Source organism: Lethenteron reissneri, chromosome 70, assembly GCF_015708825.2.
Source record: "Lethenteron reissneri isolate LAM-NWPU_2019-01 chromosome 70, ASM1570882v1, whole genome shotgun sequence".
In the NCBI taxonomy this organism is placed as follows: Eukaryota; Metazoa; Chordata; class Hyperoartia; order Petromyzontiformes; family Petromyzontidae; genus Lethenteron; species Lethenteron reissneri.
The window spans coordinates 1,841,961-1,914,049 of NC_083848.1; the positions used below are offsets into that span (position 1 = coordinate 1,841,961).

The window sequence follows — 72,089 nt, forward strand, 5'->3', positions numbered from 1 at the left end:
AACCCATAGAGTCACACACACTCACATGATCCATAGACTTAGTATAGATATATATATAGACTAATATGCAGACCCACCGAGGCACACACACTCACATGATCCATAGACTTAGTATAGATATACATAGACTCATATAGATACCCATAGAGTCACAAACACTCACATGATCCATAGACTTAGAGATCTATATATAGACTCATATACACACCCATATAGTCACACTCACATGATCCATAGACTTAAATAGAGATACATAGACTCATATACAGACCCATGGAGGCACACACACTCACATGATCCATAGACTTAGAGATACATATACTCATATAGAGACCCATAGAGTCACGTACACTCACATGATCCATAGACTTAGATAGAGATACATAGACTCATATACAAACAGTCGCATGATCCACAGACTACATACAGGCAAGACAAAGGCGAGGCAAAGATCCCCCATATAGCCTTAACAGACTGCTGGGGCAAGTGCTGTTAGCGAGCACCTATGAAGGTCGACACAGCACACGAGGAGGGGGTGGGTAGCCAGCACCACGCCCGACTGCCTTTGTCTCCCCAGTGCCGATGTTTACTACACACCACACTGAGTACTCATTTGAAGCTGAGTTGTCCTAGGGGAGGCCCAGGACCGGTTCAAATAATCGTCGCCCGGTGTTGGCCGCGAGCGGGAATTGATCCCGGGTCGGCGGGTTCGTAGCGCAGCGTAGCGCTTACCGCTGCACCACCGCTCTCCACAGAGTCACACGCGCTCACAAACACAGACCCGGTGTTGTGTGTGAACACCGTGCATCACTGGGGAGGACAAAGGCGGTCGGGCGTGGAGTTAGCCACCCCCTCGCCTGTGCTGTGATGGCATTCATAGGTGCTCGCTAACAGCACTTGCCCCAACAGTCTGTTAAGGCTATATGGGGGCATTTGCCTTTGTACATGACACACACGGTCACTCCATCACAAAGACAAAGATCCTCCGTATAGCCTTAACAGACTGCTGGGACAAGTGCTGGTAGCGAGCACTAGGGCGGGGGTGGGTGGCCAGCACCACAAACGGCCGCCTTTGTCTCCCCGGTGCTGATGTTTACCAGACACCGCACCGGGGAACCCCATATATTTGAGGCTGAGTTGACCTAGGGGGTGTGACCCAGGAACGGGTTCGGATGTTCGTCACCGCTGCACTTCATCGAAGAACCGAGACCCCGTCGCTTAGCCTTCTATACACTACTATACACTACTATACACTACACTATACACTACATTATACACTACTATACACTACACTAGACACTACACTATACACTACACTATTATACACTAAACTACTACAAACCTGTCCACCCCTTATCAGTACCCTAACTTAGTACAGGCCAATTCAGACCTTATTGATCACCCCGTGCCCCTCATGAATGTCAACGTTCATCCTATACACGACACTATACACTACACTATATTCTATTATACACTACACTATACACTACACTATACACTACTATACACTACACGATACACTACACTATACACTACACTATACACTACACTATACACTAATATATATTACACTATACACTACACTATACACTACACTATACACTACACTATACATTACACTATACACTACACTATACACTGCTATACACTACTATACACTACACTATACACTACACTATACACTACTATACACTACACTATAAACTACACTATACACTATACACTACACTATACACTACACTATACACTATTATACATTACACTATACACTACACTATACACTACACTAAAAACTAAACCACTACATACCTGTCAACCCCTCATCAGTGCCCTACCTTACTAAAGACCAATTCAGACCTCACTGGTCACCCCCTGCCCCTCATTAATCTCAACGTTAATTCCACAAAGTCCCATCATCACAAGGGAGAAACACGATCAAATAGAACAAAAAAAATGATTTTTGTTGCAAGTATTGAAACGTCTGCACGCCGCATGGACCTGAAAACTCGATCTCCCTGTACAAGAATACGGGGCGAAACCGCGTGGCTTTACAGGGACGTTAACGCATCCGTGGTTCTTACCACGAGACTTACACCTTGCCGGGAACGAAACTCTCCGATGGCGCACCGCACCGAACACCACACCACGCGGAAGAGGGAAAGAGCCAAATAAATAACAAAAATCATGAACGGCAACGATAAACACACACACACAGACACAGAAGCAGGCTAGCGATATTAACAGGCGTAAGTTTTACATCTCGTTCGCATCTTGCGGAGCGAGAGATTTTTCTTTTTGTATTAAAAATAAACTCGCTCCGCCTTTTATTTGCTCTTCTTTTGTGGGCGTTGTATCGCTCTCTCCCTCCTTCTCTCTCTCTCGCTCGCTCTCTCTCTCTTTGTCTGCCTCCTTGTGGGTCCCACAGAGAGGCACGTGGGGCAAGAGCGAGACAATCTCGACTCGGCAACACGCGATTCCACTGGGACCGCCACCACCGCCGCCAACGTCACGGTGAAAGATCCACCGGCTGGGGGTGCCTCCGCCTCCGCCTCCAAACCCCTTCCCTTTCCCTCTGGTGGCCAAAGCTACGAGGTTTGGACGGAGGGGGCCCTCTTGAGAACCACCACTTTCGAACAAGTGTCAAAAAAATTAACCCGTAAAAACAAAGTTTTTCACTATAAATCCTTTATATGCGTGGCGGCTAGAGTCCTCTCGTCCTCTGGCTTGAGATGGCTGCCACCTATGGGTCAGATGATTGCCTGCCACCATTAAGCAATTGGTAATTAAATATTTTAAAAAAATCCTAAAAGTGTAAAATTTTGGGGAAAAAATTTCACGAAAATAAATTGTCACGCACAACGAGTCTGTGTGCAAAATGTCAGCTCGATTGGATCACGGGAAGTGGGTTAAAAAACGACCGAAAGATTTGCACGGTCGTAAGCGCGCAAGCAAGCAAGTGAACTTAATATAAAGGATTTAAAAAATTAACCCGTAAAAACAAAGTTTTTCACTATAAATCCTTTATATGCGTGGCGGCTAGAGTCCTCTCGTCCTCTGGCTTGAGATGGCTGCCACCTATGGGTCAGATGATTGCCTGCCACCATTAAGCAATTGGTAATTAAATATTTTTAAAAAATCCTAAAAAGTGTAAAATTTTGGGAAAAAATTTCACGAAAATAAATTGTCACGCACATCGAGTCTGTGTGCAAAATGTCAGCTCGATTGGATCACGGGAAGTGGGTTAAAAAACGACCGAAAGATTTGCACAGTCGTAAGCGCGCAAGCAAGCAAGCAAGTGAACTTAATATAAAGGATTTAAAAAATTAACCCGTAAAAACAAAGTTTTTCACTATAAATCCTTTATATGCGTGCGGCTAGAGTCCTCTCGTCCTCTGGCTTGAGATGGCTGCCACCTATGGGTCAGATGATTGCCACCATTAAGCAATTGGTAATTAAATATTTTTAAAAAATTCCCTAAACAGTGTAAAATTTTGGTAATTTTTTTCACGAAAATTAATTGTCACGCACAACGAGTCTGTGTGCAAAATGTCAGCTCGATTGGATCACGGGAAGTGGGTTAAAAAACGACCGAAAGATTTGCACGGTCGTAAGCAAGCAAGCAAGCACGCAAGCAAGCAAGTTAACTTAATATAAAGGATTAAAAAAGAACGGAGGCTGAGCCCTCTTCCCCCCCCCCCCCCCCCCCCTTGCAGCATTAAATGTTCGAGACCGATAAAGCTCACTCCAATATCTATCATCTATTTCTATAAAAGAACATTTTGTGAATATGTTTTCAGTTTCATTTATTTGGTATAGCCCTGTGAGCCATTCGGCTCTTGAATCGGGTGTAACCGCAACAAACAAAAAATAAAAACATGAACAAGAAAACATCTTAAAGTGACTATGCGCAAACAGCAAAAATCCAGAAAAAAAATGCAAAGTTTTCCAGAAAAAGCACCGTACACCAACACTGTGCAAAAATCCCAGTGAGATGCAAGTCAAACATCAACAACAACAACAACCACAAGACAACTTGGATTAAAGCCATCATTCTAACTCCGTACTACAACAAACAAACATGGCCAAACCCAAAAAAACGTTTCGAAATCATCAAAATAATGTGTGTCTGTTCAAAATGTTTAGCATACTTCCCAACATGCAACAAACTTGAAATTCGGCATATGGGTAGCTTCCAGACTGTACACAATGCAAAAAGTAGAAAAATATCTTTTGGAATTGGGGGGGGGGGAGGGCGCAATAATGGATATATTTTGCACGACCAATAAACGTTGATTGATTGAGTCACTGCGCCACTGATAATGTAGTCACTACTCCACTAATAATGTACTTAGTATGCCACTGATAACCTCGCAGTGTTTTTGGTATGTTAGTGAAGTTTTTTCTTTCTTTACTCAGAACGCATTTTGCTATTATTTCTTATGACCGCCAAGCACCTTTTGGTCATTAGATTGTCGGTTTTACCCACCTCAGCTGACCTGGGTCCTTTATTCGGACACGCACCCACCCCCCCTCCGTCCCGAAGCAGCTCCATTTAAGTTACCCGCTGTTCTTCCCAGGAAACATCAGCGCAGACAGAGCCAGAGAGCCTGGTGAGACTGAGAAGACGGGCCAATCCCCCCCCACTTCCCAGTATCTTGCTAGCCAATGTTCAGTCCATCGCGAATAAGCTGGACGAGCTGAGGCTTCGTAGAATCTCCTACCGACGAGATGGCAGAGACCGCGATGTCGTTTGTTTGACTGCAGCACGACTTTCCCCACTGGTGTTGAACCTCCGATTCAGCCCTTTGGATTTCTATGGAACGAGTGGTGGGGGGGGGACAAAGGCGTCGGGTAAGAGCAAAGGGGTTTCAATTTAAAGCTTTCGTGACTGCAGGTATTCATCTTCTTGTTTCTTTCGGTAAAGTCACGTAGAATGGAAATAATAAAATAATTTAAATAAAACATACTAAAATTATTATTGTGATAATTATTTTATGTTTTATTTGTATTATTTATTTGTATTATTTTATTTTTATTATTTATTCTCACAAGAATTATTTTATTATGTTTTATTTTTATTATTTATTATTTTTATTTTTATTATTTATTCTCACAAGAATTATTTTATTATGTTATATTTTTATTATTTTATTATTTCCATTCTACGTGACTTTACCGAAAGAACCAAGAAGAGCAAAGGGGGTTGTCCATAAATGACGTCACGCAATTTTGGACCGATTTTTTACCCCCCCCCCCCCCCATCGTCACACGGCGTGGCAAAAAGTCAGACCCCCCCTCAAATATGACGTCACAAAGCTCTGCCCCCCCCCCCCCAAAATAAAACATGCTTTAAATCGCTTTAAACTATTGTCATTGTAGTGCGTATTTAGTGTGGCGCTGCACTCTGATGTTGTAGGAGAAAAACATTTATTAAAAAGTATATTTAATTAAGTAGAACGTGTTGTTTATATTTATTTATTTAAGTTGCGCATTTCGATGTGACGTCACATTTCTCAAAACCACCCCCCCCCCTCGTCACACATCGTCACACATGTCTAACCCCCCCTCCCTCCTAGGTGCGTGACGTCATTTATGGACGGCCCCAAAAAAGGAGAGGGGGTATGCTTCACGATGAACAACTCTTGGTGTGACCGCAGCAATGTTGGAGAAGCGGTCGTCATTCTGTTGACCAGACCCGGAGTACATGACGATAAAAAACGCCGACCCCCATTATCTCCCGGGGGAAAATGTCCTTCTGTAATCCTCACGGCTGTAGACATAATTGCCCCGCAGGCCGACGCCAAACGGCGCTCTCAAGGCCTTTATACGGGATGTTTCAAATGACTGCAAGCCGCACACACAGAAGCCGCCATTGTGGCTGGGGAATTTTTAACGCAGCGAATTTAAGGAACGTTTCCCTCGAAATTCCACCAGCACATCAAATACCGACCAGTGGCGTAGCTAGGATATTTTGCGCCCGGGGACGAACTATAAAATTGGCGCCCCCCCCCCCCCCCCCCGTTTAATCACATACCAAAATGTAATTACATGACATGTAGGCTGTGTGTGGCGGAATATATCAACTTTTAGGTTGAGCTGTAGATGTGTGCAGTAGTTTCAGGCTGCCGCGCCCGCCGCAATAAGTTATCATGTAACGTCGTAAGCCTCATTTTGGCGCCCCTTTACCTTGGCGCCCGGGGACACATGTACCCCCCTGCCCCCCCCCCCCCCCCCCCCTAGCTACGCCTCTGATGCCGACACACACTTAGACCGGACATTGGACCACTGCTAATCTCCCTTCCGGGATGGATACAAATCCCTCCCTCGCCCAACGTTCAGCAAAATCGGAGCACGCCTCCATCCTGCTCGTCCTACCCATTTATAGGCAGAAGCTGAAACAGGAAGTGCCTGTGACGAGCACTGTTCAACGCTGGCCTAACCAATCGGAAGTTTCAAGTTTCAAGTTTAATTTATTAGGTATAGCCCTGTGAGCCATTCGGCTCTTGAATCGGGTGCAACCGCAACAAACCAAAAAACTAAAACATGAACAAGAAAACATCTTAAAGTGACTATGTGACTATGTTCAAACAGAAAATCCAAGAAAAGACAGCAAAACATTGCAGAAAAAGCACCATACACCAACACTGTGTGCAAAAATCCCAGTGGGATGCAAGTCAAACAACAACAACCACAAGACAACTTAGATTAAGGCCATCATTCTAACTCTGTACTACAACAAACAAACATGGCAAACCAAATCTGTGCTTCAGGACCGTTTTGCTTCCGTGGACTGGGAAATGTTCCGAGTCGCCTCTGAGAATAACATCGACGAGTACACAGACAACAGCCACCGGGTTCATCAAGAAGTGCGTAGACGACGCTGTTCCAACGGTGAAGAACAGGTCTGTCGGAAAGACAGCGTCTGAGGACGGCTGTTTGCGTTGTGGCCGAAACGTCGTGAGAATTGTATATTATTAAGTTTTATTTTTATTACTTTATTATTTCCCTTTTACGTGACTTTACCGAAAGAACCAAGAATATGAATCCCTGAAGTCACGAAAGCTTTAAATCGAAAAAATGTTTTCCTTTTGAAAATATTACTGTGTAGGCGTCACAGTACCCAGTAATCCAGGGGCCTCCACAATCTTAACCCGGCCCTGCCCCCACCCCTCCTTGTCTATTTCTGGCCTCTCTCCCTCGCTCTTTTTCCCCACCGGCGCGCTCCGCTCTGTCGCCTCCGTCTCCCCGAGGGAGCCGAGCGACGGAGACTGAGAGAGAATAGAGAAGAGCTCCCCTCGGTCGTTCGTCGTAGCATCCCTGTGAAACTGAAACGAACTGTGAACTATTGTTTTTGTTGTACCAGGCAAGGCCCTGCTGAGCTGCTATAGAGTAACTCTTCGTCAGAAGCGACCGGGCGCTCACAAATGATAGCGCAACGAAGTGACAAATCATATTTCTAGATGTGAAGCTTTCGTGACTGCAAGGGTCCATACTCTTTGGTTTTTTCGGTAAAGTCACGTAGGTGATAAAAAAAATTAACCCGTAAAAACAAAGTTTTTCACTACAAATCCTTTATATGCGTGGCATCGGTTTTATTTTATTATTCATTTCTGTTTTTCTCGTGTAAGAGTTTCATTTTTATCACATTGGTATTATAAATTAAATATGAAATTTAGTTTTTCCTTAAAAGTGGAAAATTTTTGAAAACATTTTTCACGAAAATAAATTGTCACGCACAATGAGTCTGTGTGCAAAATGTCAGCTCGATTGGATCACGGGAAGTGGGTTAAAAAACGACCGAAAGATTTGCACGGTCGTAAGCGCGCAAGCAAGCAAGTGAACTTAATATAAAGGATTTAAATAAAACAAACCCACTTGATACAGTAATTTTGCTGTGACGGTTCCACCTGAAGATGGAGGCTTGTGTTGCCTCCGAAACGTCGTGATTTGATATATTAGTTTTACTTTTTTAACCTACGTGACTTTACCGAAAAAACCCAAAGAGTATAACTTATCATCGTCATCACGTGGACATTTATAGCAGCCAAATACTCTCCACGTGTGTTTCTGTTTACATATTAGTAAAATGGTCACCCTACATCTGTATAATGTTAATCTAACCTAATTGAAATTGTACGAAGGTCAGTCTAAACGTAAATCTACTCGAGCCGAATAACGCTTCAGGGAATTCATTACTTTAAAACGCATTGAACGTCCGTGTTAATATTTTAGAATTCTCACGCGACGCAGTTTGCTCTTACGCCGATGTTTCCGTTCACTCAATTGACGTGACCTTTCACCTTCACTTTTTGTTACTTTTTTGCCATTCTTTTCTTTTTTTGAGCGACCCAAGGCACTCGAGCAAAAACGAGACATCCCTCCATCCTGGCCTCGTGAGTTTCTCACAAAACGCTTACAAAGACAAAGATCCCCCGTATAGCCTTGAACAAACTGTTGGGGCAAGTACGGTCGGCGAGCACCTATGAAGGCCGCCACGGCTCACGAGGGAGTGGGTGGCCAGCACAACGCCCGGCCGCAAAGATAAAGATCCCCCGTATAGCCTTAACAGTCTGTTGGGGCAAGTGCTGTTAGCGAGCACCAATGAAGGCTGGCACGGCACACGAGGTAGCCAGCACAACTCCCGGCCGCCTTTGTCTCCCCAGTGGCGATGTTAACACACCGCACCAGCTACTCATTTGAGGTTGAATCGACCTAATGGAGGCCCAGGATCGGTTCAGATAATCGTCACCGGTGTTGACCGTGAGCGGGAATCGAACTCGGGTCGCTGGGTTCGTAGTGCAGCGGAACGCTAACCGCTACACTAACCTCATGGTTACACACAAACAACAACAACAACAATTATGTTGCACACTCGAAATGAAGGACGTTGGCAGGTGCTCCAAATCGAGGGCAAACACATTTATTGTGGTTAATCTGTAAAATGCAACAGCACGTGTGACACACACAGCAATTCGCAACCGAGCAGAGGTCGCAAACGGGTTTTGATTCCTTACCCGTACCCGGCCGCACCAGGGTCGCAAATGGGTACCCGTACCCGGCCGTACCCGTACCCGGCCGGGTATCGGGTAGGGTACGGGTATCGGGTACCTGATTGCGACCTCTGGGATGAAGCCATGTTGCAGGCGCGGGTGGGTTGATTCTAGGAACTTGAATTGTGAGAAGAGACAAGAGGTTGGGAAATGAGTGACAAACAGTTACTAACCAGTGACTCACGGCCTACCTGTACCCGTACCCAGCCGCACCAGGGTCTGTCTCCTCGACAGACCTGTTCTCCACCTGAGGACGGCTACTTGCGTTGTGGCCGAAACGTCGTGAGAATTATTTTATTATGTTTTATTTTTATTATTATATTCTTTCCATTCTACGTGACTTTACCGAAAGAACCAAGAAGATAAATCCCTGCAGTCACGAAAGCTTTAAATCGAAATTTAATGTTTAGAATACTTCCCGACATGCAACAAACTGGAGATTTGCCATGTGGGTACTTTCCAGACTGTACACCATGCAAAAATTATAAAAATACACTTTTGTTTTTTTTTGGTGGGGAGGGGGAGCTCAATAATGCATATATTTTTTGCACGGCAAGTAAGCTGTGACGTCAAATCTGTCACGTGACCCGCGCATGTGGAAGCGTAACGCATTGTAGTGTAGCGGTTAGCGCGCTGCGCTACGAACCCGGTGACCCGAGTTCGATTCCCGCTCACGGCCACCACCGGTGACGATTATTTTAACCGCTCCTGGGCCTCCCCTAGGTCGACTCAGCCTCAAACGAGTAAGTGCTGTGTTGTGTGAACATCGCCACTGGGGAGACAAAGGTGAAGCCGGGGTAGTAACGCTAGTTCTGTATAAAGCGTCTTGGACGAGGCACTATCTAAATTATTTTAAGATAAGATGATAAGCCGCTTGCTTGAGCTATCATTTGCGATAGCCAAATCGCTTCTAAAAAGGAGAGCTATAAAGCTGCTTGTTTGGGGACTTTACCTGGGAAAATAAAATACAAACAGTAGTAATGGTAATAGTGTAGAGAAGTTCCGACGGACGTGCTCGGAGACAGAAGTAAGTTAAGGGCTTTCGCCAGGGTTTATTAAAGCTGTTACAATATTACACAGGGTACACAACTGAGTCCGGGTCCCTGCCGGCTAGCTCCGGTCTCTCTCTCTCTCGTGTCGGATCGTGGACTCTGCCGACTCCACCGAGCGGAGAGAGAAGCACCTCTACGGCTACCACCGGCTTCTCCCCAGACTCCCTATTCGATCCCTCTCTCTACCCACTGGTTCCCTCTTCACCCTGCTTACTCTACCCGTTCCCACAGTGACCCCGCTTACGTCACGGGGTATCCCTTAAGTATCCTAGGAGACGTGACGTCATCGCACTGAACGGCACACCTGACGTCACATTCACATTTTACTCCTCTACAATAGTAACAAGTATCTAATTACCGCTGAAACGTTATACTCGAATTGCAAAATGATGTGGGTTTACTCTCCCACATACCGTTCCATATTCTGAATTTGTGACTAATCTACACGTTTTGTTCAAGTGACAAATCTCGCAAATTGGCTGTGTCGGGTGGTGGGGGGTTTAACGACACATTTATATTTACGGGATCCAACCCAAAAAAAAAACTCTATTATGGATTAGCATCAACAATAGAGCACGATTGGAGTATTTGGCTGCTATATATTTCCACGTAATGATGATAAACCACTCGGTCGAGATATCATTTGTGGTGGGCAGGTAGCTTCTGAAAAAATCAACGATCCAGGTAGCAGCTCATTTGGGGCCCTTTACCTGGTTTTAAAAAAAAAAACAAGAAAAATAGTAGTAACGGGACTTCCTTTGCCAGTACCAAAATATACTAATAGGGGTTTTCCCCTTTTTTTCTGGCAACAAAACTGACACCTTTTGCAAGGAATCATGCTTACATTAACCACAATACTTGCAGTCAAATGCAAACAAAAAACAATACTCTGATAATTTATGCATTGTCTTTGAAACTGATTGGTCTCTGGTGTGGACCAATCAGTTTCAAAGACAATGCATATATTATCAGAGTATTGTTTTTTGTTTGCATTTGACTGCAAGTATTGTGGTTAATGTAAGCATGATTCCTTGCAAAAGGTGTCAGTTTTGTTGCCAGAAAAAAGGGGAAACCCTCTATTAGTAAGAAATAATAGTAGTAATGGTATAACAATAGGTTTGACCCTTTATGGACACAATGAAACAGGAGTTGTGTTAAGAAGTTAAAACACCAGACAGAATCATTTTTCAAGGAACCCTGTCTGCATTAACCACACGTGCTGGTGGTAAACATGCAAACAAAAAGCATGCTCTGGTAGGAAATGATGATGATGCATTTTCTTTGAAACTGATTGGTCCACACCAGAGACAGCTTTCTTTTGAGCCTAGTCCCAAACCAATGAGATTCAGAGGCAATGCATCATATATTATAATAGTAAAATTTCAAAATATCACTGTCCTGGTCACATAGGCAAAGTTTGTGGGGATTAATAGCTATTTTCTATACTTTTGAGGCATAATCAATTACGAAATAACCCAGGAACAAAAATTGTGTTACAGAGTGTTATCAGAGAATAGTTGTTTTGTGTTTGCATGTTCAACACAAGTAACGTGTGTGGTTAATGCGGTACATGATTCCTTGAAAACGCATTCTCTTCGGTATGTTAACATCTTAACACATCTGATATTTCATCACGGCCAGAAAAGGTCAACCCTATTGATACTGGCAATAAAGGTCCAACATATAGAGTAGCAATGGTGATAGTAAGAAGCATCTGGACATCTGTGAACAAAGAGCTTGTTAGATCATCGGATTCTCGAACTCTATATGCCTCCGTCGACGCGCCGATGCCGATGGGAAAAGACGCCCCTGAGGCTTCGTCCGATCTCCTTCATGCGCAGTCCGTAGACGATGGGATTGACGGCTGGCGGCACCACGTACTGCAGCGTCTGCAGCGGGTATCGCACCTCGACGGAGAGCCACGAGAAGAGCTTGAGACCGCTGGCGATCGTGAAGAGGATGGAGCCGAAGTAGAGCGCGACGATAGTGAGGTGGGTGACGCTCGTCCGTAGCGCCTTGCCCTGGGAGCCCCTCGACTCTGGCCGCGTGCGCACCTCAGCGCAGGATGAGGCCGTACGTGACCACCACGGCGCACAGGGGCAGCGCGATCGTCACGGACGAGGTGAGCAGCGTGTAGGCGACTACGGCCGAAGCGCCGTCGCCGCCGCACGCAAGGCCGCTCATGACGAGGAAGTCGCAGTTGGGCGAACGGATCACCTTGTCGCGGCACAGGGTGAGTCGAGTCCACCAGGACCACGTTGCCCACGGCCATGAGAGACGAGGCGGCGACGGCGGCCGCTACCTGCCTTCAGCGCGGCGCCGTTTGAAGACGAGCGCGTGGTAACGCAGTGGGCGGCACACAGGCCAGGTAGCGGTCGACGCCCATCGCCACGAGCGTGTAGCCCTGCACGCGGATGGACACGTGGAGGACGCACATCTGCGCGTAGCATTCGCCCACCGACATCACGTTGCCGCGCGCCGACGCGGCGTCGTGCGCGATCCTGGGCAGCGAGTTGGTGGATTCGACGAGGTCGGTGATCGGCGAGCGCGGCTACGAGCACGTACACGGGCTTGTGCAGGCGGCGGTCGCGCGCGATCGCCACGCAGAGGAGGGAGTTGCCCGCGACGGCGACCACGTAGATGACGAGCACTGTGGCGACGGCGGCGTAGGTGACGGCCGGAGGGCTGCGAAAGACGCTCGCCATGAGGATGAGGTCCGATGGGAGCGATTGATTCTGCTCCATTTACGTGGTGGTGGTCGTGGTGGTGGTGCGGAGGGGTGGGGGTTGTTTTGGCTTCTTTCGCTCCTTTTCTTTTCGTCGTGGCTGGACTGCGAGAAGGGCTGCGTGCAGAACGAGAGAGAGTGAGCGAGTGAGCGAGAGAGTGAGCGAGAGGTGGGGGTTTACATAAAGCAAAGTTTAAAAATGTAGAAGAAAAAAATACGAAATGATGAACGAAGCAAAGTGCCGACTACACCGAGCATCTTCTTGTTTCCACTGATCGTAAAAAAAAGGATCGCTGCGGGGGGGGAGTGAAGGAGGGAATGAGGGAATAAGGTAGGGAGGAAGGAGAGGGAAGAGGGAGACAGAAGAGAGAGTGAGCGAGAGAGTGAGCGAGAGATGGGGGTTTACATAAAGCAAAGTTGAAAACAAAAAATTACGAAATGATGAACGAAGCAAAGTGCCGAATATAACCGAGCATCTTCCTGTTTCCACTGATCGTAAAAAAAAGAGAGAGAAGAGAGGGAGAGAGATATCCGGCCAGCGCGAGCGAGTCATGGCAGCCGCATTGGAGGTGGACACGCCATGCGCCTCGACCACCACTGGCGGCGGTGGCAAGAAGCGCTTCGAGGTCAAGAAGTGGAATGCCGTGGCCCTGTGGGCGTGGGATATTGTCGTGGATAACTGTGCCATCTACCGCAACCACATCATGGATCTCTGCATTGAGTGTCAGGCGAACCAAGCATCAGCCACCTCGGTGGAATGTACAGTGGCTTGGGGCGTCTGCAATCATGTTTTTCACTTCCACTGCATCTCACGCTGGCTTAAAACCCGGCAAGTCTGTCCCCTCGATAATCGTGAGTGAGAATTCCAGAATTATGGACATTAAACTTAATTCGCCCAAGGATGCCCTCCCTTCATGAAGCACTGTCCTTCGCCACCCTGCTCTTCAGTTTTTTTTTATTGTTACTTGTTTGAAGTGTGTTTATGCCTGTGTTGCTGTTTGCTGACAGAAGTAGATTGATGTTTGGCATGATTTCAATAAAGTTATGTGGATTCTGCAAAAAAGAGATGTGTTTAAGTAGAGCTCCCTGTGTTATCTCTATAAATCTCACATCCTCACTTTGATTTCATTTATTTTTCGGGATTTTCTTCAGCAAGAGTGCGTATTCAGTCTCGTGCACACACAGGTCGATCTATTTGTGTGTTAAAACCCGGCTTTTGATTAGTTTCCATTGTTTGACAGTTCAGGGTGAGGCATAGGCTTTCGAAACGCAGTGGCGTTTCTTAGGCCCTGTGCACAATCCCACAGTTAATTAAAGCATCGTTTTCATAGTTTGCAGTTTTATTAATTTATTGTTCTCTTATTTTGTTAATAAAAGTTTGAGAATCTCAAACTATTGGAGATTATATCATCATGGGACCTCCTTTGCCAGTACCAAAATATACTAATAGGGTTTTACACCTTTTTTTCTGGCAACAAAACTGACACCTTTTGCAAGGAATCATGCTTACATTAACCACGGAGTATTGTTTTTTGTTTGCACTTGACTGCAAGTATTGTGGTTAATGTAAGCATGATTCCTTGCAAAAGGTGTCAGTTTTGTTGCCAGAAAAAAGGGGGAAAACCCTACTAGTATATTGGAGATTAATTATAACTTGTTTCTTGTGTGCAGTAGATTAAAGACAACAAAACCATAGTAATATTTTTTTACCCTTTCAACTGGTACAAAAACTGACACCTCTTTGCATTTTGACTGCTTGTGTTGTGGTTATTGCAAACATGATGCCTTGTATAAAGGTGTCAGTTTTTGTACCAGTTGAAAGGGTAAAAACCTATTACTATATTTTGCCACTGGTAAAGGAGGTCTCATAGTATAAACCATAAAACCACTTGAAACACAATGATTTACTTTGCTGATAGTGCCACCTGCTATTAAGTTAAAACATTTATTCACACTGTTTTTCTGAGCCCATCCACGTGTGTGCAAGGCCTATCAGTTGCATTTATTTAACGATAGGTGAATGTATTTAATAAACAAATTTGTTTCATAAGTTGATTTGTTTGCTAAATACATTCATTTTATTACAACGTAAATCTATTTAGATATTGAAATTTTTATTTTTACTTATCCATACATATGTAGAGGAGTAAAATGGGGACGTGACGTCAGGTGTGCCATTCAGGGCGATGACGTCACGTCTCCTAGGGTACTTAAGGGATACCCCGTGACGTAAGCGGGGTCACTGGGGGGAACGGGTAGAGTAAGCAGGGTGAAGAGGGAACCAGGGGTAGAGAGAGGGATCGAATAGTGAGTTAGGGGAGAAGCCGGTGGTAGCCGTAGAGGTGCTTCTCTCTCCGCTCGGTGGAGTCGGCAGAGTCCACGATCCGACATGAGAGAGAGAGACCGGAGCTAGCCGGCAGGGACCCGGACTCAGAGTAGGACCCCTAGCCCCTGGGAGTTGTGTACCCTGCTGTGTAGTATTGTAACAGCTTTAATAAACCCTGGCGGAAGCCCTTAACTTACCTCCGTCTCCGAGTGTGTCCGTCGGAACTTCTCTACACATATATAAAATACTTTTTTTGTTTATCAATACATTTATTTATTAAGTACATAATTTATTTTCATTTTTTATTTCTATTATTTCTCGATGGGAGCTCTGCCTCGAAGCGCAACACCACAATCAGGCAGAGTTTGAGGGTAGGAGGAACAAAATGGCCGCCTACGTACAGGCCGCTGCTGCCAATCTTCCTGGAGTCACGAGGCTCCCCACTCGGGCCTCTGCACCAAGCCCGACCCCCCGAAGTGCGCAGCGACCACTTCCACTGCGCCAGAACGGCATCCGCTGCTACGCCTCGAGCTCCGTCACGATCGAGGCAGACATCAAGTCCCTGGCTACCATCATCCCAAACTTAATTTGGAGCTTTCGTAACTGCAGGAATTATTCTTTGGTTCTTTCGGTAAAGTCACGTATAAAGATAAAATAATAAATTAAATACTAGCATACGACGTTTCGATTGCAACACAAGCAATCGTCATCAGGTATAAATTAAATAGAAGCACAAATCTAGTCTACTTAGAAATGTAATGTAATACAACAGAGAGTCGAATGATACGACGATTCGCGAATCGTCGTATCGAACGTGCCGTCCTACATCCCCGAAAAGGCCGTGTTGGAGCACGTGTCCAAGCTGGGCACGGCTGTGTCGCCCGTACGTGCCCTGCCATTTGGGAACAGAAACGCTGCCCTGAAACACATCTTATCTTTCAGGAAACAGGTGCATGTCCTGCTGACTCCCGGACAGCAGGAGGAGGGGTCTTTTGTTGTTGTCCATGAAGGCATTGCCCATAGATTGTTGTATGGCAAGAATTCCATCAAATGCAATCTTTGCAAAGAAGAGGGCCACTTCTGAAGGGATTGCCCCAAACCAATAACAGCAAGGGATGGAGAAAATAGGGGGAGGAGGGAGACAGTAGCGGAGGAGTCAAAGCAGCAAAAGCCTCCATTGTAACAAGGCCCCCAACAGCCTACACTGGGCCCGGCAGGCACGCAACCTCCCACACCTGAGGTCGTGGCCCCAACATCGCTGGCCCGCGCGGCAAATCGCAAGAGAGAAAATACAGACTCCGGGAGGACTACAGAAAGGTGCTGGAGGAAGCCTCTGTGACTGGGATCATGCCTCAGTCTTGGAGGAGGGCGGTGCTCAATCTGCATCCCAAGAACGGAGACCTGAGGCACCTAAAAAACTGGCGTCCGGTGTCCCTCCTGAACACCAACTACAAAATATTGACGAAGGCTCTCTCCCTGCGACTGAAAGGGTTTATTGCACAAGTCGTAAACAGGGACCAGTCCTACACCATCCCCAGACGAACCATCCACGACGGCCATCTTCCTGGTCAGAGACCTAATCGCGGTGTCCCAGAGGTTGGGCATCCCAATCGTGTTTCTGGCCCTTGACCAGGAAAAGGCTTTTGACAAAGTGGACCACAAATGCCTGCTGGGAACCCTCAAGACCTTTGGTTTTGGGGAAGGCTTTGTCCGAATGATCCACCTACTCTACACCAAGGCGGAGCGCGTGATCAAGGTCAACGGAGCCCTCACTGCCCCGGTAAAATTCGAGCGAGGAGTGAGACAGGGATGCCCATTGTCGGGCCAACTTTACTCCCTGGCTTTAGAACCTCTCCTGAGTTTCATCAGGCAGAGACTCAGCGGCCTGGTGCTCAGGGAACCAAGCGTCAAGTTGGTCCTAACGACGTCCTCCTCATCGTGCGCTCCCTGGACGATGTTGCCTTGATGCACGAGTACCAGGAGGTCTTTTCGAAGGCCTCATTAAAAATGAACTGGCAAAAGTTTAGCGGGCTCCTCGTTGGAGCGTGGGACATGACCCAGTGTCCCGAAAAGGCAAAAGCCATCAATTGGAGCACAACATCGCTGCTGAACCACCTGGGGGTGGTTCCTGGGACCAGAGGAGGAACCACCGCAGAGAAACTGGGTCAAGCTGCAGGAGAAGGAGCCGCTGGGCACCTGGAGTCGCCTGTGCAAGTTCCTCACCTTCAGGACAAAGACGTCGGTGGTGAATGGATGGGCCTCAACCGCTCAAACCACCCACACCCACAATACCATTACTCCGGCCGCTCCCCAACTCTCACACCGAGCGAGCGAAGCTCTTTCATTCCACGCAGCCAGCGAGCAAATCCCTGGAGGTCTGCCTTACCGGGGGGGGAGGTGGGGCGAGGTGAGGTGAAGTGGGGATAGCATTGAGACCCACGTCTTCCAATTATACCACTATGTAACACGGTTTTTGTTTCGATTTAAAGCTTTCGTGACTGCAGGGATTCATCTTCTTGGTTCTTTCGGTAAAGTCACGTAGAAGCGTTGTGGCCGAAACGTCGTGAGAATTATTTTATTATGTTTTATTTTTATTATTTTATTACTTCCCTTCTACGTGACTTTACCGAAAGAACCAAGAAGACGGTTTTTGTTCCTGGGAGTAAGTGTTATTTTCTAATTGCTTATGCCTCAAAAGTAAAGAAAATGTCTATTATTTCCCAAGGACTTTGCTTTTGTGACCAGGACTTTACGTAAAGGAAAAACACAAATCCACACCACGTTGTCTCATTGAAAATAGGTACATTTCTAAATTTCACTCTCCTGCTCACAAAGGTTTGTGGGGAGTAATAGCCATTTTTTGTACTTTTGAAGCACAAGCAATTAGAAAATAACACTTACTACCCAGGAACAAAAAAAATATTTGTTATATAGTTATCAATCAGTTCCATGCGGCATGCGCTCACCCGGCAGAAGACCCCCCCCTCTCCCCACTCCGTAGAGGCGCGCGCACAGAGGCACGAGGCCCTCTCCAGAGGACCAGTCGAGTTCGTGGGGTAGCCGCTGGTCACGGCTGCTGTCATTGACACCGCCATCGCTACCACCATCACCACCATCATCACCACCACCATCGCCACCATCATCATCACCGCCACCTCCACCACCATCACCATCACCACCGCCACCATCACCACCACCATCGCCACCACCACCATCACAACCACCACCATCATCACCGCCACCTCCACCATCACCACCGCCACCATCACCACCACCATCGCTACCACCACCACCACCATCGCCACCTCCACCACCATCACCACCGCCACCACCACCATCACAACCACCACCATCATCACCGCCACCTCCACCGCAACCACTACCCACATTCCAGTATACTGGGCGAGGTAGTTATCATCTCATCAGGGTCAGGATTGAACCCACGACCTCCTGTATACCAGGCGAGGTAGTTATCATCTCATCAGGGTCAGGATTGAACCCACGACCTCCTGTATACTAGGCGAGGTAGTTAACATCTCATCAGGGATGGGATTGAACCCACAACCTCATGTATACCAGGCGAGGTAGTTAACATCTCATCAGGGATGGGATTGAACCCACAACCTCATGTATACCAGGCGAGGTAATTAACATCTCATCAGGGTCAGGATTTAACCCACGACCTCCTGCATACCAGGCGAGGTAGTTAACATCTCATCAGGGTCGGGATTGAAGCCACGACCTCCTGTATACCAGGCTAGGTAGTTAACATCTCATCAGGGATGATATTGAACCCACAACCTCCTCTATACCAGGCGAGGTAGTTAACATATCACCAGGGTCAGGATTTAACCCACGACCTCCTGAATACCAGGCGAGGCAGTTAACATCTCATCAGGGTCAGGATTGAATCCACGGCCTCCTGTATACCAGGTGAGGTAGTTAAGATATCCTAACCACCGATGTGCTGTGACCATGTGCATAGCATGTGTACGGATGATGTGGTCCATGGCACGTGTAAATAACACGCGGGTGTAAGGTACATAGCACGGATGGACCCTCTCTCACTCAAAAATAAAGAGAGAGACAAAGGCCCCCCGTATAGCCTTCATGAGACTGTTGGGGCAAGTGCCCACCAAAGACAAAGGCCCCCCGTATAGCCTTTAAGAGACTGCAGGGGAGAGTGCTGCAGGCCGACCACGCACACAAACACAAAGGCCCCCCATATAGCCAAAACTGACTGTTGGGGCAAGTGCTGTTGGCGAGCACTTATGAAGACCGGAATGGCACACGAGGGAGTGGGTGGCCAACACCACGCCCGGCCGCCTTTGTCTCCCCAGCGGCGATGTTTACACACCGCACCAAGTACTCATTTGAGGCTGAGTCGACCTAGGGGAGGCCCACAACCGGTTCAGATAATCGGCTCTGGTGTTGGCCGTGAGCGGGAATCGAACCCAGTTCACCGGGTTCACACACACACACACAGACTAAGATCCCCGGTATAGCCTGAGCAGACTGTTGGGGCAAGTGCTGTTAGCGAGGACCTGGTATTGGCCGTGAGCGGGAACCAAACGCGGGTTGTCAGGTTCGTAGAGCAGCGTAGCACTAACCACTAGACTGCAGCTCCCCATACATACACAGACACACACAGACACACACACAGACACACACATACACAGACAAACACATACAGACACACACAAAGACACACACACAGACAAAGACACACACATAAAGACACACACACAAACCAAGACACACACAAAGACACACACAAAGACACACACACAAAGACACACACACACAGACACACACAGAGACACACAGACACACACACAGACACACACACAGACACACACACAGACAAACACACAGCATCACGCAGACACACACACAGACACACACACAGACACACACACACAGACACACATACAGACACAAACACACACACAGACACACACACACAGACACACCCACAGACACACACATACAGACACACACAGACACGCACAGATACACACACACAGACACACACACAGAGACACACACACAGACACACACACACACAGACAAACACATACAGACACACACAAAGACACACACACAGACAAAGACACACAGACAAAGACACACACACAGACAAAGACACACACACAAAAACACACACACAGACACACACACAGACACACACACACAGACACACACAGACACACACACACAGACACACACACAGACACACACAGACACACACACACAGACACACACAGACACACACACAGACACACACACAGACACACACAAAGACACACACACCCAGACACACACAGACACACACACAAAGACACACACACACAGACACACACAGACACACACAAAGACACAGACACACACACAGACACACACAAAGACACACACAAAGACACACACACCCAGACACACACAGACACACACACAGACACACACACAGACACACATAGACACACACAGAGACACACACACAGACACACACACAGACACATACACACAGACACACACACACAACGACACACACACACAAACACACACACAGACACACACACACAGACACACACACAGACACACACAAAGACACACACAAAGACACACGCAAACACACACACACAGACACACACACAGACACACACATAGACACACACACTCAGACACACACAGACACACACACACAGACACACACACAGACACACACAGGCACACACACAGACACACACACAGACACACACACAGACACACACACACAGACACACACACAGACACACACAACACACACACAGACACACACAGACACACACAGACACACACACAGACACACACACAGACACACAGAGACACACACACAGACACACACACAGACACACACACAACACACACACAGACATACACACACACAACACACACAAAGACACACACACACAGACACACACACAGACACACACACACAGACACACACACACAGACACACAGACACACACACAGACACACACACACACACCCAGACACACACACAGACACACAGACACACACACACACAGACACACACAAAGACACACACACCCAGACACACACACAGACACACAGACACACACACAGACACACACACACACACACCCAGACACACACACAGACACACACACACACAGACACACACACACAGAGACACACACACACACAGACACACACACAGACACACACAGACACACACACAACACACACACAGACACACACACAGACACACACAACACACACAGAGACACACACACACAGAGACACACACACTCACACCCACACACACCCACACACACACCTACACCCACAGACACACACACTCACACCCACACACACCCACACACACACCACACACACACAGACACACACAGAGACACACACACAGACACACACACACAGACACACACACAGACACACACACAGACACACACAGACACACACACAGACACACACACACAGACACACACACAACACACACACACACAGACACACACACAGACAATCTCGTTTTGACGAGCGTCTTACATTCGTGAAAGCTGCGGCTGAACCCCAAACGAAATTGTCTGAGCCTCGGCGTTCTTGGAAAATATAACACAACTATGAAAAGAACAAACCAATATTTATATTTCTTATATTTCACGTATATATATATATAAAATATCTACTTTAAAAAATTATGATATTAAACCAAAAAATATTGTTAAAGACAAAAAATTTAACTCTAGCAAGTTGAAGGCTCTTCCGGGGCGCTGAACTGCAATGCGAATTCTTCACGTGGTGAGAAAATGTCTCCCTTTTATTCCGATGGGTTCCAATGGCTGCGTCCCCCCCCTCCTCCCCTTACTCCCCCCCCCACCCCCCTTACTCCCCCCCCCCCTCTTACCCCCCCCCCCCCTCTTACCCCCCCCCCCTCTTACCCCCCCCCTCCTCTTACCCCCCATTCTTACCCCCCCCCTCCCTCTGACCCCACCAACCCCACTTATTCCCTTCCCTTACTCTCTCCACCTACTACCTCCTCTTACTTTCCCTGCACCCCCCTCCTCTCTCGTCGTACATACACCCACACACACCTACACGCACACACCCACACACACACGCGCACACACCCCCACACACGCACACACCCCCACACAAACCCACACATCCACACACACACACACACACCCACACACAAACCCACACATCCACACACACACACCCACATACCCACACACACACACATCCACACACACACCTATACACACACACACACACCCACACAAACCCACACACACACCCACACACACACATCCACACACACGCACACACACACACACCCACACACACACACCCACATACCCACACACACACACCCACACATACACCCACACACACACACGCACACACCCCCACACAAACCCACACATCCACACACACACACCCACATACCCACACACACACATCCACACACACACACCTACACACACACACACACCTATACACACACACACCCACACACACACACCTATACACACACACACCTATACACACACACACACGCACGTCGTCTTATCTCCCCCAGAGAGAGGGGGGGGGGTATGGCAGGCGGAGCGAAACCCCTTAGGGGTGTGTGTGTGTGGGTGTGTGTATGTATGTGTATGTATGTATGTGGGTGGGTGTGTGTGTGTGGGTGTGTGTGTGTGTGGGGAGATGGGGGTCCCTCTTGAACCATCCTCGGGCGTCATCTTCTGGTGGCAATTAGCGGAGCAATTAGCGACGGAGGAGCTGACCGCGTCTTCGTGAGCCCCTTTGTGTGAGGTTCTGTTATTTTATTTTTTCACATCGTCATCGTCACCATGATGGCGACGCTTCTTGTGATTGTGCGTTATGCACCAATACGTTGCCTTAGGACTGCCCCTTGTTGTTGTTGTTGGCTGAGTATGGTGCGAAAGAAGTTTAACACACACACGCATCACGGTTGGCTACGTACGGTGCGAAAGAAGTCCAACAGGCCCACAGGAAACAAAGAAAAACGATTTCGGGACGGGTTCCATCGCCGGTTCATTCCAACAAAATGAACCCCGAGTCGCCGGACCACGGGGAATGCTGCAGAAAACCTAACAAAAGAACTCAAACTTAACGATAAACTACTTTCTTTTAAATTTCGATTTAAAGCTTTCGTGACTGCAGGGATTCATCTTCTTGGTTCTTTCGGTAAAGTCACGTAGAAGGGAAATAATAAAATAATAAAAATAAAACATAATAAAATAATTCTCGCGACCTTTCGGCCACAACGCAAGCAGCCGTCCTCAGGTGAGACGCTGTCTCCCTGACAGACCTGTTCTTCACCTGAGCACGGCTGCTTGCGTTGTGGCCGAAACGTCGTGAGAATTATTTTATTATGTTTTATTTTTATTATTTTATTATTTCCCTTCTACGTGACTTTACCGAAAGAACCAAGAAGATACTTTCTTTTACCAGTGCAGTGGCACCCGAAATGCTACCTTCAACACAATCGCCTTCATTTCTTCCCGCGCCATCAAATGTCCCCTTCGCTCCAAGCGTACCGGAACTCGCTCGCGTTTTCCCCTCCTATCTACCCCTCAAGTTCCCCCTACAGAGCCAATCGCCTTACCCACTTGCCCTAAGCGCATAGCTGTGAACCCCTAATCGGTGCCCTTACCTTGTTATAGACCCATTCGGACCGTTAGGAGCCGTCCATGAATGACGTCACGCGAACGTCGTCAAACAGCGTCACAAAAAGTCAGACCCCCCTCCTAAAATATGACGTCACAAAGCTCTGTATCCCCCCCCCCCCCCCCCCGCCAAGAAAAACATGCTTCAAATAATCTTCTTGGTTCTTTCGGTAAAGTCACGTAGACTTTACCGAAATAATCAAGAAGATGAATCCCTGCGGTCACGAAAGCTTTAAATCGAAATGCTTCAAATCGCTTTAAACTATTGTCATTGTAGTGCGTATTTCATGTGGCGCTAGACTCTGATGTTGTAGGAGAAAACATTTATTAAAAAGTATATTTAATGAAGTAGAACGTGTTGTCTATATTTATTTAAAGTTGCGCATTTTCATGTGACGTCACATTTTTAACCCCCCCCCCCCTCGTCACACATCGTCACAAATGTCTGACACCCCACCCCCCCTCGGTGCGTGACGTCATTTATGGACGGCCCCTTATTAGTCAACCCGTGCCCCCTTCATACATCTCAACGTTCATCCTCCACAGTCCCATCATAAACCGTGTGGACCTGAAACCTCAATTTCCCTGTGACAAGAAGTACAGGGTAAACCCGTATGGGTGGGTTGACGGGTTTGTAACCAATCCCAACCGAACCTCCCCTACTCTTAGTTCTTTCGGTAAAGTCACGTAGGTAAAAAATGAAATAAAAATTAATAAAAATAAAAATCACGACGTTTCGGAGGCAACACAAGTCTCCGTCATCAGGTGGGATTGTCACAGCCAGATTTGCTGCATCCAGTGATGCATCAAGTGATGCAGCAAATCTGGCTGTGACAGGCCCACCTGATGATGGAGACTTGTGTTGCCTCCGAAACATCGTGATTTTTATTTTATTCTTATTAATTTTTTTTTTCATTTTTTACCTACGTGACTTTACTGAAAGAACTAAGAGTATGTATCCTTGTAAGTCATGAAAGCTTCAAATCTAGAATCGAACCTCCCCTGTCAATCATCCCTCCATTTCCCACCCTTCTATTTTGTATTTCTACCTCCAATGCCCCCCCCCTCTCTTCAATTCCCCCTGCCTCTAACCAATCCCCTTTGAGGCCCAATTAAGTAACCAATCAGAAAAGGGGCCTTTTTTTTACTTCCTGGTTACCCGTGCCATGTGGTGTCCAGCACGTGATGTGAGTACCGTCGCTTGGTGATTTCGAAAGTGTATTGGTTTGGCCATGTTTGTTTGTTGTAGTACAGAGTTAGACTGATGGCCTTAATCTAAGTTGTATTGTGGTTGTTGTTGTTGTTGTTTGACTTGCATCCCACTGGGATTTTTGCACACAGCGTTGGTGTACACGGTGTTTTTTTCTGCAATATGTTGCTGTCTTTTCTTGGATTTTCTGTTTGCACTTAGTCACATATTCACTTTAAGATGTTTTTTGTTCTTGTTTTTTGTTTGTTGCGGTTGCACCCGATTCAAGAGCAAAATGGCTCACAGGGCTACACCTAATACATGAACTTGAACTGTGAAAATCGGCACTGAGACAAAGGCGGCCATGAAAGGGGTACTGGACCGCACCTTCCCAGCACTTGGCCCAGACTGTGTTCAAGGCTACACGGGGGATCTTTGTGCCATGCTAGGTGCACGCATAGATACACAAAAACAAATATCCCCCGTATAGCCTTAACAGACTGTTGGGGCAAGTGCTGTTAGCGAGTAGCACCTACGAAGGCCGGAACGGTACACGAGGGGGTGGGTGGCCAGTACCACGCCCGACCGCCTTTGTCTCCCCAGTGGCGATGTTTACACACCGCACCAGATTTGAGGCTGAGTCGACCTAGGGGAGGCCCAGGACCGGTTCAGATAATCGTCACTGGTGTTGGCCGTGAGCGGGAATCGAACCCGGGTCGCCGAGTTCATAGCGCAGTATAGCGCTAACCACTACACCACCGCTCCTTATATACACACACACACACAGACACACACACTGCTATGCCGTGGCTCTCTTTTGTTCAGAAACCACTCTGGACATCGCGAACGACGGCGCAACGAAGTTGGCGGCTTCAAATCAAATCAAACTCGACTTGCCTGGCACCATTCGAGGCAGCAGTTTCGAAGCCAAAAGCCACCGACCGGACGTGACGTCACAATGCTCCCGCATTGTGACGTCACCGAAAGATAAGATCTCAGTTAACGTGGTGGAGGACGCACGAGTGAGGGGGTGGGGGGCGGGGGGGGGGTGTGGGGTGGCTAGCATCAAGCACAACCCCGCCGCCTGTGTCTCTCCCATAGTCGAGTTTTTATTTGTGTTTGTTGTGGTAACGTTCTGAACCCGTTCCTCCCACCCCCCTCACTAGACATTTATGAAAGAAGAGCTTTATAGCTCATCAGATTGCTATTCCTGCTGCAATCTAACGAAACGATTCTGATGATTCTGATGCTGGAGGCTGAGCCGACCGACTCACCGACTCACACACCAACCCACTCAGTCACGGACTCACCCACCCACCCACTCAGTCACGGACTCACCCACTCACCCACCAACTCGCAGATTCACCCACTCACCCACTAACCCACCCACCGGCTCACCCACTCACCCACCCACCAACTCACAGATTCACCCACTTACCCACCCACCTACTCACCCACCCACTCAGTCACCGTCGCACCCACCCACTTGCCCACCCACCTACTCACCCACCCATTCAGTCACGGACTCACCCACTCACCCACTCAGTCACAGACTCACCCACTCACCCACTAACTCGCAGATTCACCCACTCACCCACTAACCCACCCACCGGCTCACCAACTCACCCACCCACCAACTCACAGATTCACCCACTTACCCACCCACCTACTCACCCACCCACTCAGTCACCGTCGCAACCACCCACTTACCCACCCACCTAATCACCCACCCATTCTGTCACGGACTCACCCACTCACCCACTCTCCCACCCACCCACTCAGTCACGGACTCACCCACTCACGCACCAACTCGCAGATTCACCCACTCACCCACTCACCCACCCACCGGCTCACCCACTCACCCACCCACCAACTCAGATTCACCCACTTACCCGCCCACCTACTCACCTACCCACTCAGTCACCGTCGCACCCACCCACTTACCCACTCACCTACTCACCTACCCATTCAGTCACGGACTCACCCACTCACCCACCCAGCGACTCACCCACCCACCCACTCAGTCACAGACTCACCCACTCACCCACCCACCAATTCACAGATTCACCCACTCACCCACCTACCCACCCACCCACTCGGTCACGAACTCACCCACCCACTCTCCCTCTCGCCCACCAACCCCCTGTTAGTGGCACATTTGTGCCAAAACAGGCGCGATGGAGTCAACATTGGGGAGGACAAAATCTTCCATGGTGTCTGGGGGTCCCAACCCAGAAAAATATTTAAATTTGAAAACTCATATCCTGCCTAAAATATTTAAAAAATTCATTAACACATTTTTACAATAATATTTAATAGTGTATTGTATAACATTGCTCTGTTCTTTCTTTTATACCATTTCTGATTGCATTGTATGTAATGGCAGAGATTAGGGATTGATAAAGTACAACCATAACCACAATCATATAAACATAAATCTATGCATAGCTATTGTGGCCAAGGTTTAGCAAAGTGTTGTTTTTATTTACATAGCATAGCAAACAATTTTTTATAGCAATATATTGGGGGGGGGGACATTTTGAGCATATTTTAATATTGGGGGGGATCTCTTGACTAGACATCCATTCGATTATAATTGACGTGTTTTGTTTAAACATAGCGCCGTTCACGCAATTGCATCCCGGACGACGCTGCTCCCTTACACTGACGATACCCAAAACGCCCACCCCACTTACTTAGCAGATAACAAAAACGGAAAAGATGAATATGTGAATAACGAGAGAGAGAGAAAATTGCACGTAACAAGAACGATCATCACAGATAAAATACATTCAAAAATAGGCCATCAAACAGAGTCCCATAGAATCATCACAGAGCAATAGACTCATCACACAGATACACTTAGTCTCATTGCATAGACTGACCACACAGAGACTCATAGACTCAACAAACAGAGACCCATAGACTAATCACAGAGAAATAGACTCATCACACAGATACACAGAGTACCATCACACAGAGATGCAGACTGACCACAGGGAGACTCATAGACTCAACAAACAGAGACCCATAGACTCATCACAGAGCAATAGACTCATCACACAGAGATGCAGACTGACCATACGGAGACCCATAGGCCATCAAACAGAGTCCCACAGACTCATCACAGAGCAATAAACTCATCACACAGATACACTTAGTCTCATTGCATAGACTGACCACACGGAGACTCATAGACTCAACAAACAGAGACCCATAGACTAATCACAGAGAAATAGACTCATCACACAGATACACAGAGTACCATCACACAGAGATGCAGACTGACCAAACGGAGACCCATAGGCCATCAAACAGACTCCCATAGAATCATCACAGAGCAATATACTCATCACACAGAGATGCAGACTGACCACAAGGAGACTTATAGACTCAACAAACAGAGACCCATAGACTCATTACAGAGCAATAGACTCATCACACAGAGATGCAGACTGACCACAAGGAGACTCATAGACTCAACAAACAGAGACCCATAGACTCATTACAGAGCAATAGACTCATCACACAGATACCCATAGACTCACGACACAAAGACCCATAGACTCACACAATGGGACCACCTCCCCGCCCCCCCCCCCCCCCCCAGTGGCAGCTTTCTCAACGTGGCTCAAGATGTACCCATCATCAGCAGCAGGAAAACAAACAAACAAACAAAAAACGACAACCTCGGAACGTCGATTCACTCCTTGCCCACGACCATCACTCGGTCGACCGGGCGCACCATCTCAACCCTCCGGCGAAAGATCCTTGCCAGGCTCGCCCTGATCTCGGCCGTGCGCAAGCCGTAGATCACCGGGTTGATGGCGGGCGGCACGATCTGGTAGAGCGACAGCAGCGGCGATCGCAGCTCGCGCGGCATCTCGGCGAACAGCCGCAGGCCGCTCGCCAAATTGAAGAGCAGCGACGCGAAGAAGACGACCAGCACGGCGAGGTGGGTGACGCACGTGCGCAGCGCCTTGGCTCGCCCGCCTCGCAGCGCCGGCCTCCGGCACTCGAGCAGGATGAGGACGTAGGCGAGCGCCACGGCGCACAGCGGCGCGAACACGGTGAACACGGCGGTGACGAGGCCGTACAGCGAGTTGGCAGAGGTGTCGCCGTACGACAGGTTGCTCAGCACCAGGAAGTTGCAGCTCGGGTAGAGGAGCACTAGGGGGTCACGGTAGGGCAGCCGCAGGATCAGCGCCAGGTTGCCGGCGACCAGCAGCGCCGACACGGCCGCCAGGGCCGCCGCCACGCCGAGCGCCCGAGCGTTGGTGACGAGGCGGCGGTAGGCGAGAGGCCGGCAGACGGCCAGGCAGCGGTCGATGGCCATTGCGGCGAGCAGGTAGCCCTGGACGCGCAGGGACACGTGGATGAAGCACATCTGGGCGAGGCACTCGCCCATGGCGATGGAGCCGCCCCAGGCGAGGTCGCGCATGATGCGCGGTAGCACGGCGGTGCTCTCGGCGACGTCGGCGACTGCGAGGCAGCCCATGAGGACGTACATGGGCTTGTGGAGGCGGGCGTCGCGGTGGATGGCATAGGCCAGCAGCGGGTTGCCCGTCACCGTCACGGCGTAGATGGCGAGCACGGCGGCGAAGGCGGCGGCGCGGAGGGCCGGCGGCTCGCGGAAGAGCGTCGCGATGAGGATGGCGCCCGGAGGAGCGAGCGACGAGTTTCGGGAGGGATCCATTGCCGGCCGCTTAGTGGGGCCTGGGGTTTGCGAGGAGGTGACGGGAGGGAGGGAGGTCCCTTGGATGAGGGGGGTGTATGGAAAACGAAACATTAATGCGCAGGATAGGTTTCCCGATAGGGGAGCTTTCATGAAGACAGCACGGATGGTGGTCAAGGACCCAACCGGCAGGAGATCTACCGGTTGAAGGCAATAATCACCAGGGTGAAGAAACTACCGCCCCCCCCCCCCACCAGGGGAGAAGGGTGTGGATGAGCAGGGGGGGCCCTGCCAGGCAAAAGGGCGTCAGAGCCCGGACTGACAGAGCGCATCGGACACTGGCTGTGGGGCGGTGGCGATGTTGTGCGGATGGTGTGTGGTGATTGTGGTGCCGACGCTGCCGACGTTGGGCCGGTGTTGTTTTTTTTTTTGCCATAAAGGCTCGTGCATCGGAAAACTCCAGCGCAATTGCCGCTGGTGAATCTATATATATAAAATCGTGCATGTCTGTCTGTCTGTGTATGTGTGTGTGGATTTCGGACCATACGCACTTTCATTGGACGGCGGTTGCCCCTGGCAACAGCTAACGACGCCTTCGCCGCTTTCATTGGACGGCAGTTGCCCCTGGCAACGAGTAGCAACTTTTCTCCGCGGGGTGGACGCCATTTTTAATAGCGCGGGGGGGGGGGGGGGGGGGACCGGCACCCGTACCCAGCCTTCGCCGGGTGGGAAAATCAGGCAAGGCGGGAGGCTCTGCACGGTGCTAGGCCTCGACACCCAACACGCCACTCTGAGGTAAATTCATACAAATTTCACGTCCTCTACAGAGTGGCGAGGGAGGCAGAGTGGCGAGGGAGGGACTCAGCCTCAAAACGAGTAACTGGTGTGGCGTATTAACATCGCCACTGGGGAGACAAAGGCGGCCGGGCGTGGTGGATACAAGTCCCGGGCAAAGCCGGGTCATGACTATGTGTGTATGTGTTTATGTGTATGTCTGTGTGTCTGTATGTATGTGTATATGTATGTTTCTGTATGTTTTGTGTGTATGTATGTGTGTGTATGTACGTGCGTTTTTTTGTATGTGTTTATGTGTATGTCTGCGTGTCTGTATGTATGTGTGTATGCACGTGTGTGGATGTGTTTGTGTGTATGTATGTGTGTGTCTATGTATGTGTGTGTATGTGTTTCTGTGTATGTATGTGTGTGTATGTATGTGTCTTATGTGTCTGTCTGTGTGTATGCATGTATGTGTGTGTATTGTGTATGTGTTTGTGTGTTTGTATGTGTGTGTTTGTGTGTATGTGTATGTCTGTGTGTATGTATGTGTGTATGTGTGTGTATGTGTGTATGTATGTGTGTGTTTGTGTGTTTACGCTCGCATTACACAAATGTGTTGCAGGTCTAAGGCGTTCCTCGCGCAGCATTGCCGCTTTATTTTTTCAGTCGTTTACTGCCCTACGCACCCTGACAGTCGTGTGTGTCTGCAGCAAGCGCGTGTATGTGTACCTATGGATGCGAGCGCGTGTGTTGTGTAGGGGGAACGGTAGTGTAGTGCTTAGCGTGCTGTCTGTGTCTGTGTGTGTGTGTGTCTGTGTGTGTGTGTGTCTGTGTGTGTCTGCGTGTGTCTATGTGTGTGTGTCTGTGCGTGTGTGGTGTGTGAGGAGCGGTGGGTGTAGTGGTTAACGCTACGCTGCGCTACCAACCCGGCGAACCCAGTTCGATTCCCGCTCACGGCCACCACCGCTGACGATTATTTGAACCTCCCCTAGGTCGACTCAGCCTCAAACGAGTAACTGGTGTGGCCTATTAACATCGCCACTGGGGAGACAAAGGCGGCTGGGCGTCAGTGGTGAGGGAGGGAGAGTGGTGAGGGAGGGAGAGTGGTGAGGGAGGGAGAGTGGTGAGGGACGGACTCAGCCTCAAAACGAGTAACTGGTGTGGCGTATTAACATCGCCACTGGGGAGACAAAGGCGGCCGGCCGTGGTGGATACAAGTCCCGGGCGAAGCCGGGTAGTACAGCTAGTAGAATTTATAAAAGTCAACAAAAATAAAGAGAGGGAGGAGAGGGAGGGAATTCTTTCGCACAACGCATATCCAACCGTGCTGTGTGTGTGTGTGTTGAACTTCTCTCGCACCGTACATATCCAACCGTACTATGTGTGTGTGTTGAACTTCTTTCACACCGTACGTAGCCAACCGTGCTGTGTGTGTGTTGAACTTCTTTCACACCTGTACGTATCCAACCGTTCTGGCGAAGGACGCTAGGGCAGCGGCGAGCCATGCGGCTAAAGGCCTTCGACACCCCGGTGAGTCGACAACGCCGGTCGCCGGGATTGGTGGTGCCACGTTGGGGCGTCCTCAACATCGCTCGCACCCTGCATCGCAGTCCTAGTGCCGTCCGCTTTGACTTGGCAAGTGACCTCGTAGACCGCTCGCTGCGTCGAGTGGGCCGCAAAGATCCCTGCTGCTGATCTAGGGGGTATCTCGACGGCAAGCTACTCTGGTGCTTGGTGTCTGTCTGGTGATTTCCTGCTACTGAGGACTCCGAGCTCACTCACGCACTCACCCACTCACTCACCCACTTACCCACTCACCCACTTACCCACTTACGGAACTACCCACCGACTTACCCACGCACTCACTCACCCACCCACTCACCCACTCACTTACCCACCGACTCACCCCTCACTCACTCATTCACTCACTCATTCACGCACTCATTCACGCACTCACGCACTCACTGACCCACTCACTCACCAACTCACCCACTTACCCACTCACTGAACTACCCACCGACTTACCCACGCACTCACCCACTCACTCACCCACCCACTCACTCACGCATTCACCGACCCACTCACTCACGCATTCACCCACCGACTCACTCACACTCACCCACTCACCCACCCACTCACCCCCTCATTCACTCACTTACCCACTCACTTACCCACCGACTGACCCACGCACTCACTCACCAAAGCACCCACTCACCCACCACTCACCCACCAACTCACGCACCCACTCACTCACCCACTCACCCACTCACTGAACTACCCACCGACTTACCAATGCACTCACTCACCCACCCACTCACCAACCCACTCGCCCCCTCACTCACTCACTTACTCACTCACTTACCCACCGACTGACCCACGCACTCACCCACTCACTCACCCACTTACCCACTCACTGAACTACCCACCGACTTACCCACGCACTCACCCACTCGCTCACTCATTCACCCACTCACGCACCCACTCAACCTCTCACTCACCCATCGACTGACCCACGCACTCACTCACTCACCAACTCACCCACTCACCAACCCACTCACCCACCAACTCACCCACCCACTCACCCACCAACTCACCCACCCACTCACCCATCGAAGCACCCACCCACTCACCCACTCACTCATTCACTCACTCAGTCAAGCACTCACTCACCAAATCACCCACACACCAACCCACCCACTCACCCACTCACTCATCCACTCGCTCACTCATTCACCCATTCACCCACTCACGCACCCACTCACTTACTCGCTCACCCGCATACTCGCCCACCCACTCAGCCACCCACTCACTCGCTCACCCACCCACTCATCCACTTATTCACCCACTCACCTACTCGCTCACCCACTCACCCATTCAATCACTCATCCACTCACTCATTCACCCACTCACTCACCCACTCACCTACTCACTCGCCCATCTACCCACTGACCCACCCCCGCACGCACCCACCTACTCACCCACTCACTCACCCACCGAGGTGACTGAGTAGGTGAGCTTCAGAGGGAGTGGGTGAGTGAGTCGGTGATTGGTCCAGTGAGCGGGTGAGCGAGTGGGTGAGTAAGTGAGTGGGTGAGTGAGTGGGTGATTGAGGGAATGAGTGAGTGGGTGAGTGAGTCGGTGAGTGGTCCAGTGAGCGGGTGAGCGAGTGAGAGGGTGAGTGAGTCGGTGTGAGTGAGTGAGTGAGCGGGTGATTGAAGGAGTGAGTGAGAAGGTGAGTGAGTTTCAGAGGAAGTCGGTGAGTAAGTGGGTGATTTTGTCAGTGAGTAGATGAGTGGGCGAGAAAGCTGGTGAGCGAGTGGGTGAGTGAGTGTGTGATTGAGTAAGTGGGTGAGTAAGTGGGTGAGTGAGTGGGTGACTGAGTGGGTGATTGAGTGAGTGGGTGAGTGAGTGGGTGAGTTGGTGCGTTGTTCCATTCACTCACCCACCCACTCACAAATTCACCCACCCACTCACACACTTATTCTCTTAAACACCCGATCACCCTGGTGAGTATTTGGATTTGAATCGTGGCAAGGCCGCTACGTGTGAGTGAGTGAGCTCGGAGTCCTCAGTAGCCACACAAACAACAGCCAACAACAACCAACCAACAACCAACCAACAACCAACCAACAACAACCAACAACAACCAACAACATCAACCAACAACAACCAACAACAACCAACAACCACCAACAACAACCAACAACAACCAACAACCACCAACAACATCAACCAACAACAACCAACCAACATCAACCAACAACAACCACCAATCAACTACCATCCAACAACAATCACCAACAACAACCAAACAACTACCAACAACTAACCAACAACAACCAACCAACATCAATAAACAACAACCACCAATCAACTACCAACCAACAACAATCACCAACAACAACCAACAACCAACCAAAAACAATCAACAACATCAACCAACAACAACTTCACCCAACGGCGGTGAGATCCGCATCCGATTCCTTACCAAGAGATGGGCACCGGTCAGTTCGGAGGTGGTTAGTGGGGCGAAGGGGGTTAACAGACGACGGAGAGAAGTGACTTCTTCTTGGGAGACCAACGGGAAATTGTCGGAGCGCTTCGAGTCGGCGTGTTCCACGCGCAGACACCACGCGTCCAGAGAGGGAGGTGGACAGACAGACAGACAGGCAGACAGACAGACAGGCAGACAGACAGGCAGACAGGCAGACAGACAGACAGACAGGCAGGCAGACAGACAGACAGATAGATAGACAGACAGACAGACAGACAGACAGGCAGGCAGGCAGGCAGACAGGCAGGCAGACAGACAGACCGGCAGGCAGACAGACAGACAGACAGGCAGACAGGCAGGCAGACAGACAGACAGACAGACAGACAGGCAGGCAGGCAGACAGGCAGACAGACAGGCAGACAGACAGATAGGCAGACAGACAGACAGGCTGGCAGACAGACAGATAGGCAGACAGACAGACAGACAGACAGGCAGGCAGGCAGACAGTCAGACAGACAAACAGACAGATAGGCAGACAGACAGACAGGCTGGCAGACAGACAGATAGGGAGACAGACATACAGATAGAGAGACAGACAGGCAGGCAGAAAGACAGACATACAGGAAGACAGACAGAGAGACAGGCAGGCAAAAAGACAGACAGGCAGACAGACAGACAGGCAGGCAGGCAGAGAGACAGGCAGGCAGAAAGACAGGCAGACAGACAGACAGATAGGCAGACAGACAGGCAAACAGACAGACAGACAGACAGACAGGCAGTCAGGCAGTCAGACAGACAGACAGACAGGCAGACAGTCAGACAGACAGACAGGCAGGCAGACAGAGATGTGCGCTCCCCGCGTCTCTCTCCTGTCTCTCCTCCGCTCTCTATTTATTCTCGTCGTGTTTTGGTAGCGGACTCCTCTTGATGTTCCCGTGGGAGAGAGAGGGAGAGGTGGGGTGGGTCGGGGAGGAGGTGGTGGAGGGGGTGGTGGAGGGGGTTGGAGGTGGTGGAGGGGGTAGTGGAGGGGGTTGGAGGGGTGGAGGAGAAGGTAGAGGGAGTGAGGGTCGTGCAGGTGGTGGAGGTAGTGGAAGTAGTGGAGGTGATGGAGGGTGAAGGTGGTGGAGGAGGTGGAGCTGGTGGTGGAGGTATTGGAGGTAGTGGAGGTGATGGAGGTGGTGGAGGTGGTTGAGGTATTGGAGCTGGTGGTGGTGGAGGCGGTGGTGGAGGTGGTGAAGTTGGTTGAGGTGGAAGAGGTGGTGGAGGTAGTGAAGGCGATGAAGGTGGTGGTGGTGGAGGTGGTGGAGGTGGTGGAGGCGATGGAGGTGGTGGAGGTGACGGGAGGGCGCAGTAGGAGGAGCTGGAGCGGGTGGAGGGAGCTTTGATTCACCGCATCCAAGAAGTCTCAGAGCATCACAACCCACGGGAACATCTTAAAATACTCGACCTGCTCCGTTGCGCCGCGATCGCCTCATTATGGGATGGGCTTGACGCGTCGTCGCTTCTCCTTGGTGACACAGCGCGGGGTCTGGAGAGGGTCCAACGCCCGTGCCTCTCCCCCGTGATGACCACCCACTAACCTACTCGCTCACCCACTCACCAATTTACTCACTCATTTTCTCACTCATTCAGCCACTCACTCACGCACCCACCTATTCACCCACTCACTCACCTACTCACTCACCTACTCACTCGCCCACTCACTCACCTACTCACTCACCCACCTACTCACCCACTCACTCACCCACCGAATTACCCACTCACTCACTCAGTCACCCACTCACCCACTCACTCGCCCACCTACCCACCCACTCACGCACCCACCTACTCATCCACTCACTCACCCACCGACTCACCCACCCATTTACCCACTCACTCAGTCACCCACTCACCTACTCACTCGCCCATCTACTCACCCACCCACTCACCTACTCACTCGCCCACCTACTCACCCACTCACTCAGTCACCCACTCACCTACTCACTCGCCCACTCACCAATTTACTCACTCATCCACTCACTCATTCACCCACTCACTCACGCACCCACCCACCCACCTTTTCACACACTCACACACTCACTCATTCACCCACCTACTCATACACTCACTCACCTACCGAATCACCCACCCACTCACCCACTCACTCAGTCACCCACTCACCTACTCACTCGCCCAACTACCCACCCACTCACGCACCCACCTACTCACCCACTCACTCACCCACCGACTCACCCACCTACTCACCCACTCACTCACCCACCGACTCACCCACTCACTCATTCATCCACTCACCCACCCACTCACTCAACCACCGATTCACCCACCGACTCACCCACACACAGCGTTGGCCGTTTGTGCCCCCCCCCCCCCCACACACAAAACCCATTTTTTTTCAACATACATCTTCTTCTTATATATAAAAGTCTCCGCGCGCTCGCGCTTGCGGGGGATTTGGCTCTCGGACGGTGGGGTTTAAGACCGAAATAATTTTCCAGGTGGCACGCCCTAAGCCCCGTGGTGGGTTTAGGCTATTCCGTTTTCCCGTCCGTAAACTTTAAAGTAGTTTAATTAACACATTTGTGCCGTTTCTATTATTCATTATTTACTTATTGCGTGACATCGACCGTACCAAGTGACGCCAATTGCGTGGGGAGGGGGCGGACCCTGCCAAGTCATGCGCGTTCGCTCCAGCTCACGGGAGACATTTTATTTTACGCGTTTAACATGGAATAGATATACACATCACGCTGCCGATTTATCTTCACAGTGTGATGTCCTCTTCCCCCCCCACCCCAATGCGTGCAGTTACTCATATAAAGTCCTTAGATATTAATTTTATATTATTAAAGCGGTTACATAGTATTATTATGGCGAGGGCGGGGGGATGGTGGGGGGGGGGGTGGCGGCCCAGCTCGCAGCCTGGCAACGTCTCACCTCCTCCGGCTTGCCAATCTAGGCGAGGCCGCGGGCTCTGCACGGGACGAGGCGTCACCACGCCAATGTAAAGTACAATGTTATTCAATCTTTCGCTAAAAACTCAGGTTTATTGTTTACTATTATTAAACAAATGCGTTTACAAACATTACAATGATAATGTTTGTGTGCACATAACAACTCTGCTTCATTCTTTACTATTATTAAACTAATAAGTTGCCTAATACTCTATTACTATTATAATGTTCGTGTGCAGAAACTAGATGCGTGTGCCTAAAGTCGATGTCTGTGTGTGTGAGTCCATGTGTTTCTGTGCGTGTAAGTCGATGGGTTTCTATGTGTGTGGGTCCATGTGTGTATCTGTCTTTTTCAAATGGACAACGCCCCGTGTGTGTGTACGTACAAGTGTTTGTGTGTGTCAGTCCATTTGTGTGCGTATCTGTCGCTGTGTGTGTGTTAGTCCACATGTGTGTGTTAGTTCATACGTCTGTGTTTCACTCGATGTGTGTACGTCAATGCGTGTGTGTGAGTCGATGTGTGTGCATGGCTCCATCTGAGTGTGTAAGTCAATGTGCGTTTGTGTGTCTATGTGTGTCGATGTGTGTTTGTTAATCCATGTGTGTGTATCTAAAGTAGATGTCTATGTGTCACAGTCCATATGTCTATGTGTGTGTAGGGCAATGTGTGTCAGTCTATGTATGTGTGTGTAAGTCCATGTGTTTGTGTGTGTGAGTCGATGTCTGTGTGGGTCAGTCCATGGCTGTCTGTGATAGTCGCTTTGTGTGCATGGCTCAATGTTAGTCAGTGTAAGTCCATTTCTTTGCGTGTCTGTAGCTCCATGTGTGCATGTGAGTGAGTGAATGTATGTGCTTTATTAACCTGCTCAAGGCCTATGATACCATCAGTAGGCCTGGCCTCTGGGTTGTTCTTCATGCTTTCGGAGTCCCTCAAACTTTGCTCATGATCATTAAGGACCTTCATGATGGTGAGCGGCCCCGCGTAAAACTACATGGCCGTCAGTCAGAGCCATTCCCTCTACACCTTAGGGTGTAACAGGGATGTCCTTTGGCTCCACATTATTTAACATCTTTTGACCACGTAGTTCGTGAAGCCTTCAATGGCTGTTCCCGAGGAATTACCATATGGTACAGATACAATGGGAGGCTGATCGATGCCCGGGTGCGGTCAAGGGATGCCTCCCTATTGCTCAACCATGTTATGTATGCCGATGCTCTGGTGATTGCTGCTCACTGCGGTTGAACCTGGAGCTTGCCACTAAGAGATGGAGCCTTACTATCAGCCCCACCAAAACTAAGCACCTGCCTGGGTATTTTGTACTATCGAACAATCCACCCCCACAACTCACAATTGGTGATGCGGTAGTTATGGAGTGATTGCCGAGATTCCCATACCTGGCCAATGTGCTCATGACCGGCTCCGGTTTAACAGCAGAGGTCTCACTCCAAATCAGTCGAGCGCCATTATCTTTTCATCGGCTGTGTTACGCTGTGTGGAAGCTACCTGGTCTTTCGCTCCATGAAGCTCCAGGTCTTCTCGGGCACGGTAATTCCCTCCCTTCTCTACGCTTGCGAAACGTGCACCCCCCTAATGGAACATCTTCACCGGTTAGAAACATTTAGGTTGGCCTGCTAACGATCCTTTCCTAGATTTAACCATATATATGTGTGTGTGCGTCTAAGTTGATGTGTTTCTATGTGTGTGGGTCAATGTCTGTGTGTAAGTCCATGTGTGTATCTTCCTTTTTTGCCCGAGCAACGCCGGGTACTTACCGCTAGTGTTTAACTAAACTAAAGTATTCTTTTGGGTCTTTCGGTAAAGTCACGTAGATAGGTTCAAAGAAAAGAAGAAAACAATTACAAAAAGCGACGACGTTTCGTTCGCAAAGCAAGCGGGCAAAGGGGATGATGACGAACGCTTTTGCTGCGATCGAAACATCGTAGTTTTTTGTTATTTTTTGTTATTTTATCATCATTGTTATTTCTTTGTTATTTTATCGTCGTCATCATCGTCATCATCGTCGTCATCATCGTCATCATCATCGTCATCATCGTCGTCATCATCAGCGTCGTCATCATCGTCGTCGTCGTCATCATCGTCGTCGTCGTCACGGGGAAATGACTAGCAATTCTAGATTTGAAGCTTTCGTGACTGCAAGGATTCATATTCTTAGGTTTTTTTCGGTAAAGTCACGTAGGTAAAAAAGAATTAAAATTAATAAAAGTAAAATAAAATAAAAATCACGACGTTTCGGAGGCAACACAAGTCTCCGTCATCAGGTGGGACCGTCACAGCCAGATTTGCTGCATCAAGTGAGGCAATGATTCAAGATGTAATCCCTTAAAAGCAAGTTGAGGGGGGAGGAGAGGGGGGTGGAGCTCATCAGAATGTGATAGCCAATGAATGGAACGCATCGGGAGGGAGGGGGGCGGAGCTCAAAGACGGCACGAAGTGCCACGCAGAACGCATCGGGAGGGGGAAGGGGGCGGGGCCAAAAGGATGGACGACGTGGCACACGAGAGTCGGCGGCGTGGACGTGGTTGTGCGCAAGCAACTACTGCTGCACACGCCAACGCATTGGACAGAGAGGGGGAGGGGAGGCCAAAAGAGAGTGTGGTGTACAAGTGTACGTGGACATGTGTGTGTACAAGCACCTGTTGATACACATGATAGAAACGAACGAAAATGCCCATGTTTATACCAGTGCTGGCTGAACAATGAAGAGAGTACTGTTAAACACTGGGGATGTTAACACTCGGTAAAGTAAAGTAAAATAGTGCCTGTCAGATAAGATGGTCCAAAAATGTGTAATTAAGTCTTTTTTGCGTGGTTGATAACATCTTTCCAATGATTACTAAGTTTGTACCCATCATCACGGTGGAAATTATGTCTGTGTTTGTATATTTGTGTTGAGTAGTTCCGACGGACGTACTCGGAGATGGAGGTGAGTTAGGGGCTTCCGCCAGGGTTTATTAACACATATCACTATCCCTGGTTCCCTCTTCACCCTGTTACCATCCCCGTTTCTCCAGTGACCCGCTTGCGTCACGGGTCTCCCTTAAATACCCTAGGAGGGGTGACGTCACGTGCACTGCCCAGCGCGTGCGACCCCACGTCCCGTGATGTCACCGCACCGGACAGCGCACACAACGCCACCACTCTCCTCTACTCCTCTACATCACCCCCCCCCCCCGTGAAAAAAAAACAGCCGACCCGGCCGCAATCACCCCGCAAGCGGGGCCCCACACCGGACCGAAGACCGAATAATCACGAGTTCGTGTGCCTGAAGGCAAAACCGGCTGCTAGAAAACTCAACCTTAGGGCAGCACGGCCCCTCAAGCAGAACAGCAACAACAACCACAACAACAAAAAAACAAAACAAATAGAGCCCGAAGGCCTCATCCGCCGGATAGCGCCGAACGGGCGCCAGGGGCTGGGCCCGCTGAACGGCCATCAGGGCCGTCACCGGAGCCGCATCCCCCTCGAGCGGGTATGCGCTGCTGGCCCGCTCCCCCGTGCGGTGTCCGCCACCCGTGCAGGTGGCCCGTCAGCAGGCAACAGGCCCACCGCCGTGGCCTCCGGTGACCGGGGGGTCTCTGTCGGCCTCACTCGGGAGGGGCCTGGGGGCACACACACAGGTCGGACGTCACCTCCGTCAACGAGACCCGGCCGGTCAGGCACGCCGGATACATCATCAGCCGGCCGCTCCGGAATTGGGGGTGGATCCCCCAGGGTAGATGGAACATAACGTTTGAGCCAGGACGGGTGCACTATCCACTGCCGGCGACCGAACCGAATCCGGACGCATTGCGACCGGCGGACCTCCACGACTTCCATGGGGCCCTGCCAAGGGCGATGCAATTTGGCCGATGTGCCAACGGGGACCTGGGGACAATGCAGCCACGCTTTTTGACCCGCTACCCACGGGAGGCCAGCTGCCTGGTGTTTGGTCAGCCGCTCATTAGCCGCCTGCCGGCTTGCGGAATTCTCGGCAGCGGCCTGTCGCGCCTCGCGCAGCCGGTCAAGTGCGACCTTCAAAGGGGTCAGCACCGCCGACCCCTTCTTGGAGGAGCCAACGTCCATCTGGACGTGCACCGGGGGCTCCGGTTCCCTACCGTACATCAAATAAAAAGGCGAAAATCCCGTGGAGGCATGAGGGGCCAACCGATATGCCGCCAAGACCCCCGGGACGAACAGGTCCCAGTCTGACTGGGACGTGTTCACCTGGTGGCACAGCATGGACGTAAGGGTGCGGTTCAAGCGCTCTACCATCCCGTCTGACTGGGGGTGGTAGGGCGAGGTGCGGATTTTCTTGGTGCCAAGGAGGTCACACACCTCCTTGAGCAACCTAGACGAGAAATTCCGCCCCTGGTCAGTCAACAATTGTTCCGGCGTGCCCATGTCAAACACGTACCCCTGGACGAAGGCCTCGGTGATAGAAGAGGCCGACTGATCGACCAAAGGCCATGCCATGGGCCAACGTGTGAGGTACTCAACGCCCACCAAGAGGTATTTGTGGCCCCGTTGGGATGCAGGGAGTGGCCCCAAAATGTCGAGCGCCACGAGCTCATTAACGCGAGAAACCCGGATGGACTGCAGCGGGGCCCGGTCCCGGACAACTGGGGCCTTCCTCCGCGCGCAGTCGTGGCAACCCTTCAAAATCAGTGCCACGTCACCCTCAACACCAGGCCTGTAATAATCCCGCTTAAGGGTCAATAAGGTCTTGTGGTAGCCAAGGTGCATAAGCTTCTCGTGAATGGCTCGGGTTAATTTACCACGCAGGCTAGTGGGCACAACCACACAATAGCGTTCCAATTGGGCATCCCAACGCATGAGGAGTCCGTCATGCACAGCGATCGCCGGGGCAGCCGACGAAGCTGAGCTCCGGGCCTTATGTCCGACACGGCGCCGTAGCTTCAGCAGAGAGGAATTCTCCATCTGCAAGCTGGACAATACCTCCTGGGGAAGTCCAAGGCCGAAATCCGCGTGCACCGCCGCACCTGGAGGGGTGGCCGCCTCGGCCGACGCGACCAACTGGGCCGCGGCGTCCCCTGGGGCCTTGCAATGGCTAGAGCCCAGGGTGCAAGCACACCCGCCGCCTGCCGGCAATCGGGATAAACCGTCCACATTTCCATGCTGTGTCCCCTTCCTGTGGATTACATCAAAGGGGTAATCCTGGAGCACTTCGAGCCAGCGAGACAGCTGACCCGAGGGCTGATTAATCTTCAGCGAATATTGCAGGGCCGCGTGGTCGGTTCAGACCGTAAACAGCCTACCGTACAAATATGGTCTATACAACTGAACAAAATAAACTATGGCCAAAAGCTCCCTCCGGGTCACACATATTCGCTGTTCCGTCGGGGACAGAACGCGACTGCCATAGGCTACCACCCTCTCAACCCCGTCGACCACCTGGGCCAGGACAGCCCCAATTCCCGTGTCGCTGGCATCGGTATCGAGCAGGAAGGGTTTCAAAAAATCCGGGTACCCCAAGGGCGGCGCATCCGCCAAGGCCGTGCGAAGCGCCGCAAAAGCCGCCTCCTCCTCCGCGCCCCAGTGAAACCTTTGGCATTTGGCGGAAAGGGCGTGCAGTGGCTTCGCAATTGTCGCAAAATCGCGGACAAACCGGCAATAGTACGATGCGAAGCCAACAAAGCTACGCACCTCCGCGACAGATGTTGGAGTCGGCCACGTCCGGACACAAGCCGTTTTATCCGGGTCCGTGGCGACACCTGACATGCTAACAATGCGTCCCAAATACTTCACCGATGGTTGTAGCAAGTGGCATTTCTGGGGTTTGAATTTCAAGCCAGCAGCACAAACTTTGACGAACACCGCCTCAAGGCGTTGCAAGTGCTCGCCAAACGTACGGCCAAAAACAATAACGTCATCTAAGTAGATTAGACAAGACTCCCACTGCAGCCCCGCCAAGACCATCTCCATGAGACGCTGGAAGGTGGCCGGGGCCGAATGGAGACCCATAGGAAGCCGATTGAACTCGAACAACCCCTGGGGCATGCGGAACGCTGTCTTGGGTCTAGAGGCCTCATCCAATGGCAATTGCCAGAAGCCGGAGAGCAAATCTAAAGTCGAAAAGAACCGCGTGCCAGAGAGGGCGTCCAGGGAATCATCCATGCGAGGCAATGGATATGCATCAGCCACCGAGATCTTGTTCAATCTATGGAAATCGACGCAGAACCAGAGACTCCCGTCCCGTTTCTTGACTAGCACAATGGGGGCACCCCAAGGGCTAGTAGATGGGGAGATGATGTCCGCCGCCAACATTTCGTCGACAGCCGAGCGGACATGATCTTTTTCCGCTGGGCTAAAGCGGTGGGAATTAAGTCGAATAGGGGCCGTGTCGCCCGTGTCTATGTGGTGGTCCAAAAGAGTAGTGCGACCCAGATCAAACTTACTTTGGCTGAACACATCGGTGAACCGCTCGATGAGGTCGCGGAGTTGCCGACGTTCCCCGGAGGTCAACGAGGCATTCTCGTCGCACAACGTGGCGATCCATGATGCGTCGGGGTCCCCGGTGCGCATCACACCCGCCACGACCCCTCCATCCGGGGCAGCGCTCTCGGGTGGAGGAGCCGGGGTCGCGTGTGCCAGGACGGCGCCGGCCGGGACTACGACCGGCAAGGGTCCTAAATTGAGGACCTGCAAAAAAAAGGTCCTGGCCCCCCGACACGGCTGTCAAGGCGCCCACCAACCCCTTCGTCCTTGAAAAGTAGCTTGACGGGGACAGGAGGATACCCGTCTCCGTGGAGCCCATTTCGAACTGGTTTGCGCAACCTAAGGGGTATCAGGATTTGTGACGCCTGTGGTACGGTCACCGGCGCTTTATTCAAGGCCCGTACACCGGCGACCAAGGGAGACAGGACGGTAGGCGATTGTAGGAATTGCAGCCGCCTCCCTGACGGCATTTCCACACAGCCCTGGTCAACGAGAATTCGGATGGGCATCCTAGACAAAAAGTCGGTCCCCAAGAGGCATGGCACTGCCAAGGTCCTGGAGACCAAAATAGGCCCAGCCAACTCAATCTCGTCAACCCGAACCGACGCTACAACGTGGCCCAAGATGCCCAAACTGCCGCCGTTCGCGGCGACACAAGCCCCGCGAACCGGCCTTAACGGGCCCACGCTGCGGGGTAGCAGCCCAAAAATGGCCTCAGAAATAATGGTGGCCGACGCCCCCGTATCCACCAGGAGGCGAACGTGCACCCCTTGCACATATCCTGCCACCGCTGAGGAGCCGGCAGCTGCCGCCACCATCCTATGCGCAAGCACATCCCAGTGGAGGGTCTGTCTAGGCCATTGAGGGGGTGATGACGATGGTGCACCCGACCCTTCGAGGACAACCCCATGACGATGGGCCCTAGCCCCGCTGGAGGCATGAGGGGCCAACCGATACTCCGCCAAGACCCCCGGGACGAACAGGTCCCAGTCTGACTGGGACGTGTTCACCTGGTGGCACAGCATGGACGTAAGGGTGCGGTTCAAGCGCTCTACCATCCCGTCTGACTGGGGGTGGTAGGGCGAGGTGTGGATTTTCTTGGTGCCAAGGAGGTCACACACCTCCTTGAGCAACCTAAACGAGAAATTCCGCCCCTGGTCAGTCAACAATTGTTCCGGCGCGCCCTTGTCAAACACGTACCCCTGGACGAAGGCCTCAGTGATAAAAGAGGCTGAGTGATCGACCAAAGGCCATGCCATGGGCCAACGTGTGAGGTACTCAACGCCCACCAAGAGGTATTTATGGCCCCGTTGGGATGCAGGGAATGGCCTCAAAATGTCGAGCGCCACGAGCTCATTAACGCGAGAAACCCGGATGGACTGCAGCGGGGCCCGGTCCCGGACAACTGGGACCTTCCTCCGCGCGCAGTCATGGCAACCCTTCAAAATCAGTGCCACGTCACCCTCAACACCAGGCCTGTAATAGTCCCGCTTAAGGGTCAATAAGGTCTTGTGGTAGCCAAGGTGCATAAGCTTCTCGTGAATGGCTCGGGTTAATTTACCACGCAGGCTAGTGGGCACAACCACACAATAGCGTTCCAATTGGGCATCCCACTTCTGACACCAGTTGTTGAGTGGTTCCGACGGACGTACTCGGAGACAGAGGTGAGTTAGGGGCTTCCGCCAGGGTTTATTAACACATATCACTATCCCTGGTTCCCTCTTCACCCTGTTACTATCCCCGTTTCTCCAGTGACCCCGCTTGCGTCACGGGGTCTCCCTTAAATAGCCTAGGAGGGGTGACGTCACGTGCACTGCCCAGCGCGTGCGACCCCACGTCCCAGTGATGTCACCGCACCGGACAGCGCACACGACGCCACCACTCTCCTCTACTCCTCTACATTTGTATGGCTTCGTGTACAAACCTTTGATGGTAGCCAGGAGGTTTGCAGAGAACCTTGGTCTCGGAAAAGACAATTTCATGAGAGCCCACCGAATTGTAGCAATGATCGGCAACGGCCGAAGAATCAGTTCTGCCGTGTTTCAGATCTGACTTGTGCTCGCGGACACAATAAGAAACATGACGTTTCGTTTCTCCAATGTAGCAATCACCACAAATGCAACTCAATTTGTAGACTCCAGGATACTGTAAGTCAGGAACGACATCCTTCATAGATGGAATCAGATCACAGGATTTTATGCACTGTACTGAATCGGACTTGGATCTTATGTTTGTTTAGAATTTTGGAGATCTTTTTGGTCACGCCTGCTATGTATGGTAACGTGATAGTTTTGGTCGGAGTTTCATGTGGCTGTTTCTGTGTGGTGGGAGAAACAGCTTGGCGGATAGTGCGGTCAGAGTATCCGTTCATCCTGAGGGCCCGATGTACATGTCTTAATTCACCGGTCAGGTGGTGTTGGTCAGAAATGCCATGGGCTCTGTGGTATAGCGTTTTGATGACAGAATTCTTTTGAGATGGGTGGTGGTGGGAATCCGGTTTCAAGTAGGAATCTGTGTGGGTGGCTTTCCTGTAGACAGAATGTCCCAAGGATCCGTCAGGCCTCCTCTCAAACAGAATATCCAAGAATGGTAGTTTACCGTCTTTCTCCACTTCCATGGTGAATCTGATGGATGGGTGTCTAGAATTGATGTGGTCCAAGAAGTGGTTCAATGCTGGGAGGCCATGTGGCCAGATGACGAAAGTGTCATCCACATACCTCTTCCACAGGGAAGGACGCAGGGTGGATGTCTGGATGGCGTCTGATTCAAACTTTTCCATGAACATGTTGGCTATAACTGGTGACAAGGGGGAGCCCATAGGGGTACCCTCATTCTATTTGTAGAAGATGCCATTCCAGGTAAAATAGGTGTTGGTGAGGCAATGCCTAACCAGCGCAGGTACATCAGAATTCAATCTATGTTGGACGACCCATCGTGTTGACGATAAACTCTCCTACGTACAAACTAGCCCGTTTTCTATCAGATACTCTGCTCCCCTTCACAGGCAAGACCTCTTCGGCAGTACTCAACTCAACCCAATTAGTCTCTATGGTTAAGGACATGGTACTATCTCCTGATGACATCCTCGTCAGCTTTGATGTAGTATCTTTGTTTACGAAAATCCCAGTACCGGACACCCTAACAATAATTGAGGATTTAGTCCAACATTGATTGAATTCTGATGTACCTGCGCTGGTTAGGCATTGCCTCACCAACACCTATTTTACCTGGAATGGCACCTTCTACAAACAGAATGAGGGTACCCCTATGGGCTCCCCCTTGTCACCAGTTATAGCCAACATGTTCATGGAAAAGTTTGAATCAGACGCCATCCAGACATCTACCCTGCGTCCTTCCCTGTGGAAGAGGTATGTGGATGACACTTTCGTCATCTGGCCACATGGCCTCCCAGCATTGAACCACTTCTTGGACCACATCAATTCTAGACACCCATCCATCAGATTCACCATGGAAGTGGAGAAAGACGGTAAACTACCATTCTTGGATATTCTGTTTGAGAGGAGGCCTGACGGATCCTTGGGACATTCTGTCTACAGGAAAGCCACCCACACAGATTCCTACTTGAAACCGGATTCCCACCACCACCCATCTCAAAAGAATTCTCTCATCAAAACGCTATACCACAGAGCCCATGGCATTTCTGACCAACACCACCTGACCGGTGAATTAAGACATGTACATCGGGCCCTCAGGATGAACGGATACTCTGACCGCACTATCCGCCAAGCTGTTTCTCCCACCACACAGAAACAGCCACATGAAACTCCGACCAAAACTATCACGAACCATACATAACAGGCGTGACCAAAAATATCTCCAAAATTCTAAACAAACATAAGATCCAAGTCCGATTCAGTACAGTGCATAAAATCCGTGATCTGATTCCATCTGTGAAGGATGTCGTTCCTGACTTACAGTATCCTGGAGTCTACAAATTGAGTTGCATTTGTGGTGATTGCTACATTGGAGAAACGAAACGTCATGTTTCTGATCGTGTCCGCGAGCACAAGTCAGATCTGAAACACGGCAGAACTGATTCTTCGGCCGTTGCCGATCATTGCTACAACTCGGTGGGCTCTCATGAAATTGTCTTTTCCGAGACCAAGGTTCTCTGCAAACCTCCTGGCTACCATCAAAGGTTTGTACACGAAGCCATACAAATATACAAACACAGACATAATTTCAACCGTGATGATGGGTACAAACTTAGTAATCATTGGAAAGATGTTATCAACCACGTAAAAAAAACTTAATTACACATTTTTGGACCATCTTATCTGACAGGCACTAGTCTACTTTACTTTACCGAGTGTTAACATCCCCAGTGTTTAACAGTACTCTCTTCATTGTTCAGCCAGCACTGGTATAAACATGAGCATTTTCGTTCTTTTCTATCATGTGTATCAACAGGTGATTGTACACACACATGTCCACGTACACTTGCACCCCACACTCTCTTTTGGCCTCTCCTCCCCCTCTCTGTCCAATGCGTTGGCGTGTGCAGCAGTAGTTGCTTGCGCACAACCACGTCCACGCCGCCGACTCCCGTGTACCACGTCGCCCATCCTTTTGGCCCCGCGCCCCCTCCCCCTCCCGATGCGTTCTGCGTGGCACTTCGTGCCGTCTTTGAGCCCCGCCCCCTCCCTCCCGATACGTTCCATTCATTGGCTACCACATTCTGATGAGCTCCCCCCCCCTCTCCTCCCCCCTCAACTTGCTTTTAAGGGATTACATCTTGAATCATTGCCTCACTTGATGCAGCAAATCTGGCTGTGACGGTCCCACCAGATGACGGAGACTTGTGTTGCCTCCGAAACGTCGTGATTTTAATTTTATTTTACTTTAATTTTTTTTTTTTACCTACGTGACTTTACCGAAAAAACCTAAGAATACAAAAACTGATGCCAGATTTGGAATCAGCACCCCAAAATTACCTTAAAACCGTTGGAATACCTTATGCCAGAAAAAGAGTGTTGACCAGTGTTATCAGAGTACGGTTTTTTGTTTGCATTCTGACCACAAGTATTGTGGTTAGTGCAGACGTGATTCCTTGTAAAAGGTTTCAGTTTGGTGTTTTAACATCTTAACATAACCTGTTTTGTTGCCAGCACAAAGGGGAAAACCTATTCTCATATTTTGCTACTGGAAAATGAGGTCCCATGGTGAGACAGATTAATACGTAAAAAAATATACAAAACATTACGAACTAGAAAGTATAGTAAAAAGCGTAACAACTACACAATCAGTGCATCCTGATTTAAAACCAATCTGGAGATGGTTACGTTTTAAGATGTCGTTTTAAACATTCACCGATTCTGATTCACTCAGATCCTCCAGCAAGCCGTTCCAAAGGCGAGGATCAGAGACTGCTGAAGGCTGACCTCCCCATACGTTGTAGTCCCTGACCTTTGGCACGACCAGTTGCCCTGAGGGATCTACTGGGCTCATTCCTTAAAAACGTGTCACGCGTTTCGTAAGGTGCCAGTCCATTTAGTGACTTAAAAACCAATGAAATAATCTTTAAATCAATTCTAAAGCTCTACAAGCAGCCAGTGTGTCATCATCGTCATCATCATCACCACGTGGAAATTCATAGCAGCAGCTGAATACTCTCTCTAAGCCATATCCGAGGCAGCAATTTCGAAGCCAAAAGCCACCGACCGGATGTGACGTCACAATGCTCCCACATTGTGACGTCACCGAAAGATAAGATCTGCCACCATTAAGCAATTGGTAATTAAATATTTAAAAAAAGAAAATTCCTAAAAAGTGGAAAATTTTGGGAAAAAAAATTCACGAAAATAAATTGTCACGCACAACGAGTCTGTGTGCAAAATGTCAGCTCGATTGGATCACGGGAAGTGGGTTAAAAACGACCGAAAGATTTGCATGGTCGTAAGCGCGCAAGCAAGCAAGTGAACTTAATATAAAGGATTAAAAAATTAACCCGTAAAAACAAAGTTTTTCACTATAAATCCTTTATATGCGTGGCGGCTAGAGTCCTCTCGTCCTCTGGCTTGAGATGGCTGCCACCTATGGGTCAGATGATTGTGTGCCACCATTAAGCAATTGGTAATTAAATAAATAAAAATTGTCATAAAAAGTGTAACATTTAGAAAAAAAATTTCACGAAAATCAATTTTCACGCACAACGAGTCGGTATGCAAAATGTCAGCTCGATTGGATCACGGGAAGTGGGTTAAAAAACGACCGAAAGATTTGCACGGTCGTAAGCGCGCAAGCGCGCAAGCACGCAAGCAAGTGAACTTAATATAAAGGATTTTTAAAACGACAACCTCGGAACGCCGATTCACTCCTTGCCCACGACCATCACTCGGTCGACCGGGCGCACCATCTCAACCCTTCGGCGAAAGATTCTTGCCAGGCTCGCCCTGATCTCGGCCGTGCGCAGGCCGTAGATCACCGGGTTGATGGCGGGCGGCACGATCTGGTAGAGCGACAGCAGCGGCGATCGCAGCTCGCGCGGCATCTCGGCGAACAGCCGCAGGCCGCTCGCCACCGTGAAGAGCAGCGACGCGAAGAAGACGACCAGCACGGCGAGGTGGGTGACGCACGTGCGCAGCGCCTTGGCTCGCCCGCCCCGCAGTGCCGGCCTCCGGCACTCGAGCAGGATGAGGACGTATGCGAGCGCCACGGCGCACAGCGGCGCGAACACAGTGAACACGGCGGTGACGAGGCCGTACAGCGAGTTGGCAGAGGTGTCGCCATGCGACAGGTTGCTCAGCGCCAGGAAGTCGCAGCTCGGGTAGAGGAGCACTAGGGGGTCACGGTAGGGCAGCCGCAGGATCAGCGCCAGGTTGCCGGCGACCAGCAGCGCCGACACGGCCGCCAGGGCCGCCGCCACGCCGAGCGCCCGAGCGTTGGTGACGAGGCGGCGGTAGGCGAGAGGCCGGCAGACGGCCAGGCAGCGGTCGATGGCCATTGCGGCGAGCAGGTAGCCCTGGACGCGCAGGGACACGTGGATGAAGCACATCTGGGCGAGGCACTCGCCCATGGCGATGGAGCCGCCCCAGGCGAGGTCGCGCATGATGCGCGGTAGCACGGCGGTGCTCTCGGCGACGTCGGCGACTGCGAGGCAGCCCATGAGGACGTACATGGGCTTGTGGAGGCGGGCGTCGCGGTGGATGGCGTAGGCCAACAGCGGGTTGCCCGTCACCGTCACGGCGTAGATGGCGAGCACGGAGGCGAAGGCGGCGGCGCGGAGGGCAGGCGGCTCGCGGAAGAGCGTCGCGATGAAGATGGCGCCCGGCGAGACCAGCGACGAGTTTCGGGAGGGGGAGGGATCCATGGCGGCCGCTTTGGGGGGCCTGGGGTTTGCTGGGACGCGAGGAGGTCTAGGGAGGGAGGTCCCTTGGATGAGGGGGGTGTATGGAAAACGAAACATTCATGCGCAGGATAGGTTTCCCGATAGGGGAGTTTTCATGAAGACGGCACGGATGGTGGTCAAGGACCCACACAGATATGGGTTCAACCGGCAGGAGATCTACTGGTTGAAGGCAATAATGACCAAGGTGAAAAAACTACCGCCCCCCCCCCTCACCAGGGGAGGAGGGTGTGGATGAGCAAGGGGGGCCCTGCCAGGCAAAGGGGCATCAGAGCCCGGACTGACAGAGCGCATCGGACACTGGCTGTGGGGCGGTGGCAATGTTGTGCGGATGGTGTGTGGTGATTGTGGTGCCGACGCTGCCGACGTTGGGCCGGTGTTGTTTTTGTTTTGCTATAAAGGCTCGTGCATCGGAAAACTGCAGCGCAATTGCCGCTGGTGAATAACATTTATAAAAGTCAAAAAAAATAAAGAGAGGGAGGGAATTCTTTCGCACAACGTGGAGTCAACCGTGCTATGTGTGTGCGTGTGTTGAACTTCTCTCGCACGGTACATATCCAACCGTTCTATCTGTGTGTGTGTGTTGAAATTATCTCGCACCGTACGTAGCCAACCGTGCTGTGTGTGTGTTGAAATTCTCTCGCACCGTACGTAGCCAACCGTGCAATGTGTGTGTGTGTTGAAATTCTCTCGCACCGTACGTAGCCAACCGTGCTAATGTGTGTGTGTGTTGAAATTCTCTCGCACCGTACGTATCCAACTGTGCAATGTGTGTGTTGAAATTCTCTCACACGGTACGTATCCAACCGTGCCAACCGAGTGCTGGCGAAGGACGCTAGGGCGGCGGCGAGCCATGCGGCTAAAGGCCTTCGACACCCCGGTGGGTCGACAACGCCGGTCGCCGGGATTGGTGGTGCCACGTTGGGGCGTCCTCAACATCGCTCGCACCCCGCATCGCAGTCCAAGTGCCGTCCACTTTGACATGACAAGTGACCTCGTAGACCGCTCGCTGCGTCGAGTGGACCGCAAAGCTCCCTGCTGCTGATCTAGTGGGTTAACTCGACGGGTTGGTCGCAATGCTATTGGCAAGCTACTCTGATGCTTGGTGTCTGTCTGGTGATTTCCTGCTACTGAGGACTCCGAGCTCACTCACTCACGCACTCACCCACTCACTCACCCACCCACTTACCCACTCACCCACTTACCCATTCACTGAACTACCCACCGACTTACCCACGCACTCACCCACTCGCTCACTCATTCACCCACTCACGCACCCACTCAACCTCTCACTCACCCATCGACTGACCCACGCACTCACTCACTCACCAACTCACCCACCCACTCACCCACTCACCCACCAACTCACCCACCCACTCACTCATTCAAGCACTCACCAAATCACCCACACACCAACCCACCCACTCACCCACTCACGCACCCACTCACTTACTCGCTCACCCGCATACTCACCCACCCACTCAGCCACCCACTCACTCGCTCATCCACCAACTCATTCACTTATTCACCCACTCACCTACTCGCTCACCCACTCACCCATTCACTCACTCATCCACTCACTCATTCACCCACTCACTCACCCACTCACCTACTCACTCGCCCATCTACCCACTCACCCACCCACGCACGCACCCACCTACTCACCCACTTACTCACCCACCGAGGTGACTGAGTAGGTGAGCTTCAAAGTGAGTGGGTGAGTGAGTCGGTGAGTGCTCCAGTGAGCGGGTGAGCGAGTGGGTGAGTGAGTGAGTGGGTGAATGAGTGGGTGATTGAGGGAGTGAGTGAAAGGGTAAGTGAGTAGGTGAGTTTGAGAGTGAGTGAGCGGGTAATTGAAGGAGTGAGTGAGAAGGTGAGTGAGTTTCAGAGGAAGTCGGTGAGTAAGTGGGTGATTTTGTCAGTGAGTAGATGAGTGGGCGAGAAAGCTGGTGAGCGAGTGGGTGAGTGAGTGTGTGATTGAGTAAGTGGGTGAGTGAGTGGGTGACTGAGTGGGTGATTGAGTGAGTGGGTGAGTGAGTGAGTGGGTGAGTGGGTGAGTGAGTGGGTGAGTTGGTGCGTTGTTCCATTCACTCACCCACTCACCCACCCACTCACACATTCACCCACCCACTCACACACGTATTCTCTTACACACCCGATCACCCTGGTGAGTATTTGGATTTGAATCGTGGCAAGGCCGCCACGTGTGAGTGAGTGAGCTCGGAGTCCTCAGTAGCCACACAAACAACAGCCAACAACAACAATCAACAACAACCAACCAACAACCAACCAACAACAACCAACAACATCAACCAACAACCAACCAACAACAACCAAAAACAAACCAACAACATCAACCAACAACCAACCAACAACAACCAACAACCACCACCAACAACATCAACCACCAACAACCAACCAACAACAACCACCAATCAACTACCAACCAACTACCAACCAACAACAATCACCAACAACAACCAAACAACAACCAACAACCAACCAACAACAATCAACAACATCAACCAACAACAACTTCACCCAACGGCGGTGAGATCCGCATCCGATTCCTTACCAAGAGATGGGCACCGGTCAGTTCGGAGGTGGTTAGTGGGGCGAAGGGGGTTAACAGACGACGTAGAGAAGTGACTTCTTCTTGGGAGACCAACGAGCAATTGTCGGAGCACTTCGAGTCGGCGTGTTCAACGCGCAGACACCACGCGCCTGGAGAGGGAGGTGGACAGACAGGCAGACAGACAGACAGACAGGCAGGCAGACAGACAGGCAGACAGGCAGGCAGACAGACAGGCAGACAGACAGATAGGCAGACAGACAGGCAGACAGATAGGCAGACAGACAGACAGACAGACAGGCAGACAGACAGGCAGACAGACAGGCAGGCAGGCAGGCAGACAGACAGATAGGCAAACAGGCAGACAGACAGACAGAAAGAGAGGCAGACAGACAGGCAGACAGACAGACACGCAGACAGACAGACAGACAGACACGCAGACAGACAGGCAGACAGACAGGCAGACTGACAGGCAGGCAGAAAGATAGGCAGACCGACAGGCAGACAGACAGACAGACAGACAGACAGACAGACAGGCAGACAGACAGATAGACAGTCAGACAGATAGACAGAGTGTCAGACAGACAGACCGGCAGGCAGACAGACAGATAGGCAGTCAGACAGACAGACCGGCAGGCAGGCAGACAGACAGACAGACAGAGGTGCGCTCCCTGCGTCTCTCTCCTGTCTCTCCTCCTCTCTCTATTTATTCTCGTCGTGTTTTGGAAGCGGACTCCTCTTGATGTTCCCGTGGGAGAGAGAGGGAGAGGTGGGGTGGGTCGGGGAGGAGGTGGTGGAGGGGGTGGTGGAGGGGGTTGGAGGGGTGGAGGGGGTGAAGAAGGTAGAGGGAGTGAGGGTCGTGCAGGTGGTGGAGGTAGTGGAAGTAGTGGAGGTGATGGAGGGTGAAGGTGGTGGAGGAGCTGGAGCTGGTGGTGGAGGAAGTGGAGGTGATGGAGGTGGTGGAGGTGGTGGAGGTATTGGAGCTGGTGGTGGTGGATGCGGTGAAAGAGAGGGTGGCAGTGGTGGAGGCGGTGGAGGTAGTGGAGGTGGTTGAGGTGGAAGAGGTGGAAGAGGTGGTGGAGGTGGTGAAGGCGATGGAGGTAGTGGAGGTGGTTGAGGCGGTGACGGCGATGGAGGTGGTGGAGGCGGAAGAGGTGGTGGAGGTAGTGAAGGCGATGGAGGTGGTGGAGATGGTAGAGGTGGTGAAGATGATGGAGGTAGTGAAGGCGATGGAGGTGGTGGAGATGGTAGAGGTGGTGAAGATGATGGAGCTGGTGGAGGCGGTGGAGGCGATGGAGGTGGTGGAGGTGACGGGAGGGTGCAGTAGGAGGAGCTGGGGCGGGTGGAGGGAGCTTTGAGTCACCGCATCCAAGAAGTCTCAGAGCATCACAACCCACGGGAACATCTTAAAATACTCGACCTGCTCCGTTGCGCCGCGCGCGCCTCATTATGGGATGGGCTTGACGCATCGTCGCTTCTCCTTGGTGACACAGCGCGGTGTCTGGAGAGGGTCCAACGCCCGTGCCTCTCCCCCGTGATGACCACCCACTCACCTACTCGCTCACCCACTCACCAATTTACTCACTCATCCACTCACTTATTCAGCCACTCACTCACGCACCCACCTATTCACCCACTCACTCACCTACTCACTCACCTACTCACTCGCCCACTCACTCACCTACTCACTCACTCACTCACCTACTCACTCACCTACTCACTCGCCCACCTACTCACCCACTCACCCACCGAATTACCCACCCACTCACCCACTCACTCGCCCACCTACCCACCCACTCACGCACCCACCTACTCATCCACTCACTCACCCACCGACTCACCCACCCATTTACCCACTCACTCAGTCACCCACTCACCTACTCACTCGCCCATCTACTCACCCACCCACTCACCTACTCACTCGCCCACCTACTCATCCACTCACTCAGTCACCCACTCACCTACTCACTCGCCCACTCACCAATTTACTCACTCATCCACTCACTCATTCACCCACTCACTCACGCACCCACCCACCCACCTATTCACACACTCATTCACCCACCTACTCACCCACTCACTCACCCACCGAATCACCCACCCACTCACCCACTCACTCAGTCACCCACTCACCTACTCACTCACCCACCCACCCACTCACTCACCCACCGACTCACCCACCCACTCACCCACTCACCCACCCACTCACGCACCCACCTACTCACCCACTCACTCATTCACCCACCCACTCACTCAACCACCGATTCACCCACCGACTCACCCACACACAGCGTTGGCCGTTTGTGCCCCCCCCCCCCCCACACACACAAAAACTATTTTTTTCAACATACATGTTTAACTAAACTAAAGTATTCTTTTGGGTCTTTCGGTAAAGTCACGTAGATAGGTTCAAAGAAAAGAAGAAAACAAATAACAAAAAAGCGAAGACGTTTCGATCGCAAAGCAAGCGGGCAAAGGGGATGATGACGAACGCTTTTGTTGCGATCGAAACATCGTAGTTTTTTGTTATTTTTTTGTTATTTTATCATCATTGTTATTTTATTGTTATTTTATCGTCGTCATCATCGTCATCATCGTCGCCATCATCGTCATCGTCATCACCGTCGTCATCATCATCGTCATCATCGTCGTCATCGTCGTCATCATCATCATCGCCATCAGCGTCGTCATCATCGTCGTCGTCGTCACCATCGTCGTCGTCGTCACGGGGAAATGTCTAGCAGTAGACAAACTCTCGAGAAGGCGTCGATGTCCATCCTGGGATAGAGAGCCGGAGGACCCGGAGACGAATATCCAAGCGGCCACGGGAAGCGATCGAGAAACACAGAGAGAGAGACACAGAGAGACACAGAGACAGAGAGAGACAGAGACAGACAGAGAGACAGAGAGAGACAGAGAGACAGAGAGAGACAGAGAGACACAGAGACAGTGAGACAGAGAGACACAAAGACAGAGAGACACAGAGAGGCACAAAGACAGAGAGACACAGACACAGAGAGAGAGACAGAGAGACACAGAGAGAGAGAGACACAGAGACAGAGAGAGACAGAGAGAGACAGAGAGACACAGAGACACAGACTTTTTGACTTTTAGGGCAACTTTATTACCCCCAGCGGCAATTGCGCTGGAGTCATTTTCAAATTTTGCGAGCCCTAGCGGCAGGAAACAAAAACACCGGCACATTGCGCCACATTCCGACGCGCAGCGCCAGTACCGCGTCGCTGTCTTCCGCCGCCCACCGAGGCCCACCCGTTTAAATGGTGAAAGTCAGCCCGCCGTCTGACACGGTGCAGAGGGCCTGACCGGCCCCCCACCTTTCGCAGAAAACGGCGTGATTATCTCCCGCGTGTACATAGTACGCGTGCTCCAGTTGGAGTCGCGCCTTGACGAGTCCACGCATCGTCGCCACCGCCGAGCAGCCGGCATCCAACGCACCGGCCAGTTTTTTCTTACGGGTCTTGTATATAGCCATTTTGGCCTGGGCACAAATGAAATTCACAAGGTCATGGCGCTTGTTCGGTAAGTACGGCACCCCGTACACAAACCAGCTCCTCTGGAAGCCCATCCCCAGTTTCCTTGAGATGTCTCCCAGGAGCCGGAACAGCGGGGACAGCCGTGCACACCCCATGTACTGGTGTGCCAGGTCCTCTTTTGCGCCGCAGAAAGCGCATTGGTCAGACGCCCCCGGGGTGACTTTGTTCTGCCACGCTGCCGAGGGCAGCGTCCAGTGGAGCAGCCTCCACTGTAGGTCCCCGCAGCGCTTGGTGATGGGGGGCTTGTACAGGCGGCTCCACTGGGGGGTGGCCGCGCCCGACGGTGCCAAGGCGCTCCTCCACCTGGTGTCCGGGAGTTCCGCCAGCTCCCGGCAGCGCAGCGCCTTCACGCTGCACGCGTACAGCGCTCCCTTCAGCGCGCCCCGAAAGGTCATGCTCTGGCAGCTCCCGAGTTTTAACAGTTTGCCGGAGACATCTCGCCCGGTGGGCTGGGCACAGGTGAAACGCAATTCAGGGAAGGGAGGGGGGGAGGCGCCGTCTTCGGGCGCCTCCAGCCGCAGCCGCAGCTCCCGCATCGCCGCGAGCGCCGCCCGCGGCAGCTTCTCCCCGGCCAGCACGGTGCGGAGTCCGGCGGCACCGCTGACGTCGGCCGCGGATCTCCACGCCGGGTGCCGGTCGCGGTCCCGCACCAAGTCCCCCACCGCTCGTATCCCCGCCGAGGTGAAACGGCGGGCCAGCGTCACTTCGTCCCGGATCTCGGCTAAGCGGCCGTTGATGAACAGTGGCTCGTGCAGGAACTGCTCAAGCGTGCATTGCAGTCCTCCTCTGTCCCAGGCTAGACTGCGCCACGCGTCCAGGAGGCTCCGGTGGATGGCCGGCAGCCCCACGTAGTCGACCCGGGCCAGATCCAGCAAGAAGATCTCTCTTCCGTAGCCCAGGCTGCCCCCGGCACCTCTCAGCAAGGCTAGGGTGGGTGCCACCCAGGGCAGGGTCTCCTTGCCGTACAGCAACCGCTGCACGGTTTGCAGTCTGAATGTCATAATCCTGGCGTGGACGTCAACCAGGCCCTGGCCGCCCTCGCCCACTGGTAGGTGGAGGACTCCCGGCCTCATCCAGTGTTTCCCTTGCCACACAAAACGGGTGCGCGAGAGGGCTGCTCCCCCGAGTCACCACTCCGGGGGCTGGAGAGCTTTCACCCTTTGCCACAGCACCGTGGCCGCCAAGTTGTTTCCTACCAGCACCCGCCCCCTGAAGGACATCGCCGGGGCTAGGCGCGCCCATGCCGCCAGTTTCGCCTCGAAACGGTCCCCCAGTTCGGGCGAGTTTCGCTGGGCGACGTGGGGCCTTCCGAGGTGGACGCCCAGGTACTTGACGCCGTCGGCCTGCCAGGCGACACCCCCTGGGAGGAGCACCGGGCACGCGGCGCCCTGCGGCCCTAGGCGCAGAGCCGAGGTCTTCGCCCAATTGATCTTGGCCCCGGACGCCGCCTCGTAGGTCTCCACCGCCCGACCCAGTGCAGCTACGTCATGCGTGTCCGTGGCAACCACGCACAGGTCGTCCGCGTATGCCAATACCTTGATGACCGCCTCCTCGGGACCCGGCACCCTGTACCCCGACAGGGAGAGCTTGAGGCGGCGCATGAGGGGCTCAATGACCAGGGCGTAGAGGAGGCCCGACAGCGGGCACCCCTGCCTGACTCCACTCGCCACGGGAAAAGGGGCGCCGAGCTGCTGATTGATCTTCAGCAGGCTCGACGCACCCGCGTACAGGAGCCGCACGTGCGACCTGAAATCCGGCCCAAACCCTGACGTGGCGAGCAGTTTTTCCAGGAAGGGATAGCTGACCCGGTCGAAGGCCTTCTCCTGGTCGAGGAAGAGGAGGCCCAAGTCTGTGCCGTCCCTCTCCGCCAGTGCGATCACGTCCCTGACCGTGCTTACGTTGTCGTGCAAGCATCGGCCAGGGATGCAGTAAGTTTGTTCGGGTGAAACAAGCTGGCCCACCACCGACTTGAGGCGGTTGGCCAGCGCCTTCGCAAAGATTTTGTAGTCGGCGCACAGAAGAGAAACCGGCCGCCAGTTCTCGATGCGGCGCAGGTCTCCCTTCTTGGGCAGCAGGGTGACGACGGCCCTCCGGCAGCTCTGCGAGAGCACCCCCCTCCGCAGGCTCTCCGCAAAGACCTCCAGCAGGTGCGGCGCGAGGTCATCCCAGAAGGTTGTGTAAAATTCGGCCGGCAGGCCGTCGATTCCTGGGGCTTTGTCCGGTCGCCAACCCTCTCGCCGCAGTGCGGAGCTCCTCTCCTGTGATGGGGCCCTCCGTGCGCTCGATCCCGGAATCCGCCAGGATGGGGCATCCGTCGAGTAGCTCCCGGGCCGCTTCTTCGTCCGTGTCAACACCTCGGAAAAGTGTGGCGTAGTAGTCCCGTGCGAGCCTGGCGATCTCCCTTTCTGCCGTGACAGTCCGCCCCCCCCCCCCCCCCCGGTCTGCAGACACGGGATGCTGCGGCTCTTGTTGTTGTGTTTGCTGGGCTCGCGATTCAGGCCGAAGAAAAATTTAGAGGGGGAGTCCATGTGGGCAAGGTGTTGCATTCGTTGTTGCACGTACGACCCGGCTGCTTGCCGGTCCGTGACAGCTCTAAACAGCTGCTGCTTCTCCAGCAGCGCCGTGCCTGCCTCGGCGCGAACGTCGCGAGAGGCCCCAAGTTCCGCCTCCAGGAGCAGCAGCTCGTCCCTCAGCCGGCCCGCCGCACCCCCGTTGGCGATGGCGTGCTGGCTCCGGACCTGCATGCACAGTGCCCTCGTCTGCGCCTTCACGTGCTCCCACCACGTCAGGGCGCAGTGTGAGCTCTTTCTGGCCGCCACCCACTGAGCCCAGCAAGCCCTGAAAGTCTTCTTGAAGGCCGCGTCTTCGAGCAGCCTCAGGTCGAGCTTCCAGTACGCGCTGCCGCGCCTCTCCCGAGGGACATGCAGCCGCACGGTGACCAGGTGGTGGTCCGAGAAACCGGCTGGGATGATCTTACATGCGCCGGTCCGGTTGGCGCTTGCGGCACTGACGTAAAAACGATCCAACCTGGCGAGGCAGATTTTCCCCCGGTAATCACAGCGGCTCCACGTGTACTGCCGCTGCATTGGCCGGCGTAGTCGCCACACGTCCAGCAGCCCCCGCCTTCGCACAACGTCGGCCAGCGGCCGCGCGGACTCCGGGTGGGGTTCTGCGCCATTTCGGTCAAGGGCCGGGTCGAGCGTGCAGTTGAAGTCACCTCCTATGAGGGTCAGCACGTCGCCCGCGTCAGCCGCCTCCAGGGTGTCTCGCAATGCGCCGGCGAAGAAGAGCCCCCTTCCGTGACTTTTACTTGGCGCGTACACATTAACACACACCATCCTGGTGCCATTAATCACAAAGCGCACCTCAATCAAGTGTCCTTTCACTACTTCTTTAAAGACAACGTCTTGAGGGGCAAAGTCCGGGGCGAACATGAACGCGACCCCTGCCCGGTTCTCCTCGCCATTGCTGAAGAAGGCTGTCGCCGGGCTTGTAGAGCGCCGTCGAAGTGGGTCTCTTGTAGGAAGGCCACGTCGATCTTGTTATCCTTCAAGAGACAGCACACGCGATGCCATCGTTTATCGCCGCGGGCGCTGTTACAGTTCAACGAGGCTGCCTTGACTCCAGATGCCATCGCACCGAGCGGTGGTGGTGATAGCAACGCCATCGGAGTGTTATGGAGGGGGGATTGAGTTCTTCCTGACCCTGCTTATCATCTTTTTCAGCCGGTAGATCGCCTGCGGGCTGAAACCAAATTTCTCCGGATCTTGTGTCACTGATTGGGCCGTCGTCAGGAAACCCAGCCCGTCGGGGAACGAGTCCTGAACCACGACATTGCGTCGGTTGAAGGCTGCTTTCATGAAGAGGAGGAGGTTTTCGGGCGTGCACTCCTCCATCTTCCCTAAACCCTCCAAGGTGACAACGCCGACGTTGTCATCGACATCCAACCCCACCTCCGGCTCTGATCCCGACCCCGACTCCGACGGCGACGGCTCGTCGCCAAAATCTTCGTCGACGCGGGCCTCTGCTGCCGTCTCTCCCGACACGTGCAGAGCTGGGGTCCCATCAGGCTCGGGCTCAAGTCCCGGGAGAGACCCCCCTTCCTCGGGTTCCTCGGTCATCACCCCGCTGGTCGTCGGGCCGGGCGAAGAGGTGCCCCCGTGCACCGCGGCGCCGCCTGGCACGTCAGTGGCGCCGGGGGTGCCCGGTGGCTCCCCCCTCCTTCTCCTCCTCCGCCAGGGCGGGTGAGGCCAGGTCCGGGTCCGGCGGTCGGGCCTCCAGTTCGGCCGCATCCGGCGCATCCGGTGGGTGCGCCTCGCTGGTGGTGGCGGTGGTGGTGGTGGTGTCCATAGCTTCCCCTCCCGCCACACCCGGGCGGCTGACCACCTCTTTAGTGGCGGCTGCCGTGGCCGCCCTCTTGAGCTGAGCGCTCGCGCGCCTGTCCGCTCTCCCCCTCTTCCGCGACCTGACGATGGTAAAGCCTTCGTCTTTGTCGCCGTCGCTGACGTTGTTTCCACGCTCCCAGGCGCGAAGTCAGCGCGGTCGCGCTTCAGCCGCGGCCGTTGCTCCTGCTGGACCTGCTGCTGCGGCTGCTGCTGCGGCTGCTGCTGCTGCTGCTGCTGCGGCATCTTCTGCGGCTGCTGTTCCTGTTGCGGCTGCTGCCGCTGCTGCACCCGCGGCTGCTGCTGCTGCGGCTGTGGCAGCTGCTGCGGCTGCCGCTGCCCCTTCGGCTGCTGCTGCTGCGCCTGCGGCTGCTGCTGCGGCTGCTGTTTCTGTTGCTGTGGCTGCGGCACCGGCGCCCGCTGCGTGGTGCTTTCTTTGGCAGGCCACGCCCCCCCCTCCTTCACTTTGGTTGGGCAGCTCCCCCTCGTGTGGCCGAAGCCGCCGCACCCAAAACAGCGCGGCGCCGCCGTTGATAAGTACACAGTGTGTACACGACCACCGATGGTATGTTTCATGGTTACGTCCAGTTCGGTGTTTCCGCCTTTTAGTATTATGAAGGCCTGCCGCTGGCCCGACATGATACGTTTCATTGCCGGGTTCCGTGTCCGCATTGGTAGCCAGACAATGCGGGAGACCACCACTCCCCATCGCTGGAGGTCTTTCATCAGTTCGGTGCTCCTGAGGTAGGGCGGCGCGCCGGAGATGGTGACCTTCATCGCCGGCGTGGATAGGGGGTGCACTGTACGAACAGCCTCCCCTCTCCCCCGACGTTGAGCCCCGCCTCCACAATGCGCGCCGCTCCCTCCACCCTAGCCACATAGACCGCGTAGCCGCGGTTCTCCCGCCGGATGACCCGGATGGCCGCCAGGCCGACGTGCTCGGCCACCGCGGCGGCGATGTCGTCGGGCGGGGTCTCCGGTGGAGGGAAACAAATGAAGCCATGTTCGTCTGTCAGGGCTTCGAGGTGCTCGTGCTGTGCCATTTTTTCTGTGTGGCCACAGCACTAAAGCACTAGTAAACAAAAAATATGTAAAAAAATGCCGAGAAAAAAATAAAAATAAAAGCAGCGAGGTGGAGGGAGACGAAGAAAGTCCCCTCCCTCCCTCCGGGGGGGGGGGGGGGGGGAAGCGAGAGACAAAGAGAGACAGAGAGAGAGACGCACGACAGAGAGAGACACACACAGCGAGAGGAACACAAAGAGAGAGACGCAGAGAGAGAGACACGGAGGGAGATAAAGGCCACACACAACACAGACACCGCGAGGTGTACAGAGGGGGGGGACACAGAGGAGAGGGAGACACGGAGGGGGGGGGAGAGACAGAAAGAGACACGGAGGGAGGGAGAGACACACAGAGACAAACACCGAGAGGGGCACAGAAGGAGAGAGACACAGAGAGAGACACCGAGAGAGAGAGAGCCACACACATTGAGAGAGACACAGAAAGAGAGACACAGAGAGAGAGAGGGGGGGAGGAGGAAAGAGGCAGCCACAGCAGGCCCAAGGCTGCTCGACCAGCACACCCTGGGCGTGGTGCCGTAGGGACGGAGGAAAAACACACAAAACAAATAAAACCAGCACCACGTGAAGGAAAATGAGTACTCACAGTGAAGGGAAGAAAAAGTTGTTGAGCACAACGACTCAATAAAAGAAAAAAACAGCGGGGTAAAGCGTCTATAAACGCGTCCACGCTCTCTCAGGCTCTTACCTGAGCCCAGGCCTCCATCCACACACCTGTAGGAGCGGGAGCAAACGGCTTTTGCGACCGCACCCTACGGTGGCTGAGAGAGAGACAGAGAGACACAGAGACAGAGAGACAGACAGAGACAGAGAGACACAGAGAGACACAGAGACAGAGAGACGCAAAGACAGAGAGACACAGACACAGAGAGAGAGACAGAGAGAGAGAGACAGAGAGACAGACAGAGACAGAGAGACACAGAGACAGAGAGACACAGAGAGACGCAAAGACAGAGAGACACAGACACAGAGAGAGAGACAGAGAGAGACAGAGAGACACAGAGACAGAGAGACAGACAGAGACAGAGAGACACAGAGAGACACAGAGAGAGAGAGAGACAGAGAGACACAAGCAATCTCCACTTTAACGGCCATAGCACGATGTAACACGATCTTTGTCCCTAAGTAGTAAGTGTCATGTTCTAATTGCTGATGCTTCAAAAGTATACAAAATGGCGATTATCATTCCCCCCCGACTCACCAACATGACGTCACTCCTCATGGAGCACCTCCCCCTCATTAATATTCATGAGCGGGTGACGTCACTCCACATGGAGCACCTCCCCCTCATTAATATTCATGAGCGGGTGACGTCACTCCACATGGAGCACCTCCCCCTCATTAATATTCATGAGCGGGTGACGTCACTCCACATGGAGCACCCCCCCACCCCACCTCATTAATATTCATGAGCGGGTGACGTCACTACAAATGGAGCACCCCCCCCCCTCATTAATATTCATGAGCGGATGACGTCACTACAAATGGAGCACCCCCATCCCTCATTAATATTCATGAGCGGGTGACGTCACTCCTCATGGAGCACCCCACCCCCCCTCATTAATATTCATGAGCGGATGACGTCACTCCACATGGAGCACCCCCCCCTCATTAATATTCATGAGCGGGTGACGTCACTACAAATGGAGCACCCACCTCTTCATTAATCATGAGCCTGACAGTTTCGTAATCGTGGGTTGCCCAGCGGCCCCTAGGGGGGGGGGGTAGGGAGTGGCTTTATGAATTGTCGCAAGTTAATTCGATTATCGGAAACGAGAGGGCAAAACAACAGCTGTCGTTCGCTCGCTCACTCGCTCGCTCGGCTGTCTGCTGCCCCCGGCGTAATTGAGTCGTGGCGATAATTATTCATTAGCCGGTGCCACACGCCGCCGATTCGCTTAGGGGTGGGGTGGGTGGAGTGGTGGTGGTGGGGGGGGGTCGGGTAAGGGAAGAGGTGGGATGGATGGATGGTGGAGAGGGGAGAGATGAGGTGAGGTGGGAGGAGGATTGGGTTTGGGTAAGTGAAGAGGTGGGATGGATGAATAGAGGAGACGGGAGAGATGAGGTGAGGTGGGAGGAGGATTGGGTTTGGGTAAGTGAAGAGGTGGAATGGATGGATGGTGCAGAGGGGAGAGATGAGGTAAGGTGGGGGGAGGGGATTGGGTTTGGGTAAGTGAAGAGGTGTGATGGATGGATGGTGGAGAGGGGAGAGATGAGGTGAGGTGGGGGAGAGGATTGGGCTTGGGTAAGTGAAGAGGTGGAATGGATGGATGGTGCAGAGGGGAGAGATGAGGTGAGGTGGGGGGAGGGGATTGGGTTTGGGTAAGTGAAGAGGTGTGATGGATGGATGGTGGAGAGGGGAGAGATGAGGTGAGGTGGGGGAGAGGATTGGGCTTGGGTAAGTGAAGAGGTGGAATGGATGGATGGTGCAGAGGGGAGAGATGAGGTGAGGTGGGGGGAGGGGATTGGGTTTGGGTAAGTGAAGAGGTGGGATGGATGGATGGTGGAGAGTGGAGAGATGAGGTGAAGTGGGGGGAGGAATTAATCCACTGTTCCTCACCACGTGTCAAGGTGTTAGATACTCACCATCATCAGTGACTACCATCATAGACATCATCATCGGCAACGACATCAACATCATCAACATCATCAACATCATCAATTGGCAATCATCATAAACATCATCGGCAACATCATCGGCAACGACATCATCATCAGTGACTATCATCATCACAACAACATCATCATCATCCGGCATAAGTCATCGCTGTAATACTGACTAACATCATCAGCATCATCAACATCATCACCATCATCAGTGACTATCATCATCAGCATCATCAGCATCATCAACATCATCGCCATCACCTGGCGAAGTCACCACTACCATAGGGCCCATCAACATCATCAACATCACCATCATCAACATCATCAATTGGCAGTCATCATCATGAGTGACCATCAACATCATCATCATCATCAGTGATTATCACCATCAACATCATCATCATCAATTGGCGGTCAACATCATCAGTGACCATCACCATCAACATCATCATCATCAATTGCCAGTCAACATCATCAGTGATTATCACCATCATCATCAACATCATCAATTGGCAGTCATCATCATCAGTGACCATCACCATCATCAATTGGCAATCATCATCATCAGTGACCATCATCATCAACATCATCAATTGGCAGTCATCATCATCAGTGACCATCACCATCATCATCAATTGGCAATCATCATCATCAGTGACCATCACCATCAACATCATCATCATCAATTGGCAGTCAACATCATCAGTGACCATCATCATCATCATCAATTGACAGACACCATCATCAGTGACTAGCACCATCAACAACATCATCAGTAGCAGCATCATCACCTGACAGCCACCACCATCGCATTGACCATCATCACGACTACATCACCATCAACATCATCATAATCATCGGCATAACACGTTTATTTTTTATTTCGTGAAAAAAACCCGATAAATTCGCCAGTGTAACACCGTGGCTTTAAAATAAACATTTATATTTAGACGACGTTTCGGGCAATGCCCCTCCCCCCACCTTTTTCATAGCACACGTGGTGTGAAGAAACGACGCGCCCTGTGATGTGAAGGCTGTGCTGTGACGAAGGGCCTTTGCTTGAAACGTCGCCTATTGTATAAATGGTTGTTGTTAATTATTTCCCCCCAAGACATCACGTGGTGTTTTTCACGCATCAAACAGACCGGATCCTGTTGATTTCATTGTCGGAAGAGCAGCAGCATCATCACCAATTGAAACAGTTTAATTTTCGATGTAAAGCTTTCGTGACTGCAGCATGGATTCATCTTCTTGGTTCTTTCGGTAAAGTCACGTAGAATGGAAATAATAAAATAATAAATATAAAACATAATAAAATAATTCTCACGACGTTTCGGCCACAACGCAAGCAGCCGTCCTCAGGTGAAGAACAGGTCTGTCGAGAAGACAGCGTCTGAATGACAACCCCAGGCTTGGAGCGTCTTTTTAAGCTGGGTTGGAGGGGGGGAAGAGCGCCTTGATAAAATAATTTGCATATCAAGAGGAATGTAGCATATGTATAAGCTGGGTTGGAGGTGGAAGAAGAGCGCCTTGACAACAAAATGTGCATATCAAGAGGAATTTTGCATATTTATGGGAAATGCGTAGGAGGTGGCCTGGGGGGTTTCAAAGTCATATTATGCCCATGCATTATGCAGGATTAGCTGCATCAAAGGGAGGGGGTAGGAGGTAGCATTAACAAAGGGAGGGAATGTTAATAGTATGTAGAAGCAAGAGACCCGCAGCGGAGCAAATAATGCATTCCCTGTTTTATTTGTATTATTTTATTACTTCCCTTCTACGTGACTTTACCGAAAGAACCAAGAAGATGAATCCCTGCAGTCACGAAAGCTTTAAATCGAAATGAAACAGTTTAATTTGTGTTTCATCTTGATTTGAAGCTTTCGTGACGAGCAGGAATTCGTGGTTCTTTCGGTAAAAGTCACGTAGAGTTGAAAGCATAACACTGGTCAACACACTTTATCTGGCATAAGGTATTCCAAAGGTTGTAAGGTAATTTTGGGGTGCTGATTCCAAATCTGGCATCAGTTTTTGTCTATCACATCAGGTTTTTGAGATATCAAATATTGCATTTTCAATAAAAACTGCAGAAGAAAAATCTTAAATAAATGTGGATATCTACATAAAATGATATTAAAAACACACTATCCTAAAAATACACTCACACATTCACTCGCGCGCTCATTCACTCACTCACTCATACATTCACTCGCTCACTCACTCGCTCATTCACTCAAACTTTAAAGGGTCCAAAGACCGATAACACTGGTCAATACACTTTTTCTGGCATAAGGTATTCCAACGGTTTTAATGTAATTTTGGGGTGCTGATTCCAAATCTGGCATCAGTTTTTGTCTATCATATCAGGTTTTTGAGATATCAAATATTGCATTTTCAATAAAAACTGCGGAAGAAAAATATTAAATAAATGTGGATATCTACATAAAATGATATTATAAACACACTATCCTAATAATACAGCACCATATTTTAACACTAAAGCAGTCACTGACTCGCAACAACTTGCAATCATAAGTGACGGGAGTTAATTTCGGGTAAAATCAATGAAGATGGGGTATGCCGATAGCATAAAAATGAGATGTGATAGAGCAAATCTGAGATCAGATTTGGAATCAGCTGCAAAATTCCAGGCCAGAAAAAAATTTCATTTTTTTGTTGACCAGTGTAATAGATCACGACGTTTCGATCGCAACACAAGCAATCGTGTTTAATACTCATCAACAACAACGATGCTTTACCAATGTCACTGAAATCATCATCACTATCGATGGCATCAGCATCATGGCTTTAATCTAAGTTGTCTTGTGGTTGTTGTTGTTGTTGTTTGACTTTTATGGCTTTATTTTGGTGATTTCGAAAAGTGTATTGGTTTGGCCATGTTTGTTTTGTTGTAGTACGGAGTAAGACTGATGGCCTTAATCTAAGTTGTCTTGTGGTTGTTGTTGTTTGACTTGCATCCCACTGGGATTTTTGCACACAGTGTTGGTGTACAGTGCTTTTTCTGCAATATTTTGCTGTCTTTTCTGTTTGCACATAGTCACATAGTCATTTTAAGATTTGTTTTCTTGTTCATGTTTTTGTTTTTTGTTTGTTGCGGTTGCACCCGATTCAAGAGCCGAATGGCTCACAGGGCTATACCTAATACATGAACTTGAACTTGATCATCATCGTCGTCGTCGTCGTCGTAATTTGCCATCAGCTGTTCCTTCTGTGGCGGCTACCTTCAACCAAAAAGTAGCAGAGTCCTTCACGAGCCTCCTACTACGACTACACAGAGGGCGATCTTGACAACGATGGAAACCCGTAATCGGCGAGTGAAGCTCGCCTCCACATCCTCCTGTACACAGCACACACTCACTCACCCACTCACCAACTCACTCACTTACTCACTCACACACTCACTCACCCACTCACTCGCGCACTTACTCACTCACTCACCCACTCACTCACTTACCCACTCACTCACTCACCCACTCACTCACCCACTCACTCACCCACTCACTCACCCACTCACCAACTCACCAACTCACTCACTTACCCACTCACTTACTCACCCACTCACTCACTCACTTACTCACCTACTCACACACCAACTCACTAACCCACTCACTCACTCACTCACCAACTCACTTACTCACCCACTCACCCACTCACTGACTCACTCGCCCACTCACTCCACTACTCACTCACCCACTCACTTACCCACTCACCCACTAACTCACTCACTCACCCACCCACTCACTCACTCACCCACTCATCCACTCACTCCACTACTCACTCACCCACTCACTCACCCACCCACTCACTCACCCACTCACTCACCCACTCACCCACTCACTCACACATCCACTCACCCACTCACTTACTCACCCACTCACCCACTCACTCATCCACTCATTCACCCACTCACTCACCCACTCACTCACACATCCCCTCACCCACTCATCCACTCACTCACCCACTCACCCACTAACTCACCCACTCACTCACCCACTCACTCACATATCCACTCACCCACTCACTCACCCACTCACCCACTCACTCATCCACTCACCCACTCACTCACCCGTTCACGCGTCAGTCGATGTTGATTGTGGGGTTGGTGGTGGCGGTTGTGGTAGTGGCGTTTGTGGTGGTGGTGGTGGCGATGGTGGTGGTGGAGATGGTGGTGGTGGTGGTGGTGGAGATGTTGGTTGAGGAGATGGTGGTGGTGGAGGAGATGGTGGTGGTGGAGATGATGGTGGTGGTGGTGTTGGTGGTGGTGGTGGAGATGTTGGTGGTGCTGGTGGTGGTGGAGATGGTCGTGGTGGAGGAGATGGTGGTGGTGGTAGAGGTGGTGGTGGCGATGTTGATGGTGGTGGTGGTGGTGGAGATGTTGGTGGTGGTGTGGGTCTCTCACCTGGTCCGTACCACAACCCCCGGTCGCTAACCGTTGCGCCACGGCTCCCCCAGCCCCCCTCCCCCCCCACACTCAGACGCAGACCCAGGCAGACAAGCGACTCAGGCAGGGAGAGCCCCCCCCCAGCAGCCCCCCCCCCCCCCCGCACTGCCTCATTACCCACACGGCCAATTAAGCGGAGGATCTCCCCCCCCCTCCCCCCCCCGCCCCCCTCCCCCGAGGAGCGGCCCCGCTGCTGGTAACGAGACACGAGGGAGGAGCGTCGCCAGAGCAGCGAGAGACCTTCACCCCCAACTCGAACTCCTCCTCCACCTTCTCGTCCACCTCCACCAACTCCTCCTCCAACTCCTACAACTTCTCCACCTCCTCCACCTCCTACAACTCCTCCTCCACCAACTCGAACTCCTCCTCCACCTCCTCCACCTCCTCCACCTCCTCATTCCCCTCCACCTCCTCCACCTCCTCCCCCTCCTCCACCTCTTCCTCCTCCACCTCCTCCACCTCCTCCTCATCCTCCCCCTCCTCCACCACCTCCTCATCCTCCTCCACCTCCTCCACCTCTTCCTCCTCCACCTCCACCACCTCCACCTCCTCCAACTCCTCCACCTCCACCTCCACTTCCTCCAACTCCTCCTCCACCTCCTCCACCACCTCCTCCTCCTCCCCCTCCTCCAACTCCTCCACCTCCTCCACCTCCTCCTCCCCCTCCTCCACCTCCTCCACCTCCTCCCCCTCCACCTCTTCCAACTCCTCCACCTCCTCCTCCACCTCCTCCACCTCCTCCACCTCCTCCACCTCCTCCTCCACCTCTTCCTCCACCTCCTCCTCCACCTCCTCCACCTCCTCCCCCTCCTCCACCACCTCCTCATCCTCCTCCACCTCCTCCACCTCTTCCTCCTCCACCTCCTCCACCTCCTCCTCCACCTCCTCCACCTCCACCTCCTCCAACTCCTCCTCCTCCACCAACTCCTCCCCCTCCTCCACCACCTCCTCATCCTCCTCCACCTCCTCCATCTCCTCCCCCTCCTCCACCACCTCCTCCTCCTCCACCTCTTCCTCCTCAAGACGAAGATGTCGACCGGCTGAGGGCATGTCGCCTACATCAGAGGTTGGTGACCCGCAGCTCCAAAGGTGCAAGAAAGGCTCCTCACCATGGAAGTCCACTTAACCACGGAACTGCACTTCGCCATGGAAGCCCAGTTTACCACAGGATTCCAGTTCACCATGGAAGTCCAGTTCACCATGGGAATCCAGTTCACCATGGAAGTCCAGTTCACCGTGGAAGTCCAGTTCACCATGGAAGTCCAGTTCACCATGGGAATCCAGTTCACCATGGGAATCCAGTTCACCGTGGAAGTCCAGTTCACCATAGAAGTCTACTTCACCATGGAAGTCCACTTCACCATGGAAGTCCAGTTCACCATGGGAATCCAGTTCACCATGGGAATCCAGTTCACCATGGGAGTCCAGTTCACCATGGGAGTCCAGTTCACCATGAGAGTCCAGTTCACCATGGGAGTCCAGTTCACCATGGAAGTCCAGTTCACCATGGGAGTCCAGTTCACCATGGGAGTCCAGTTCACCATGGGAATCCAGTTCACCATAGAAGTCTACTTCACCATGGAAGTCCACTTCACCATGGGAGTCCAGTTCACCATGGGAGTCCAGTTCACCATGGAAGTCCACTTCACCATGGAAGTCCAGTTCACCATGGAAGTCCAGTTCACCATGGGAGTCCAGTTCACCATGGGAGTCCAATTCACCATGGAAGTACACTTCACCATGGAAGTCCAGTTCACCATGGGAGTCCAGTTCACCATGGGAGTCCAGTTCACCATGGGAGTCCACTTCACCATGGAAGTCCAGTTCACCATGGGAGTCCAGTTCACCATGGGAGTCCACTTCACCATGGAAGTCCAGTTCACCATGGGAGTCCAGTTCACCATGGAAGTCCACTTCACCATGGAAGTCCAGTTCACCATGGAAGTCCACTTCACCATGGAAGTCCAGTTCACCATGGGAGTCCAGTTCACCATGGGAGTCCACTTCACCATGGAAGTCCAGTTCACCATGGGAGTCCAGTTCACCATGGAAGTCCACTTCACCATGGAAGTCCAGTTCACCATGGGAGTCCAGTTCACCATGGGAGTCCAATTCACCATAGAAGTCCACTTCACCATGGAAGTCCAGTTCACC

General features: G+C 51.8%; 3 protein-coding genes and 1 pseudogene across 3 annotated transcripts; 1 reads left to right on the plus strand and 3 right to left on the minus strand.

The window, feature by feature from the left end:
- Nucleotides 1-11,865: 11,865 nt before the first annotated feature.
- Nucleotides 11,866-12,807, minus strand: LOC133360991 (olfactory receptor 52P1-like; annotated as a pseudogene).
- A 553-nt stretch (nt 12,808-13,360) lies between these two features.
- Nucleotides 13,361-13,883, plus strand: LOC133360954 (E3 ubiquitin-protein ligase RBX1-like). The gene has a single exon (XM_061579843.1). It carries the CDS (start codon nt 13,379-13,381, stop codon nt 13,685-13,687), a length of 309 nt encoding a protein of 102 aa, XP_061435827.1. The 5' UTR covers nt 13,361-13,378; the 3' UTR covers nt 13,688-13,883.
- A 14,879-nt stretch (nt 13,884-28,762) lies between these two features.
- Nucleotides 28,763-29,755, minus strand: LOC133360992 (olfactory receptor 52P1-like). The gene has a single exon (XM_061579875.1). It carries the CDS (start codon nt 29,753-29,755, stop codon nt 28,763-28,765), a length of 993 nt encoding a protein of 330 aa, XP_061435859.1.
- A 20,489-nt stretch (nt 29,756-50,244) lies between these two features.
- On the minus strand, nt 50,245-51,243 carry LOC133360993 (olfactory receptor 52E4-like). Its single transcript, XM_061579876.1, has one exon. The coding sequence runs from the start codon at nt 51,241-51,243 to the stop codon at nt 50,245-50,247; it is 999 nt and encodes a 332-aa protein (XP_061435860.1).
- Between the last annotated feature and the right edge of the window lie 20,846 nt (nt 51,244-72,089).

What these genes read in the sequence shown, in the direction of transcription:
- LOC133360954 (XM_061579843.1), top strand. Translation starts at nt 13,379, where the DNA reads ATGGCAGCCGCATTGGAGGTGGACACGCCATGCGCCTCGACCACCACT.
- LOC133360993 (XM_061579876.1), bottom strand. Translation starts at nt 51,243, where the DNA reads ATGGATCCCTCCCCCTCCCGAAACTCGTCGCTGGTCTCGCCGGGCGCC.
- LOC133360992 (XM_061579875.1), bottom strand. Translation starts at nt 29,755, where the DNA reads ATGGATCCCTCCCGAAACTCGTCGCTCGCTCCTCCGGGCGCCATCCTC.